The sequence below is a fragment of the Leuciscus leuciscus genome, assembly GCF_965113295.1.
Source record: "Leuciscus leuciscus genome assembly, chromosome: 2".
NCBI classification, from domain to species: Eukaryota; Metazoa; Chordata; class Actinopteri; order Cypriniformes; family Leuciscidae; genus Leuciscus; species Leuciscus leuciscus.
Genome location: NC_138726.1, coordinates 26,383,153 through 26,454,887, shown reverse-complemented (window position 1 = coordinate 26,454,887; position 71,735 = coordinate 26,383,153). Strand labels below are relative to the sequence as shown.

The 71,735-nt window shown below is 38.2% G+C and overlaps 5 protein-coding genes across 8 annotated transcripts; 3 read left to right on the top strand and 2 right to left on the bottom strand.

The window, feature by feature from the left end:
- Positions 1-15,952: 15,952 nt before the first annotated feature.
- fjx1 (four-jointed box kinase 1) lies at positions 15,953-20,346 on the bottom strand. Of its 2 annotated transcripts, none has more exons than XM_082161904.1 (2): positions 17,190-20,346; positions 15,953-16,028 (listed from the first exon to the last, which is right to left on the bottom strand). In XM_082161904.1, exon 1 carries the CDS (start codon positions 20,044-20,046, stop codon positions 18,856-18,858), a length of 1,191 nt encoding a protein of 396 aa, XP_082018030.1. In that variant the 5' UTR covers positions 20,047-20,346; the 3' UTR covers positions 15,953-16,028; positions 17,190-18,855. The 2 variants fall into 2 exon arrangements, with proteins under 2 accessions (XP_082018030.1, XP_082018029.1); XM_082161903.1 differs by having other exon boundaries at positions 16,018-16,632; positions 16,701-20,346.
- A 6,138-nt stretch (positions 20,347-26,484) lies between these two features.
- On the top strand, positions 26,485-34,039 carry pamr1a (peptidase domain containing associated with muscle regeneration 1a). The gene is made up of 11 exons (XM_082161858.1): positions 26,485-26,815; positions 27,753-27,929; positions 28,268-28,393; positions 28,506-28,620; positions 29,052-29,269; positions 29,577-29,768; positions 30,075-30,266; positions 31,232-31,298; positions 31,399-31,628; positions 31,943-32,310; positions 32,709-34,039. The coding sequence occupies exons 1-11, from the start codon at positions 26,683-26,685 to the stop codon at positions 33,261-33,263; spliced, it is 2,373 nt and encodes a 790-aa protein (XP_082017984.1). The 5' UTR covers positions 26,485-26,682; the 3' UTR covers positions 33,264-34,039.
- Positions 34,040-42,473: 8,434 nt separating this feature from the next.
- On the top strand, positions 42,474-51,683 carry slc1a2a (solute carrier family 1 member 2a). Of its 2 annotated transcripts, none has more exons than XM_082161897.1 (10): positions 42,474-42,713; positions 44,342-44,494; positions 45,115-45,365; positions 45,521-45,656; positions 45,784-45,910; positions 46,354-46,587; positions 46,749-46,943; positions 47,820-47,954; positions 48,174-48,390; positions 49,285-51,683. In XM_082161897.1, exons 1-10 carry the CDS (start codon positions 42,584-42,586, stop codon positions 49,354-49,356), a joined length of 1,650 nt encoding a protein of 549 aa, XP_082018023.1. In that variant the 5' UTR covers positions 42,474-42,583; the 3' UTR covers positions 49,357-51,683. The 2 variants fall into 2 exon arrangements, with proteins under 2 accessions (XP_082018023.1, XP_082018022.1); XM_082161896.1 differs by lacking the exon at positions 42,474-42,713 and adding an exon at positions 49,080-49,133 and having other exon boundaries at positions 43,824-44,494; positions 49,285-49,375.
- Positions 51,377-56,653, bottom strand: cd44a (CD44 molecule (IN blood group) a). Of its 2 annotated transcripts, none has more exons than XM_082161905.1 (8): positions 56,448-56,653; positions 54,893-55,058; positions 54,621-54,760; positions 54,466-54,537; positions 53,009-53,404; positions 52,404-52,466; positions 52,222-52,300; positions 51,377-52,120 (listed from the first exon to the last, which is right to left on the bottom strand). In XM_082161905.1, exons 1-8 carry the CDS (start codon positions 56,515-56,517, stop codon positions 51,925-51,927), a joined length of 1,182 nt encoding a protein of 393 aa, XP_082018031.1. In that variant the 5' UTR covers positions 56,518-56,653; the 3' UTR covers positions 51,377-51,924. The 2 variants fall into 2 exon arrangements, with proteins under 2 accessions (XP_082018031.1, XP_082018032.1); XM_082161906.1 differs by having other exon boundaries at positions 52,404-52,463.
- A 2,384-nt stretch (positions 56,654-59,037) lies between these two features.
- apip (APAF1 interacting protein) lies at positions 59,038-62,990 on the top strand. The gene is made up of 7 exons (XM_082161917.1): positions 59,038-59,213; positions 59,330-59,430; positions 60,034-60,082; positions 60,192-60,309; positions 60,388-60,523; positions 61,913-62,080; positions 62,164-62,990. The coding sequence occupies exons 1-7, from the start codon at positions 59,160-59,162 to the stop codon at positions 62,261-62,263; spliced, it is 726 nt and encodes a 241-aa protein (XP_082018043.1). The 5' UTR covers positions 59,038-59,159; the 3' UTR covers positions 62,264-62,990.
- Positions 62,991-71,735: the final 8,745 nt, after the last annotated feature.

Genomic DNA, 71,735 nt, shown 5'->3' with positions numbered 1-71,735 from the left:
TCTCATTGGTTCTTGAGGAAGCTGAAACCTGCTGCGTAACACACAAGAATGAACCTCATTGATTTTTGAGGAAGCTCAAACATGTTGTCTAACACACGAGAATGAACCCCATTGCTTCTTGAAGAAGCTCAAATGTGCGGCGTAACACACAAGAATGAACTTCATTGGTTCTTGAAGAAGCTCAAACTTGCGTAACACACGAGAATGAACCTCACTGGTTCTTGTGGAAGCTCAAACCTGCTGCATAACACGAGAATGAACCTCACTGGTTCTTGAGGAAGCTCAAACGTGCTGCGTAACACGAGAATTAACCACATAGGTTCTTGCTGAAGCTCAAACCTGCTGCGTAACACACGAGAATGAACCTCATTGGTTCTTGTGGAAGCTCAAAGGTGCTGCGTGACACAAGAATGAACCTCATTGGTTCTGGAGGAAGCTCAAACGTGCTGCGTAACACACAAGAATGAACTTCATTGGTTCTTGAAGAAGCTCAAACTTGCGTAACACATGAGAATGAACCTCATTGGTTCTTGCAAAAGCTCAGACGTGCTGCTTAACACACAAGAATGAACTTCATTGGTTCTTGAAGAAGCTCAAACTTGCGTAACACATGAGAATGAACCTCACTGGTTCTTGTGGAAGCTCAAACCTGCTGCATAACACGAGAATGAACCTCACTGGTTCTTGAGGAAGCTCAAACGTGCTGCGTAACACAAGAATTAACCACATAGGTTCTTGCTGAAGCTCAAACCTGCTGCGTAACACACGAGAATGAACCTCATTGGTTCTTGTGGCAGCTCAAAGGTGCTGCGTGACACAAGAATGAACCACATTGGTTCTGGAGGAAGCTCAAACCTGCTGTGTGACACGAGAAAACAACCTCTTGCTTCTTGCAGAAGCTGAAACCTGCTGCGTAACACACAAGAATGAACCTCATTGATTTTTGAGGAAGCTCAAACATGCTGTGTAACACACGAGAATGAACCTCGTTGCTTCTTGAAGAAGCTCAAATGTGCTGCGTAACACATGAGAATGAACCTCATTGGTTCTTGCAGAAGCTCAAACATGCGTAACACACGAGAATGAACCTCACTGGTTCTTGTGGAAGCTCAAACGTGCTGCGTGACACACGAGAATGAACCTCATTGGTTCTTGAGGAAGCTCAAACGTGCTGCGTAACACGAGAATTAACCAGATAGGTTCTTGCTGAAGCTCAAATCTGCTGCGTAAAACACTACAATGAACCTCATTTGTTCTTGCGGAAGCTCAGACCCGCTGTGTGACACACGGGGATTAATCTCATTGGTTCTTGCTGAAGCTCAAACCTGCTGCGTAACACACTAGAATGAACCTCATTGGTTCTTGCGGAAGCTCAAACCTGCTGAGTGACACACGAGAATGAACCTCATATGTTCTTGAAGAAGCTCAGACGTGCAGCTTAACACACGAGAATGAACCTCATTGGTTCTTGAAGAAGCTCAATAGTGTTGCGTAACACGAGAATTAACCTCATTGGTTCTTGCAGAAGCACAAACGTGCTGTTTAGCACACGAGAACGAACCTCATTGATTCTTGCGGAAGCTCAAACGTTGCGTAACATGAGAATGAACCTCACTGGTTCTTGAAGAAGCTCAGACATGCTGCTTAACACAAGAATGAACCTCATTGGTTCTTGCAGAAGCTCAAACGTGTTGCGCAACATGAGAATAAACCTCATTGGTTCTTGCGGAAGCTCAAACGTGCTGCATAACATGAGATAGAACCTCATTGGTTCTCGCACGTCAAGCGAACATGCTTGAGCTTCCGCTTACCACAACAGTTGATGAATGTTTATTTGTGAATAAAAGCATAAAATTCAATCTTTTCATCAAATAAAGTGATCGTGTGTCTTCAGAAAATTTTGTCTTTTGATCAGTAGTGACTGAAATTCTGCCTTTGGGGAGGAACTTACCTCTTGTTAAAAAGCACTTGAAAATGATACCAAATGGATAATTTTACATCATTTACTAACTTAGTAGCCCTTTTTAAATGTTTATTAAGTATGTCTACTCAAAGTTGTACCAAAAATATAATTTTCACTCCAATCATACATAGTGTGTGCAAGCGAATATAGTTGTGAAACACAATTACACCAGCGGCCTTCTCTTGTAATGCCTACACTCTCTTGCCTACACTCTTCTAATGAACTTGCAGTCTCTCCACCGGTCTAATCCCCCTTTTCAGCTGGAGGGTCATTTGGTGCAGATGCACTTCCAAGCCTTTCCAAAGTTTAATTAAACATTCCCCAGTTTCAGCCAGACTGCCCTTCTCCCCGCTGGCCCATTCAGAGTATTGTGAAGAGTAATGGCGTCCTTGTTTGGTTTAAACCTATACTCCTGGCTCTGTGGCTTTTTGGTAAAGAGGATGCTGTGCTTCCTTGTAGTCAGAGGTGGTGGGGAGGTTTAATGAGTCTGAGGCAATGATCTGCCAGGACAATGCTGGCTCATTTGTGCTGGTGTCACATAACCACACGTGCACTCCTTCTAGAGGTTCATTTAAAACTGCACTCTTACTGAGCTGCACTGGCCAGCAATTTCAGTATAAAATACTGATTGTTCTGGTAGAAACAGCCCTCAGTCCGTTTAGCTAAAGCAAGGGTGGCTTTCCCTCTCTGTCTTCAATGCGAATCACATTTATAATGAATTGTCATTTTTAAGATGCAGTTCTTTATAGATAAATTCAAATGGCTGTAATCTCCTTGCCATCTGCCTGTGTTAATTCAAAGCCTGCTATTATGGATGTGATAAGAGAAAAGTCAAGCTTTAGTCCAAAATCTTTGTTTTCTTTTATCAATTCAATTTCTTATCTCCCTTCACCAGCCCTCTAGAGAAGAACACAAGTATTCAGCCTTTCCCTGACCATTTCAAGGCTGGTTGTGTCTGAGAGCCCTTTTTGCGGGTCAGTTGATTCCTCTCTTTGTGTTCGTTTGCCTCATTCTCTCTTTAACTAGATTCAATGTGTTTGCTTTTACTTTTTTTTTGTTTGGGGCTGGGAGGGCTGACACTTTGCATCTAGGTCTCTTGGGGCTCTGGTTGACCGCACAGGTCTGCAAGCATATGGGACGGGTCTGGCAATCAAATTACCTTTGTCTTCTTTAGGTAAAGAATTAAAAATGGCCTTTAACACAGACTGACTTTCAAGGGGTCGGTCAGGCCAGCGCTGGGGTGAGATTCCATGGGTGCTAATTAGTAAATGAAATAATTAGATCATCTTTCTCACATCTTTCACAAGTTGTTCTGAGGAAGCTTGAAAGCAAATAGTGATGGTATGTATAAGGGTTACAGGGTCATTTTCAAGAGAAAAGAATAATCCAATCATTTCTCTGCATTATTCAGAAACTTTGTGTAGTCCCAGAAGTCTTTGATTCCATTGAAACACTGGAAATAATGCATCAATTTCTGTATCAAGCACATGATTTATGGGCTATTACATAACGGATATAAAAAAAGTTCTCATCATATAAATGCATTCTTTTTTCTTCTGGCCTTTGGATGAAAATGTGAAAGGTGAATAGAAAAAGGCCATGGGTGGCCAATTAGAAATGGTAAAGGGAAAGGTCTCTTTGTGCAGTTGTCCCCCTACCTAACTCCTCCTTCGTACTTTATCTATGCATCTTTATAATGCTCATAAACCAATAACCCAATTACTGCACAAAGAGAGAAACAGGCAAAAAGCCTACCGAATGTCCTCTGTTTAGAAAAGTAATATAGTCTTTGACACCACAAGGCCCGAAAAACCTTGTTAATGCACCTGCTATTGTCTTTTAGTTGTTCCTTTTCATTGTCTGTATGGTAAGAAAAACGTTGTGTTGTATAGTTTGTTATATATCTTACCCTCCTCCAACTGTGTTTGGATTGTTTTTTCACCCCCTTCCTTTTTTACAAATAAAATAGTGAAAGTTGAGAATGCAAATAGACCTTGAGGACATGAAATTCAGCTAGTGATGATACAGAAATCTCTGATATCTGTGAAAGGAAGGAGATGCGCATTTGATAAAGTTTGTGAAAGTTCATTAGTGGTCAGTGAATTCGAGGAGTTTTGAGGGGTGCGCTCAGTATGAATAGAGCTGGGGACGTGCTCCCCAAAACCACGAATCTTTGTGTCAGCATGGCAGTGGGCTTGACTTTGGGGGGGCTCTTTGTTGGACTGGGGACAAAGCTTCCACAGAGTAAATCCCTTCAACTACAAAGAACCTGATTAACATGAGAAAACGTTCAGTTGAGGAACCATAGCTAGGCACGGGATGATGAAGGACTGTGGTTTTTAGCAGTGCGGAATGGCATCATGCAACGGAACTTAAAAATTCCAGAATGTTTTCCAAAACGCTATTTCTGTTCTGTTTAACGCTTAAAATGCCCTTTTCAAAAATGTTTTTGGAAATATGTGTTATAAAACATTCTGGGAAATATTATCAGAATGATAAAGGACAATACCACATTATGAACAGTGTTTCAGTGCTGTACAGTCAACACAAATTGTGTCCAACTACGCAAACATGACAGAACAAGCATCTATTTTGAGTATATACATAGTCATACAGAATCTATCAGGGATTTCATCTAGATTGCAAACAAACACATTTTACGTTCCTCAAAATCTGTCACCTACTTCAAATAAAATTCCTGAACAGGATGTTGATAGTCACTGTTTTGGTTTACAACAGAACTGACATTCATGATGAAGAACACGGACTAGTTAAGTCTGTTAATATAAATATAACCATAATGTTCATTGTGCTGAATGACGAGCAACAGGATTTTCACTTTTGTGAAAGTGTATCAAAGTATATTGCTGCATATCATTTTTAGTTTACATTTAGGCATTTGGCAGACACTTTTTTCCAAAGTGACACTGCATTCAAGGTATACATTTACATTTGATTTCCCTGGGAATTGAACCCATGACCTTGGCGTTGCTAACGCCATCCTTTAATGTTTGAACTACTTATAAGTTTACACTTATTTAGAATAACACATCAAGCTTTACTCCTTTCACCAGTCATTTAGTTGTTTAGTCTCTTGACCTGCCAGCCAAAATCTCAGGCCGTTATTTTGTGTCCCAGAGGTTGAAAGGAAGTGTCCCAGCGAGGCCTAACAGGTTTTGTATACCACACTCAATGCATCCTGTGGTCTTGATGCGGCTGCCCAGCAAGAGCTCAGTCAGTAGTGGCTATTGGGTAGTACATTATCCCTAAAGTCCACTGTGACTCCAATAAGAGGATTCCAAACACCGCTGAGAGTAGCCACTGCTCTAAGTCCCTGAGAGGAGGATTTCAGTCCACAAGTCATGTCCCTATACCGTAGTCCTGGGATTAAGTGGGAATAGGCCCTGCTGTTCCACCTCCTGGCCTGGACTGTCCTCCAGTCAGAGACTAAGGGACTCCCTTTTGTCCCTGATGAAGCCCTTCTCAGCTGGGGGAGCGGAGGCTCTTTGTGTGCCCATGGGCTGGAGAGAGAGGGGCCACAACTAATGAGAGATGAGAATTACGCGTCTAAACCCTCTCATCTTCGACAAGCCCTCTTGAAACTCTCTCTCATCAGGCCTCAGCGCTCCTGCAATAAGGAGATAATTACACCACTGTTTGGAGTGAAAGGCACCTTAGGCTCGGCCGGAGGGAAGGAGGTCACAGGCTGACCCTAGCGTGCGGCCAGTGTGACCCCTGACAGTAGGCCACAGAGATTAGTCTATGGTTTACAGCACTCGGGAGGGCTGACTTTTTTCCCTGAGGACGGCATGCCGCAGATACCATTAAAAACAACTGTGCCAGGGGCCACAACCTCGGCCCTGAAAGAGCTGACCATATCAACTGTTCCAGAGTCAGTTTACACTTTTGGAGTCTAGGCTTTTCCAGTTTCGACCTAATGATGAAACTGTTCCAAGACACGTAGAAATGTAAGAACCAATAACTGAGCTAGATTGTGATTGTGGGTTAAAATGCACACTCTTTATTATACAGAAATACCTGCAGAGAAATTAAATCACATGCTTACTTACTGTTCTGAGACTTAAAGCCCGTTCACACCAAGAACGATAACCAGTGTTGGGGGTAACGCATTACAAGTACTGCGAATTACTTAATCAGATTACTTTTCTCAAGTAACTAGAAAAGTAACGCATAACAGCAAAATATCTGAGTTACTTTTTCAAATAGGTAATGAAAGTTACTTTGTTTTTCCATTTATTGATGGATACCTCTCCTGTCCCCATGTGCTGTGTAAACATGATGGTTATTGTAGTTCTACACTAAATGTGAGCATAAATTTACTCATCTCACTTGCACAAAACATTCAGGTTAGTTTGAGCTTGCAATTGAATGTGCATTTCCTTCAGTCAGGCTTATTCATTTCACTTTTGGTGTTAAAGGGCCTTTACATTTGCAAAAAATATAACTTTTTTAATGTTTTGTTATTAAAAAACAAACAAGCAAGCCCAGCCCAGGTGAGAAAAAGTAACACAAAAGTAACTTAGATATTATAACAAAACCGACACAGAGGAACAATATCATTGGAATCACTTTCAGAATGATTTTTTCAGCTGATGAATGATAAAAACACTGACAGCCAATCAGAATCTATCCTGCTTTAAAGAGTGTGCACATTTAAAGCAACAGACAAAATAACTGTAGTGTGCCCTTACAGAATGTTATTGTTGGTTGGTGTGGACGCTATAGTTGTCGTCATAGTTATCGTTCTTGGTGTGAACAGCCTTTAGATGCATAACTATACACTCAGCTCAAGCCAGTCACACTTGTTACTTAAGAAGATTTTGCCAAATATATCATGACAACAAATGTTTCCTCAAATTTATCTAGAATAAAGAGCATTCAAAACAAATGATCTCACTAAATAAAGAAATATCTGGTCACTTCAAATGTCATTCAATTGTTTGTAACTCCCTGAAGAAATAAAAGACTGACTTCTAATGAATAAAATTCATAATGGCAGACGGCGTGGATGGCATTTAGCTCTCTGAGCTCTGGAACACCACAGATGCACTGGCACCTCATTTATTATCATCAGGACCAATGGGCCTTGCTGCATTGTGCGTTCAACTCCAACTGAGCCAGTGCACTTTGCCTAGCAACATGTATCCCCGCAGGCCATTCCAGTTCAATGCCTGCCCTGGACTATGACCTCCATCACACACACATATGCACAGAGACACCGCATACAAATGTCGTTTCTCAACACGCACTACAAATGTTATTCATTTTAGCAACAAAACGCACAGAACCGGTCTGAACAATACAACCAAAAAGATATCCCGTCTAACCATTCATTTTAAAATGGATAGTTCCGGTCCTAGATTCGGATTTGGCAAAAAAAGTAAAAAAAAGTAACAGTTATTATGCAAAACACTGGTTCACTTGAGTGCTCAGAATTTTACCATGTGTAGTTGTGTACATATCAGGAACTTAGAATTTGCATAAAAAAATTACAAATTTTATCTGGTAACTGTTCCATAATAGCAATGCATATATGTATATATATATGTATGTATATATATATATGTATATATATATATATATATATATATATATATATATATATATATATATATATAATTGCTTTTCTGAGCATAGGCGGACATCAGTTATGATATGTACTCAAGTTAAACGACTCTGTCCACACTTTCCCACTCAATCATTTTTATTCATAAAAAACTTGACTACAAAAAGAGAGAAAGAGAGAAAGAAAAATTATTTACTCCCTCTCCTCCTTTCGCTCTCTCTTTTCTTCTCTATGCATCTATCACAACTGAAATCACTTTATCTTTTGCGCTCGCTCCACTAAATAATATTAGTTAATGAGAGGCGTCATGCTCTACAATACTGAATAATATAAGCCCATCAACCCTGCTTTACCTCTGGTCCCTCAAGGCCAGTTCTTTTCACTGTGCTCGCTGTCTCCTAAAGGACAGCTGCAGCAGGACAAGACAACCATGGCAAATCCTGAAGAAAGCTTTATCAGAGTGGTCATGAAAGAGGCCAAACTAGATTTCCCAACCAGCCAATCATACGGCCTCTCAGTTTTTACCCTCACACAAACACTGAATTACAAACAGTCCCGCTAATGCGAGTGTGTGCCACTATTCTATCTGCACTCCTCCCTGCACAGCGGGGTTCTTGTATTGGGATGCAGCGTAATTTGAGGTTGTGGCCCCTGCTGTCTGAGTGGCACATGCCCGCTCAGGAAAGGGTATGAGGCTGGCGGAATCCCTGCATTCCACACTGCTCACTTTGAATAGCACTTAAGCAACAGGGAGTTCTGTGTTACGAAATAGGAGGGAGTATGCAGACAGTTCCAGAGAGCGGAGTGATGAAATAACAGCTTAATTGTACATTATTGTGTTTATGTCAGTGAGCCAACATAGTATACACTGCTAGATAACTTAAAAAAAATAAAAATAAAAAGTTTATTCAGATCAAAAATATTATTATAGGCTATATTAAATATTATTTAAATGTATATTTATTGTTCCATGTATTATATATTAAATATTACACTACATTTATTATATAAAAAATGTTATGTTTATATTTTTATTCAGCAAGGATGCAAGTTGATCAAAAGTGACATTGTTACAATCAATTTCTATTTCAAATATGCTGTTCTTTTTTACCTTCTATTCATCAAAGAACCCTTAGAATCCTCACGGTTTCCACAAAAATATGAAGCAGCACAACTGTTTTCAACATTGATAATAATAAGAAACGTTTTGTGAGCAGAATGATTTCTGAAGGATCATGTGATGCTGAAAATTCAGCTTTGACATCACAGGAATAAATACAATTTTAAAACACATTCAAATAGAAAACAGTTATTTTAAATTGAAATAATATTTCACAATATTTTTTCCTGTATATTAGATGTAGCCTTTGTGAGCATAAGAGACTTCTTTCAAAAATCTCACTGAGCCCAAACTTTTGAACAATAATGTATATTAAATATTGTGCTATAAATATGACTGAATCAGCATGGGTTCACTGGGTTACACACAATAAATAAATAAATAAAATAAGGGTAAGTGCTGTGCACATGCCCACTTTTCAACATTGTAGTCCTATGTAATGCTGGCGGGGTTTCAATTATTGTGTGCTTAAACTGCAAAGAAGAAGAAGAAGAATGAAGCTGAATGATGTATCCTCTTGAATAGTCATCTTATTTTGTCTGTCTTAAATTTCAATAGTAATCAAGAATTTGATAGAGAGCCAAAAAAGCACTGACTCAAATGGGACAGCAGTACAATAACTTTCACACTGTGGTAAGAAAAGTACTTTTCATCCAAGTCTAAGACACTGTCAAAAGAAGCCCAAACTAAGACTCTTCAACATCAATGCATCACTTTTGTGGACATTTTGGATGCAGCAAAGGACAGCCACTCTGACTGTGAATGGACACCAGTTTATTGTTGTGGTATCAGCGCAATAGGGGGCAGGCCTTACCAACCCCTCTGAGAGCCTCACACAAGAGATGCTGCTGGTGACCGGAGAGAAGAGGGCTGGTGAAGGCGGGTCCAGTGCCTCAGCACAGACACTCCCTTTTCTCTCTGTTCCTGCCCGGTTACATTGTGTAGGGGGCCAGGCCGGGGCACGACAAAAGGGAGCCGCGGGCCGGGCGGTTCGGATTCCATGTGAAGGTGTTTGGAGTGTGTGCTACCCTAAAACCCTCTCTTGTTTTGGGGAGAGGGTGGCTGTGGACTGGGGATTGGGTGAGGGGGGGGGGGTGTCACTGTGACGGATGGGTTGCGGGTTGTTGGCGCTTTTGTGGATGGCGGTGTGTGTCTGAATAGGGACGTGCTGCCTCCCGCTCTGTGAGTTTCTGGAGCCTGTGGCTGGGTGTGTGGCGGGTGTAACGGGGGATTTGATTAAGGAATAGAAAGGCGCAAAAAAAAAAGAAAAACTTTCAGGGTTTTGGATGGAGGCGAGAACACAATAAGTGAGACTGAGTGAGCATGCCTGCCTAATATTAGCGTGAGGCACCGCATTAACAGCCTGCTGTGATAGGAATATAAAGACACTGGTTTTAAACTAAAACTCAAACCTCCACTAATATGTAAAGTAATGTCTAACAATAAAAAACAGCTCAGAATCAAAAGCAAGAGCTCAGAAAATATATTATATATCACCTTAGCTTCATATGTATCTTATTTACTGATCAGTGAACCAGTGTTTTTATCATTAGTGTTTTATCAAATTAAATAAAATATAAATATAAGAAGAAAAACTTGCCTTGAAAAAAGTTTACTTCAGTTGAAGAACTAAAGTAAATTAAAACTGATGTAAATAATAATCTAATAAAAACTGAAAATACAAAATGAGCTAATTTAAAATATTAATAAAAACTATAATAATACCAAAACAACACTGGCCTAAACAGCATTAAAAGAACCAAACAAAATGTAAAGGGATAAAAATGAATGTCGTTCTTAACCTGTATTACTGACTTTTATCTGTGTAACATAAAAGAAGATATTTTTTGTCCAGACAGTGAATGTGAACGTGGTTCAGTGTTGTTTTGGATCCAAATTACGTTCATTGTACAGACAAAAACATTCTTCAAGAGAATGTGTTCCAGAGAAGAAAAGAAAAGTCATGCATACAACATGAGGATGAGTAAACGATGGCAGAATTTTCACTTTTGGGTGACCTTTCCCTTTAAGACTCACCTAAATTTGATATTTTGAATATACACAATGCCGTAATCTAAATTTCCATCTCAACACGGACCGTATCACATTGTACTCGTTTGATGCACGGACAGACAGAAGTAATGAGATAACATTTGTCTGCCTGCATACGTAATGGAGCAGTTCACAGATGAATAAGATAAGCTCCCAATTGCTTAATAAAAGAGTGCTTCTCCGGCCTTGTCCTTAGTGCAAAAGTCAATGGGAGAAACACAACGGCATGCATACTAATAATGAGCCTACATCCCTGGAGCCTGGGACTGTTTTTGTTCTGGGAGCCTGAGCCACTGTTTGAGCCTCTGTGGATGTCTCTTTCCGAGGGCAGATGAAACCATCACAAGCCCAGTGGCTCTGCAGGGATGACAGTTAACAGAGAAGCTCACCTCAGACTTCTGATAGTTTGACGGGCGGACGATTAGCATTTCCTGCTTGTAATCTTTTGTGTGGCACTGAAGGGAAGGTATGTTTTCTGTTTTGCCAAGTGAAAGTGTTGCACTCACTGTCTTTTCCCCTGTGGGGGATCTTTAAATGTCCCTCATGAGCCTGTAGACTGAACTGAGCTTGGAATGAAGCTACATGTTTGATGAGAAGAAGTGAGGTCTGTTTTTTTTAAACTAGTCATAAACTGAATAAACAGAATAAGTGACTCTCAGAGCATTCCACTCAGTAAGTGCACCGATTAGTGACAGAGTCAAGGAAGCCTTCGAGAAACTCCAGGCCTACGATCTCGCAACAGCAGAACAAAGCTTTTGACTATGAATACTATGACTTTTTTTTTTTTTTAAATCCTGTAATATCCTGCAGCTGTGGTTGCCAGAAATTCACTCTAAAAAATATGGTGACAATTTTTCAAGATAGCATTCTGTTGCATATTTTACCACTCATAACTATAACGTTACTATACCGAAATCTCCTCTCTTTTTTTTTTACCTTAAAATACTGATAACCACCATAATAAAACAGGTGGTACAATAGAAAGTCACCCAACAAATCAGAGTTCATTGTAAGTGACCTGAAATTCCCAAAAATCATAAGTAAAATAACTGTAATCTCAAAAATGTTATATGTGACCCTGGATCACAAAACCAGTCTTATGTTGCACGGGTATATTTGTGGCAATAGCCAACAAAACATTGTATGGGTCAAAATTATAGATTTTTCTTTTATGCCAAAAATCATTAGGATATTAAGTAAAGATCATGTTCCATGAAGATATTTTGTAAATTTCCCACCTTAAATATATAAATAATTTATTTTTGTGAATGGATAAAGCACTATCGCCAATAGAAATGGACAACTTTAAAGGCGATTTTCTCAATATTTCGATTTTTATGCACCCTCAGATTCCACATTTTCAAATAGTTGTATCTCGGCCAAATATTGTCCTATCCTAACAAACCATACATCAATAGAAAGATTATGTATTCAGCTTAAATACATAAATATCAATAAAAAAAAAAAAGTACCCATAAGACTGGTTTTGTGGTCCAGGGTCACATATGTGAAATGTGTCAATAATGTGTCATATGTATTATGTTCCCATTTTAGGGTTTGACAGCCCACTGAAAGGGGTAGTTTGATGGACAGATGATTTCTTCCTTGTTCTCTTTTGTGTAAAGGGAATGTATGTTTGCTTTTTGAGAGAGTGAAAATGTGGTCAATACTGACTGTCCCACAGTAGGGGGTCTTACCCATTACAATAAGCCCCAACTGAGCATATAGACTGCGCTGACCACTCTTGGCACAGGGAAAACAAAATGTTTGCATCACCTGGTTCTCTAAGGCATTTAATTCAGGAGGAAGTATCAGCACTCCTGAGGGAATTACTGAGGCATTCCCTTGTCTGGAGATTCCTGAGAGCAAGGTGCACGAGGAGAGAGGAGGGGGATGAGGGAGACACAAAATAAGACATGATCATGTGGGAGGAACATTCTACACTATTACTGTGATAGGAGCATATCTGTTACTAATTCTTATCCTTCATTTCTTCATTAAAATACACAAAGATTTACACCACTAAATCCTTATTGTTTCCTTTACTTTATGGCTGAGTGGAACATCACTACTGGTCTGGAGAATTCAGAAGGACTCCACTTTGTTATAACAGACTGCCACCTGGTGGCTGAATACACTCAGCTTTTTTTTTCTTTTTCTTTTTTTTTACCTTTTAAAATAAAGGAAAATAAATTAAGAGCCTGAGACAGATTTTTAGGGGGGCTGAAATGAAATTTATATCTATGTATATGACTGACCTCAAACTTTGGTAGTATATCTGACATTTAAACACTCTTTACATGATATGCCTAAAGAAGTTATATTAATATATATATATATATATATATATATATATATATATATATATATATATATATATAAAATACATATATATATATATATATATATATACACACATTATGATTATTATAAATTAATATTATAATTCATATATCATTCATAATTAATACTTTTATTCAGCAATGAGACATTAATAAACTGACAGTAAAGACAATGTTACAAAAGATTTCTATTTCAGATATAGTCTTTTTTCCCCCCCATCTATTCATCAAAAAATCCTGGATTTTTTTTTTTTATCATGTTTTCCACAAACTTACTAAGCAGCACAAATGTTGATCATTGATAATATTTGCTTGAGCATCAAATCAACATATTAGAATGATTTCTGAAGGATCATGTGACACTGAAGACTGGAGCAATGATGCTGAAAATACAGCTTTGCTGTTATAGCTTTGTATCTGATCAAATAAATGCAGCCTTGGTGAGCATAAGAGACTTCTTAAAAAAACCTAAAAAAAAAAAAACCTAAAAAAAAAAATCTCTCTTTATAGTAAGAACATCTTACGAAAGAGCACAGGGCTTATGTGTCGAGCTGTGAGATGTGGATGAGGCCATTACTTTACATTTAACAAAAGAGATGACTTCATCTTTTCTGTACCATTATAGGATTCATGAAAGAGCCATTTTTCCTCAGTGCTGAATGTGCTTTGAGATCAGCGGAGGGAAACACAGGGGAGGGAATGTGCTGTGTGCTATTCTCCTATTTACTTTTATGGCTCTTCCGCTTTCCTCAGTGTGGTAGCAAAATAGCGCCTGGGGAGAGAGAGAGGGAGAAATGCCAATTACTGCCAGTCTGCTATGGAGTGCTTTGGCATTGCCTCTGTTCTTCCATAGTAACTCATGAATTGCATGTGTACATGTGTTTGTGTGTCTCCAACTGCAAATTGACTACAACAAACAGTGCATTCATGAGCAAATAATTCTCTCGAAATCCTAACAGATGAGAAACACAAAAATATACTTTTTCCTGTCAGACTAAAAATAAATCAATAAAATGTACAGATTTTCACTGAAGCATGATACATTTGTGTGCCGGGGTTATCAAAAGTCTGAAAACCAGAGTCATTAAACTCTCCATAAGTCCACATTTACACCCACCTTGCAGTTCTGCAGCTCCCACGTCTGTTCTGATCGATGGTGATCCAACTCAAACTTCTCACACTTCCACTCGGCTCCATGTACTTGTCATTATTATGGATGAGGTCTATTTGGTTCCATCAGTGCTGGTGGCGCACTGAGAGGGGAAAGCTTTTCGACTGGAGGCTGAGTAAATTATTTGTGTTCCATAGAGAGGGAAATGGGTTAATATTTTAATCATACTTGACACCCTCACAACAGGGAATTGCTCTCATTTCAGTTGAAGTTAGGAAAATGTAAAATATTTTCTCCAAGCTGCTCCATATATTACTGTAAAATAAAAGCTACAGCAGTACACAAAACCACAGACCTTTGAAAAAGAGAATAAGGCCTTGTCTCTGAGGCCATTATGTAATGCTTATGGACTTGCTTCAAATACAAAAGAACATACTATTGGCACTACAATTTCAGCTTCAAGTTTAGAGATGGGAGTACACTCAAAAATTCAGGGTTGGTAAGCTTTTTAATAATTTTGAAAGAGGTATTTTATGCTACACCAAGATGGCATTTATTTGATGAAAAAGTGATATTGTAAAAAATATATTACAGTTTAAAATAAGTCTTCTATTTGAATATATTAAGTGTACTTTATTCCCGTGAAGTCTTCCTTTTTTAGCATCATTACTCCAGTCTTCAGTGTCACATGATCCTTCAGAAATCATTCTGTTGATTTGCTGCTCAAGACACATTTTGAATACAGTTGTTCTGTTAAATATTTTTGTGGAAACCTTGAAAAAAAGGGTTTTATTTAGGGTTATTTGATTAATAGAAAGTTCAGAAGAACAGCATTCATTTGAAATTTTTATATTTGGTAACAGTAAAAATCTTTTTTCACTGTCATTTTTTATCAGTTTAATGCATCCCATGCTAGTAATAGTATTTATTTAAAAATAAATCTAACTATCCACAAACTTTTGAATGAAAGTGTACATTTATAAAATTATATTCTTTTTAATAATGTCTTCAAAAAACTTTTTTTCTTTGCGTTTTTTGCATACAGGCAACAGCGTTGTCAAAATGATCCTCGTTCACACAGATCTGTGAAAACGACTAAATACGCTGTATTACGCAGGTCAGAAGTTGGCGGTGTCACTGTAAAGAAACAACACGCCTTTTGACCAATAAACATGCAATACGCATGATGTCATCGTTTTCACAAATTCACATTTTTGTAGTTTACACGGAGAAGTAAACAAAATCGTTTTCAAAAACTTGCACTTTGAAACCCGTTTTATAAAAGTTAGCGTTTTCAGGTCCCTAAAACACTGTTGTCGTGTAAATGAAAACGGTGCCGTGAAAACGTCCCTTTAGTATAGTAGACTATGATCTGTAAGTTTACAGTTTACAACTGTTTACAAATCTACAGTTTATGATCTGTAAACTGTAAGAATAAACATATTTCGCTGAGGTGGCGGTGTGTGTTTGACATGGAAACTGACTCATTGGGCAAGTGGCTGATCTGGTATAAACATTTCCCTAGTTAACCTCTGACCTTCACTTAAAGGCACACTATGCAGTTTCCATTTTTCTCAAACAGCGACCCCTAGAGTCGCTGTGGAGTTCTTGTATTTAACGTTACTGTCGTAAATCCTACGCGGAAGAGTCTTTATTTTCTTCGTCGGCTCTGCCATGATTCACGTCTGAAATGCGTGCTAGTGTCTTCCATAGAGGCTGCTTCATATGTTGTTGATGTATGTGACGTCGTGCCGTAAAGCAAGTCGTGATTCTCACGATTGCTGGTTTTGCCAAAGGCAAACTACGAGTTCGTTTACCATCGAAATGATCTCGAAGATGTTATATTAAAGGTGCTCTAAGTGATGCCGGGAGTGTTGACATTCGAATTGTTGTCAAACAAAACGGAGGCTAGCTAGACCCTCCCTCCTCCTCATCCCGTCTCCTCCCTCCTCCCCTCCCCTCCCCTCCCCTCCCCTCCCCTCCCTTCCGGCATAAAGGAAAGTCAAAGTAGTCACTAAAAACAAAGTTAAGTTTTACTGATACTTCATTCAATGTGTAATGTCACCAAGTTAGATAAATGCTTTTATATATTGCAGAACAGAATGCAGAAAAAGAGAAACATTGTCTTAAAATCGTTTCGCCACCTGAGGTTATAACTATAACGTTAGCTCCCATACAAGGACGCAATAATAGCAAGATAACGTTAGCTTCGCGTTTCCCAGTGAGCATAAACAACGGCGGCGGCGTAAACAAATTTAGTCAAAGTTGTCAATAGCCTATAAATGAACATTCAAATCCATAACAAACTGTGGGTGAAAACAATCATTCACACAAATTGTCGCCCTACTGTGAATTTGCTTGACCATTTACAATAGAGATTGATCGCTAGCTGCTAGAAACATACATGTTGTATTCACCAAAGCTAACGCTGACTGCATAGTTCTAGCTAATTACATCCTTGTGTTGGTTTGGCGAATATGAACGTCAGTTAGAAAGAAAAATGGATTTACCTGTTCTGCAAAAACAGAGCAACTGAATGTCGGATTGGAAGCCCTTCTGCCGGCGGAGTTCTCGCCACCTTTCGAGGGTTTTTCCGATGTAAATTCGGTACTTCGCGCGTTCCTTATCCTTGTCCCTCTTCTTTGCAATTTGTTCATCGGAACGTCGTCTCTTTAGTCATGTGTCGGCCATAATTCAAACTTCCCTCTTCATGCTTCTCTCTCCTCCACACACCCCCTTCATGTGCACGCGCACTAACCCCCAAACCACACCCCTCAAATACTTCTCGCCAGTTATTGGCTGGAGCACTGTTTGTTGTGTTTCGTGGTGCGGGTGAGCCCAGTTTGTTTTTGTTGCCGTATGCGGAGCCTGTGGTGTCTACAGAGACCGCATTTTTTTACAGTGTGTTCAGGGGACAGGCAGCTAGCGGATAGTGAGGAGATGTTTGCTGTATGTGACAAAAAATGTTTTGGCCTAAAAAACGCGTGACATCACTTAGAGCACCTTTAAGGTACAAATCTTGCATACCACTTCTGTGTTCCTCCTACTGTATATAAGCTACAGTATATGACTCCAACTCATACCAACATGAAATATTTAAAAGATATGAGGCACAAAAAAGTATTTAAAAGGCTGACTTTGTTGTTAGTGTTCCTGATCCCAAAGCAGTCAAGATAAAATAGCCTAAAGAGGCTATGCATGATGTTGATGAAAGCTGCAAATGCCTTTGAAACCGAATCCCTCTCAACACAACACAGCCATGAAAGGACTGAGTCTATGGGGAAATGCAGGAATGGAGCCCCTCTCTCAATTCCCACAAAATGCTATTTCTTCTCATTTAAATTAGAACTGTTGCACCTTTTGACGAGAATCCTAAGTCATGCTCTCATGAAAGTGTGCTCTTAAGATTTTACTTTAATATTTAGTGACAGTTCACCCTGCCTCTGTCACATCTGATTTATGGGATGAAACTGAACACAGTTGACAGATTTAAAAATATATGAATAAAAATATTAGATGCACGGAGGAAATATTTTTTTTGCTGATGCTATTCTGCCAATAAAAATGTGGGCAAATAAACTAAATAAAGTATCATTCTAAACTAGGAAAACAATGCATGTTATTGTTTTGCAGGGAGGGGTTCATAAAGCACATCAATCCTGCAGATCAATCAAATAGTAGAATAACATTACTGTCCCAGCATTCGTAAGCAGCGGTGGACAGTCATAAATCATTCTGTCTGGCTGACCAGATGGGGATATAACACTGAAATTTACTTCTAATGGACCTACAAATTCTGCACACAAGACGAAGCGAAGACTGACATTAATGAAAAACGTCTAGGTTACGACTGTAACCATGGTTCCATGAGAAGGGAACGAGATGTTGGGGACAGCATTGATTTCCCTCGAAAAGGGAACACAATTTGTTCACTAAAAGAAATAAAATGTATTGAACATTTTAAATTGTGTGCACTTTCTTTGTGTTGCAACTCACCAGACTAATATGATTTGTCTGACATTAATTTACACAATTTAGGGAAAGTGTTTCTTTCCCCCCAAATGTACAGGACACATGCTAATTTAAGACCGTGGCAAAAAAAATTTGCTATACACTTCCCCAGTTTCCCCTAATCATCAAAACCCTGTCAAGAGCTCACAGCTAACATATCACACAGGCTAAAAGGAAAATGAAGAGAAAATAATTATTTGATTACTTTTTTGACTGCAAGTATGGTTCATCTTTTTATTATTATTAATCTTGCAAAATGGACCCTCATGAAGAAGAAGAAGAAGAAGAAGAAGAAGAAGAAGAAGAAGAAGAAGAAGAAGAAGAAACATCTAAAACCAGCTTTGCCAGGCCAAACTGGTGTTCAGTGTTTTTGAAAGCTGGTCTCCCAGTATTATCAGCTGAAAAATGCTCCAAATTCTCCTAAAACCAACCAAAAGAGCAGCCTGGGAAACCAACACACTAGCTTAAACTGGTTTAAGCGGTTTGTCTGTGGTTTTTTTTTTGCATTAGAGGGAGAATGTATCAGCCCATAGACTAAACAACAATAGCCTAATAGTCAAATTCTGTCACGTTATTCATTAAATCTACAAAACAGTAGTGGAATGACACGTATGAAGTTAACAGTACAGACAGCAACAATAACTAAACTTGAGATGAGCTCCCAAATGTCTACATGATTTCTGTGCACTGCTTAATATGTTTGTAAACGACATCAATCCTGTTCTGCAATGTAAGCGCGTGCTCTTCAGACAGAGAGCCCAGCTCGCGCGCCAACGGTTCCCTCGCGCGGTACAGTTCACACAGCAGCTTTGCGCTGTTTCCAGAGCGCTTCATCTCAGATATACGCCGGACTGTACTTCTCCGAAATACACACGACGAACTTAGCAGTAGTGTGTGATATCGTTCCCATAGGTCAAGCACTCTGTATCCGTGAATAAGCCCTGCCTCGTTATCAATAAAAAGCAAATGTCCACTGATTGTTTTGAGAAGGTTATTAGTGGTCCTCTCCATTACGCGCGCGTCCCATTGGAGACTGAAAATGTGACTGACAATTCGATCAAAGTTGGCTGTTAAATAATCAAATAAGATTAGATCACTCCACTGCATTAATTCAACCAGATATGTTAGAGTCATGTTCGATATAGTCTCTGCAGAGAGTTGCAGACCTCCCCCTTGCTGTTTTTGTAAAGGTAATGGAATAAACACTCCAGTGACATTTGGGATGAACTCAGTGAGAGACACAATGGCATTTGGCGACCATTCTAACGCCTCGATATTTTCCCGCACACTTGCCCACTTCTCACTCGACAGGTTCAGTTTGGAAAGCGCCAAGGGCGGAAGGTTGGAAATCCCAAGCAGTTCAGCCAGATAATAAGAGAGGGTTTCGCCCAGCACTTGATCCGCGTCGATGCCGTATCGCACGCATGCTCTCGAGCCGTCGGCGAAGGTCGCGAGACGGTTTGTTGGTCTGCCGCAGCCCGCTTCCAGCAAAACCACCCGAGCGTCCCGAACCTGATCTCTCCACTTCCTCTCGTGCTCCACGTCAAAAACACGAGTGGAGAGACTTTCCAGCCACGCGCTCCAGAAGACCCGGTGCTCGACCACGTTATCCAACTGGGAGCGCATACGAAAACTTTTACCGTTTCGCAACCCTGCGTTCCATGGCGCGTGTCTTTTAGAAACATTTACCTGCTCGTTTGCAAAAGAGAACACGACGCCAGAGCCTCGCTCAGTGGCTTGTTGAACAAAAACGGACCAAAAATGCAACTTAACATTTCCTATCCAGGTAACTATTACAAGCCACATACAAAGTGAGGCGCATAATTTCACCTTGCCGGCTTTCATGATTTCAAAACGCATTTTAGTCCATTTCGCTTTACCTTGACATCTTCTAACATGAGTCTCCTAAATTTGAAATATCATCATGAATTCTCATCTCCCGTGCGGTGTTCCCTGTCTCTCCTTCCAAACTCTTTCTGTGTTCAGTAGCCTACTGCTACAATCGCATGGACGCGAACCATGTGACCAGATAATGACACTTGACAAATGTCGTTTCATATTTCTCTGGGATGAGAATGACGAAAATGGAATGTTAGACGAGAACGTTTAAACTTTTCTGGTGAATGCACAGGCAACTATTCGGATTTGATATATTTACAGACTTGTCTTTCAACATTAGCTGCAGTATTTGTTTACACAGGGAGTAAACGCTTCAGTGAGGTCTCTAGCGACATATCCGTTACATGGCGTGATTAGTTGGCGGGTTGTTACTTAAAGGTGCACTCAGTGATTTTTGCTAATTCAAAAGTTTACACATAAAGAAATGAACAGCACTTTTCAGAAATATTATTTAAATGATGCAGATGTACACACATGTAAGCTTAAGATTCATGTCATAACCCATCAAAATGTTTTTTTTTTTTGTTTTTTTTTTTGACATGAATTGGGTTGCAGCCATCAAATGTAGGCCTACCACCAAACTGACTTCACGTGACCAGTGACATGTAGTTAAAAAAGTTATGTGCCCTTCAAGTGAAGCTGGAAATCTTAATTAAGAGTTGCAAGCACATGAATGACCAAGCAAAGTCGTAGTGGGAAACTTGGAATTAGATGATACATCAGTTTGTCATATCATTTTGAAACATGGCGGAAACACTGATCTATAGGCTATTAGATATAATCTATCCACCTTTAATGCTCAGTGGGTGGAGTCATTTGTAACTTGAATGTTGTGTGAGGCCGGTGTCATCCACTTCAAGGTATTTTATCTGTACAAAAACAGTCTGTTGTACGGTGGCCGAGAGAGCTCAACGCGCTGCAACTGAAGAAAACACATGCAAATAGAAAAACACCTGCAAATTAAGAAAACATCTTCATCAGTTTCACAACACATGTGTGCTCCAAATACTCACAACACAACCAAATACAGAAACGCGCTGCAAAAGTTCACAACACAACCAAATACAGAAACGCGCTGCAAAAGTTCACAACACAACCAAATACAGAAACGCGCTGCAAAAGTTCACAACACAAACAAATACAGAAACGCGCTGCAAATAGAACAGAACACAACGGAGATGTTTCTGGGGAACCCAATAAGTGACGGACCCGGCTGGGACGTGCTTACAGCTGTCTACTTTTATTATTATTTAATTTTTTTGCAAAACATACAGAGATGACACGTTTATGACATACAACTTTGTATACAATATACAAAATGTATTTACAATATGTTCAATGTCATAAGAATACTAAAAAGAACAATGAGCTGAAGACTAAAATAAATAAATAAAAAAAGAGAGAAAAAGAACATGAGGGAAAGACATTAATCTATACATCAGTTACATTGTACACATTTTGTCATGTTATGTTAAAATAAGTTTCATAAGAAATGTTAGAATGCAGCTAGGGTCCAAATATATGAGACAGCAAGTTTTAAAGTTGAGACACTCACACACAGATATAACGCATATTTTAAAAACTTTGTTGTATAAAATGTATATTTATTTGCAACAGTTATGTTAACAGCAATAATACTATATTTCTGGTAAGAACAGCTATTCAGCTGATGGACACGCGCTGCGTTGTCATGGGAACATCCCAGGTGAAAATAATGAGGGAAATATTACGTTGCCTTTCGTTGCTCCCTTCATCAACATAATGGCACACAAGTGCCCCGCTCCCTCCAAAGTGCCCAATTCAAGGGCTCTGCCGTCTGCCCTTTTAAGAGTCCGTCCATCACTTATTGGGTTCCCCGGAAACATTTCCGTTGTGTTCTGTCCTATTTGCAGCGCGTTTCTGTATTTGTTTGTGTTGTGAACTTTTGCAGAGCGTTTCTATATTTGGTTGTGTTGTGAGTATTTGGAGCACACATGTGTTGTAAAACTGATGAAGATGTTTTCTTAATTTGCGGGTGTTTTTCTATTTGCATGTGTTTTCTTCAGTTGCAGCGCGTTGAGCTCTCTCGGCCACCGTACTGTTGTGCTGCTTGATATTGCAAACTGGTATTTGTTATCATATTATTTTAATTAATCGTAATCGTAAACACTGGTTTGTAGGGCAAATTAGTTATTCTTCTAGTTACCTATATAGCTGCTAATAGAAGTCTTGCACATTCACAAAAAAATTGCTTACATCCACATTGCAAAATAAGGTGGATATATAGAGATCAGTAAGCAGAAAGCAAGACTGTAGTGAATAATGTAAAGTGAATCACTCAACTTTCACAGTTTGCTTTACAAAACAAAAACATTTAGTTGCGATAGCATGCATTTATTGTACATTGTAGTTATTTGGGCTTATTGTTCACAATTAGATTTCAATGTTTTGTTTAGGCTGCTTCCCTGTTTTTTCCAATTTGAATGCGGGACATGTTGTACATTAATTAATTGATTAATTTATATAGTTATATGATTTATACAGTTATATCATTTATACATTAATGGATTAATTTATATAGTGCGCTCAGCCAGTGCTCAAGGCAAACATAAAAATGCATCTAAACAAACCAACACTCTATAAAAGTCCGTAAAATAGGGCACCATGTGCACAACGCGTGTTAATATGAAGGAGTTTTCCATATTGATTTTTTACAGGTCTTTTACTTTACTTTACTTCTTGCATTGCATTGTGTTGTGTGTTAGAGTTAAAGAAAATGCCCATAAACATGGATAATGTCCTGGCAGAAAATTACCAGTACCTTTTCTGTTTTTTACAGTGAAAAAAATCAGATAATGTAACAACAAACGTATATAGTGTAGTGTACGTACAACAGTCACAACATTACTACTGAGTCCGAGTTAACAGATTAGTCCAGAGTGATGGTATGGATCAGTATGTGTGCGATCCACCAGTCAGTCCAAACACAGTGAGTTTGAAAGGAAACATAAAATGTCCAAACAAGCATTCCCTGCTAGAGTCATGATGAGACAATCTGCAGATCTCACACCACAGATTGGGAATAAATGTCGGAACATCAAGCGCCAAGCATAAACACATGATGGTCACTGTTGCCACACTGCAAAATGCATCCAACTCAGCCACAGCAATGAGAGAACTCACATAGACCAGTGGATTGCGACAGGCAGTCATGTACCAGCACACACTAACAATGTTCAAAATGGCTGAGATTGACTCCAAGAATGATAATTACATAGATGTGTCGTATATTGAAAAGTAACAAAAGATAAAATCTTAAGGTCGTGAACAAACTTCATGCATCCATTCCAGTAGGTGTCAGTATAAAATTCAAGAACACTGGTAGTATTGGCACAAGTAAGAGCCAGCTGAATGTAAAAACTTACTGAATGCACCTTTAAATAACACAAATTATTGAACAAAGATATTTCTAACATTTAAAGACCAATGCTGGTGTCTTTAAAACTGGTTTGATGTGGTAATAGCAAAACATTATGTTTTGGCTTGTTACTTGAATGCACTGCCAGACATACAGCTGGTCAGCTCATGTTCTCAAAATGTCTGGCATGGAGCATGAAAAGCTGCAGGTGTTGTGCCTAAATCCTCCCCCTGCCACCATTCTGTCACTCTTCAGATGAAAGCGCGCACACTGATGTTGGAGCTTTGCACCTGCTGGGAAGACTAGGATATGTTGTGATAGTGTGTTGGTCTAGAATGGGATGTTGGTATGGTGGAACATAGCCAGACCAAATCAAAATCACAGAACTGTTACTAGTGTAAATGTTAAGAACTTATTTGTTCAGCGAATACACAAAACGCAATTATTCTGTAAAACCCTGTTGCTTTGGTAGCCTATATGCCCTCAAGATAACAAATATGCACTGTCAATGAAAACCAATCATGCCTACGTATTTGTATGGAGATGTTGTGTTGTATTATGGCTGGCAGCATTGACAAGGGGGTCTGCCTTTTACAGGTTTTGTTTTTCATCCTGGCCAATTTGTCTGAAAGGATATTGGTTCAGAGACAGTGAGCTGGTCTTTGAGAACCGATTTGAGTTGTCTGTCATCAGCTTGAAAGGCATCAGACAGGTCCAGCAGAATGAGGATTGTTGGTTTTGAGGCACTGTAGGATTTCATTGAGATCAGTGAAGCCTCTCTGGAATGTCCAGTTTTGAAGCTAGACTACTGAAGAAAACACTGGGCAGAAGAAAGCCCTGACTGACAAGAACTCAGGATAACAAAACTAAAAAAATAAACCTTAATAAAATATTTGTTAGACTGTTTGTCTGCTCCAGGCTGCTTGATCACATGACAATTCTCAAACATAATCACCAGGACCATATTAATCACTTAGACAGGTATTATAATTGTGATTTAACAAAGCAAATAATAAGCGGCAGAAGCTTTAGGTGATTTTGGCAATTAATCTGAAAAACTATACTTGTACATTTATTTATTTAGCAGATGCTTTTATCCAAAGTTGCTTACGAATGAGGGACATCATAAACAATTTGTCATACATTAAAACGACTACAGTATGTAGACAGTTCACTCCATATTCCATTCTACTCTATTCAAATGGGTTTTATGGTCCATTAATCTTTTACTTTGTGGATGCAAATAAGAACAGGTGGTATAAAAAAAAAGGAGCAGCACTAAAATATAGTGACTAAATTTTGCAGAGCTGCACAGAGTGTGTGCCAAAGTGGCAAAGCACCAAAGTGTTCCCTCAATGTTCTTTCTCATTGGAAATGCACATCTTAGAGAACTTTGTCCAGAATGTCCATGAATATTTTAGAAAGAGGCCCTTTTCCCCTTCAGACTGCCCTGGAGCAAGAGATGCTAAGTAGAACACACCATCATCAGAAACGGTTCTTAAATGTTTCTTATTTGGTAGTTAACTCTAACTCAAAACATCCAGAGGCAAGTTTTGGCTTTCAATAAGTGATTACAGTCTACATATCATAAGTTACGTATATAAGGATATAATCCAATATTGCATAGATATTGATGGATTGCCCCTGAACAGAAATAAGAAGTTTGTGATAATCGAAACAATCGTTCAAATATTACTTTAAAACTACCAACAAGATTCCTAAAATATTTATTTGAAAATATGTTTTATACTCTGTCCTTTCTGTGGAATTTTGCCTGTATATAGTTGCTACAGCTGAAACAAATTAAATGTCAGGGTTGCATGTAAAACTTCTGACAAAACCTCAAAAAACATAACAAAACAAGATTATATAGATACTTTTAGTGAGTTTGAAATGTATTGTATGTACTGTTGAACAGTTTCCTTGTTACCAGATCTGACGCTACTTCAATATGACGGTTGTACAACTGATAAACATTCTGAGGACATTATAACATCTTAGAATTTTTTTTCAATATGCACACGAAAAGGATTTTAGGAGGGTTTTATTTGTAAGAATTGATACTGTATGGTATAGCGAGAGTGGAAACAGGCAGTGATAAAAAAAATAAACTAAAAAACATGGATAGTGAGATCTGAGATCATTTTAGAATACTTTTCTAATTATAAATAGGTGAGATCAACTGTTATTTACAAGTATGATCATTTAAAAACAGTTTTTTTAGTTTTATAATGTGTTTGTGCTGTGTGTCTTGTGACACATGTTAATCATCACAGTCATTCGAGCAGGGGGGTTTTCTTCATTCGGACAGAATGAGTGTATTTGGGAACAGTTAACAACATGGAAACTCGGTTTCCATGGGAGCTCAAAACAAACTGGGGAAATGTTTTCCTCTTTAGTTTGTCATGCTCAACCGTTCTACCAAACACAATCCCTCACATCTGTATCTTTGGAATCAACCTTAAAAAAAAATCTTATATCAAAAGTAAAATCTGCAGCAGAAGGCTGAAACTAAGTCTAAGAAAATAAATACTCCAAATGGAGAAACAGATGGGGGAGGGGTTTGTGTGTGTGTGTGTGTGTGAGAGAGAGAGAGAGAGAGAGAGAGAGAGAGAGAGAGAGAGAGAGAGAGAGAGAGAGAGAGCACAAATGAAAGAATGGTTCTCAGAGTCAGTCATTTGCTGCAGTGAAATGACGCCTTTATAATCAGGACATGTGCCTTGGACATATATAGATGTACATTTCACTTTTTTTTCAACAGGGCTTAGTCAGTACATAAATTATTACCTAAATTATTATTAAGACTCCTCTAGAAACTACATTTACAGTTGAAATTCCAACGTTTTTTCCAAGCTGCTACAACAATTTGGTTTGTTTCCAGATCAGTATTGAGAGGAATATTTAGAAGTAACTTAGTAACTGTGTCTAGCAAATAGACAAACATGACATTGGTAGGATAATGGGTTAAAGGTTTCCCCTTGCTCTGTATCAAACTCCTTACGTCACAACAACATTTGAGCAGTGAAACTGTAACAGACTGTAAATTGAAGGAGAGACTGAGAGAATAGTATAACAGAAAGAAGCTATAGAAACTGTCTGAGAGAGAGAGGGAGAGGAAAGACAGAGAGACTGAGGGGGTTCTAATCACTGGCCTCATGTTGCAGGAGTTCATTTGACACAACAGAAGTCTTGGCAGAAGAATGCTCTTTCCCACAGGCCAGCTGGCTGTGAGCGCAGGGATATGGATGTCCCCTAAGTGTGGATACCTCTCTTCGCTCCCTATCCTTCTTTATCTTCTTCAGCTTTTAAGCACTGGGGCATCTTGGCCAAATGGTAAGAGTTTTGCAAGGACTGTAACATTTACTTTTGATGAATGTGTTTCTCTGACACAAACACTGTTATTGCAATGCGCTGTGCAATTTAAATACCACAGCCACTGGAAAGTATGTGTATATGACAGCATGTTTAGTCCTTATAACAGCACTTAATGTTAGTCTGCAGGTTACTTTCAGTTAAAGAGTGCTTTAAAGATCAGAGAAGCGTTCCCTAAGTCCCAGTTGACTTTTTTTCATATCTGAATCTGTTTAAATATTCATGACAAGTTGTCCTTGTGTTGCTTGCAAATTTTAGATATTCTTTATCCGCATTGTTTAAAATATCACTTTTAATTAATGGTCAGTTATATTTAATGTTTAGTAGACCTGAGTACATGTGCCTAACATGCGTAAATCTCTTTGGACATTTTCTCACAAATGAGAAAAACAGACATGAGATAAATCCACCAGGAAATGACTATGTAAACTCAAAGACAGCAAGACAGACAGGAATCTTGCTAGAGTAGGTTATAATTTTGGCACTGTTGCACAATTTTCACAGTTGCTCATCTTAATTATGGTCACAGCAAAACCCTTGATGGGTGTTGAAATATCACAGACTATAATTACAAGACTGGTAGTCAGATCTATGACAGAGGCATGACTCGGAGACACCGTTGAGAACTTAAAGATAGTTTGGTTGCACACAGCATCATAAACTTTTACATTTTTGTCTGGCACAATATTACCTCACAAACCTTCACATCTGTTTTTGCTAACTGATTGTTCAAATAATGACTGAATTGGTGACTTATTTTTCCTCTAACATGCCAAATGAAACTTATCACAGAGAACACTTGATTTGAAGAAGGCACCATTCACGTAAAGTCAGCAACATGAATTCTAGAAAAGCAGGCAAGACATTCTGTTTCTGACTTCTTGTCTGCTTGATTTAGTTTTTAGGTCGCAGGAGGATAAGTGTCCCAGCCCACAGTGGAACGCCATGTGTCGTACCTGCTGTGAGTACGAGCAGATTGCATGTAAGTGCCCATCTCAGGGAACAAAAGTGGGCTACGCTGTACCCTGCTGTCGAAATGTTCTGGATGAGTGTGACCCCTGCATCCTACACCAGGGTAAGACGGAACACAACTCCAACTTTACATAACCTGCAAGTGTATTTTTTTCAACTCGAGCAGTTCAAATGATTGGATTTATATTGCATATTATACATCTGTGTCAAATAGATTTTTTTTTTTTTTTTTTTTATGTATGATTTTCTGCATAGTTTAGTTTCTTTATTTATGCTCTCCACTATCTATCTATCTATCTATCTATCTATCTATCTATCTATCTATCTATCTATCTATCTATCTATCTATCTATCTATCTATCTATCTATCTATCTATCTATCTATCTATCTATCTATCTATCTATCTATCTATCTATCTATCTATCTATCTATCCACTAAGGTTGCAACATTTTTGACAACTGCAAGACTTGCAACAATGGCACCTGGCAGGCCAAGGATGATTTCTACATCATCGGCAGGTACTGCACAGCATGCCGTCAAGGATGGTCTGGTGGAGACTGTCTCAGTGAGTCTTTCGGTTCTTTCCAGAATCTATCATTAAGTTTAACTCAATTGCTTTTTATGTTGTCACAAATATGTCAATAAATTTAGACACACACTCTATTCGCCAACTTTAGCATGTGGAGAAGTTATACAGAGACCCCAGGGTCATGTGACTTTAGAGAGTTATCCAATCAATGCCAAATGTGAATGGACACTACAAGTTGGCAGAGGAGCAACGATGGAACTCAGGTAGCTACTATAAATGCTACAAAGCTGATGAATAATAAATTGGGTTTCACTTTATTTTGATGGTTCCTTTAACACATTCTGTTGACTTTAAGTAACGTTGCACCTACATGTCTACTAACTCTCATTAGAGTGTTAGTAGAGTATTAGTAGACTGGGTTGGGTTAGATAAGTTGACATGTAGTTGCTTAGTAGAATGTCTGTTGGGGAGCATCATAACAAAGTGTTATCAGATATTAACCAGACAGTCTACTAATACTCTAATGAGAGTTAGTTGACATGTAGTTGCAAAGTTACTTATAGTGAACAGAATGTTCAACATTGACCATCAAAATAAAGTGTTACCATAAATTGCAGTTTAAACATTTCCCAATTGAATTAGTTTGAAGAAACTATTATATTGCAAATATATACAGTATGTTTTTTCAATGCAGGTTCTCAATGATTAGCCTGGAATCTGACCATAGTTGTCGATATGACTATGTAGAGGTACGAGATGGGGACAGTCTGAAGTCACCTGTGATTGGCAGATACTGTGGGGATGATAGCCCTTCACCAATCAGAAGCTCTGGAAACTCTCTGCATATTCTTTTTGTGTCAGATGGCTACAATAACTATGATGGATTTTTTGCCACATTCCAAGAAGTATCAGGTACAAAATAGCTGTACACTTTATTTACTTGTTTGTTTTTATTTGAGCATATTTTATTTGCAGTTCATTCATTTATAATAATTTGGTTATCAGATCCTGAACCATACAGCTAATTTCCTAAATGCAGGCATATGCATGCATATGATATGTTTTCTCTAATTTTAAAGACCTCGTTGAGGCTTTTTATTGTTTTTGCTGAGTGGGCTTCATGGTAGAGAGTTTACTTTAAAAGTCATCTCAGCAAAAAAATCTGTTTAATTTTTAATGCTTACATATTGCATCATAACATTTTATTGCTTTTCACAAGGGCAAACACCACCTCTCTGTGCAACCCCCCAGAAGCCTGCACACGGAGATATCTTCCTGCGGTACAAGGAAGGTGACATCCTCAGCTCGGTTCAGTACCTTTGCTATAAACCGTACAAGCTCAAGGGAGCATCTCAGCGGGCATGTCTTCCCAATGGCACTTGGAGTGGAAGTGCTCCTGTGTGCATAAAGGGTACGCTGACTCTTATGTAGTTATGACAACTGCTTTTGGTATTACACCCTTTGAGAATGACAAAGCTGCTTACCATCAGAGTCAGGTGTGCCCGTGTGCCTGGGAGTCGTGCTTCTCAGAACTTGAGATCATAGAACGTCAGAATGTCTTATTGAGATCTTTCTGCATTTTAAAATGTATGAAAAATATATGTATTTTAAATGCATACAATGCTCTAAAAATATATTTTAGTTAGTAGAAAAAAGGCTGCCGGATCATTGCAAATTTCAGTGACTTCAGAGTTCTACTGCCATTTTTTATTTACAGAAGTGATCATAAAAGAATGCCCCACTCCACCAGAAGTGCACAATGGATACTCAGCAGAGGTTTCAGGCTCTGATGGCAGAATAAAATATGTGGAATATTTCTGCAATAATACGTACATTCTCAGTGGGGACTCGAAAAGAACATGCCAGAAGAACGGGACCTGGAGCGGCAGTCAGCCCCTCTGTGTCAGAGGTATCGTCTCTTGTTCAAATTTCAAATCAATTATAAAATATCTTACACTTTATTGTTAATGTGTCCTGGCCAAACATGTTACATGTATTTACTACAGTAATAACTATAAATTAGGCATAATTACATGCAACTAACTAACCCTAAACCAAACGCTAATCCTACCCTAACCCTATAGTAAGTAGATGTAGTTAATATTACTCAGTACTTAAAGTGCAGAATATTCCAGAATATTCCCTTTTAATACAGTGGCCAGGTGGTATTTATAGCATAGGGGTGGGACGCTTTAAATTCTAGAGAGCATTTGATTGGACAGAAGATATGATGAGAAGCTTAAGTCCGTGGTGATGTCATAAAAATCATGATCCATTTTAGCGGAAGTGATAGACTGTAAGTTTTGAATGCTCATATCTTATATGCTTATATTATTTTGGATCACACCAGCTTATTCATAACCTTAAGGCTAACATATTTATACTAATAGCTAAAAAACTTAAATTCTGATTTCAGGGGGCCTTTAAAAATAGCATAAAGGCCCGTACACACCGGGACGAATATCGGCGCGCGTTATTCGCCAGCGTTTTTCAACGCGTTTTTTGTGTTTACACCCAAGCGATTTTCGCTGACGATGAGCCGAGTGAACATGCAAATTCATTCCCTGACATTAGATGGCGCTTAATGTAAAACAGAAATACAATACCACTCCATAACAGTCTATACTCTGCAATACCACTCCATAATAGTTCTCTTTTATCAAGATTTTTGTAGTCGCTGTCGCGTTTGTCATATAGTTCTTTATTCCGACTAATAAATTATTATTTATTAAATTAATAAATTAATAGGTGTGTACGGGCCTTTATATGGGCACTTTACATGTATAATTACACTGTACAGGGACACATTACAATAAAGTCTAACCAATATCTTTTGTTCACTCTGTGAACTTGAACACCTAAACTGTTTTACAGCCTGTAGAGCACCTAAAGTTTCAAAACTTGTGCGACAGAAGGTTTTAAAATACCAACCTCCTTCCAGGTAGACTTTTTTTTTTCATTCCTTTGTGACAATGTGATATAAAACTCGTAAAGTTGTTTTAAAGACTTCTGGATCCTCATTTTATCCCTTTAATTGGTAGGAAAAGTCCAGTCCACAAGCTGTACTCTGCATCCAGTCAGGGAGGGACTGACGCAGACTTGCTGGGGAAAGTTTTTCCTGTTTTCGGAGATTTGCCATCAACTTTCCATTATGTGTATACCAGCATAGAATATGAGTGTGTTTCAGCGCTTTACAAGCCCTCTGGCAGTGCACGCCGCACATGCCTAAAGACTGGCAAGTGGAGTGGTCGTCATTTCTCCTGTTCACCAGGTGGGGGAAGCACTAACACATTTACAGCATGTTTTGGAACCAGATTTCCTATTTACAAATATTTTCTATGTACTAATAACCCTGACAGATGTAAGCTGACAGTACAGCACTCAATAGCACTAATTTTAAATATATTTCATAATATGTAATATTAATAATATATATATATATATATATATAATTGCAATAATAAACTTGTATATTTAATCTTTATTTTTTTATAAATTTTTTATACCAAAGCTGGCATTCACTTATTAATATGATATGATTAGAAATTAGTGCCAGAACTCACTCTGGCACTCCTTCTCTTCTAGTATGTGGTAAATTGCCACCTGCCAGTCCCCAAAATTTAACAGAGATCCACTGGCCATGGCTTGCTGCCATATATACCCATCTGCACAATGCCAGTCCTCTTATGGCAAGAACCAAAAGACGGGGGGACACGTTTGCCATAGATGAGGAAGAAGAAGGGGAGGGGGAGGAGGAAGAATGGAAGAAGGACCAGAGATGGCAGCTTGTCTGCAGCGGGGCTCTGGTGAACCAGCACTGGGTCGTGGTGGCTGCTCATTGTGTGGCGGAGCCTGGACGAACTGAAGCTCTCAGTGCAGATGATCTAAATGTAGTGATGGGGAAACGTTACCTCAGCGACCTCAGAGAGAACAAGAGACTACAGCACATACAAGTAAGAGCTTTCAGACTACACTAAAAACAGTCATGCTTGTAGAAGTTCCTCTAGAACCTCAGATACTCTATATTACAGTACCAATGCAATTCAAACATGCCCTATTTAGTTTATCTTATTTGTGAGTTACATTTAAATAAATTGCATGTAACATTGCCGAAATAACTCCTGACATTAATAGAATGAGATCTTTCCATAAATCAAACAGCATTTCCATATTTTGTGTCTTGGAAAGTTCTTGGAAAGCCCAAAGCCATACAGAGGATACTGCAGACTAAATATACGCATTAAAACTAATCTATGATTAGGCTTTGCCAAGAAGTCTGTAGGATTATTTACTTCTCAAACCGACCAGCCTCTTTCAGTGCATGTCTTTCATCATATCTGTTCCCACACAGATTGCTCAGATCTTGATCCATCCAAACTACGATCCACATGTCTTAGACTCCGACGTGGCCATTCTGAAGCTGGTGGACAAAGCTCGAATCAGTGAGTATGTGTCCCCTGTTTGCCTGCCGCGTCTGCAGGGTGGCGAGATCACTGCAAAGCAGGCCATCCTCACTGGTTGGCCCATGTCAGGCCAACACAGGACACACACAGACTCAGAGTCGGTCCGGACCGGACTGATAGATGTAGCTGATGTGGTGAAGTGCGAAAAACAATATGGCAAACACGGTGTCCCGATAAGTATGACTGACAACATGCTATGTGGACGGCAACATCCACTCAGCCCATCTATGATCTGCCCTTCTGAAACTGGAGGGATCATCCTTTCACCTTCTGCTGACTCCCAACTCACTTTAGGGCTGGAGTACACTGATTCTAATCGTTCTTGGGAACTGCTGGGGTTAGTGAGCTTCGGATATGATCTGCAGGATTGTAATCCAAATATGTACACCATCTACACACGGGTAGCTAACTTTAAGAACTGGATTGAAAAGAACATTGCATAGAGCTCTAGATTAAATATTGTACAGCAATTGTCTGTACAGCATTTTCCATGTTTTAGATCATAGACAGTGGAGATTATATATTTGCCCTTTTCTCTTTCCTTTGACAGTGAATTGTTCTGGCAGAAATTATATTGCACAAAAATCATATGTTCATCGATGAGAGAAAGTGTGACACTTGTGATTTCACAACTAGTTTATGGCCTTGCGTGTGGGTGAGGATATGTTTTTGCATGGTAAAATTAAGAGGATGCGTTCCATGTAAATTCAGTCACTGGGTTTGCAGGCCTTAGCTTGTCTTTGGTCTCTCTTCAAGATGTTTCACAACCTATTGTGCTCATATTTTTTACACACACATGTATTTACACTTGTCTTTTGTGCAGCCCTTGTCTTCTTAAATTGGGACTCTGTATTTATTATTCAAAATGTTTTTAATTAAATGAAGTTTGAGGAACACAATGTGGCATTTACTGTTTTTAGCTATTTTTGCAGATAGTTTTATCCAAAGATTACAGTGACAACCCCCTGGGGCAACCTGAGGTTAAGTTCCCTCCTTAAGGACACACTGGTTTTAGCTCATGGCTCATTCCTTACAGGAATCAAACCAGCAACCTTCCTAGTGTTGACCACTAAACCACACTAAAATCACACTAATGATATATGATGCTATTATGGTGAAACATAGGGGTTTCTCAAATCTATCAAAATCTAAGTTTTTTATATTCACTGTATATGTAAACTTCTGTTCAAACAGTAACTCAAATAAACACTTGTTACAACCGGTGTGCAGAAGAGCATCTCTGATCACACAACATGTCCAACCTTGAAGCAGATGGGATACAGCAGAAGACTACACCCGGTGTCAACTAAGAATAGGAAACTGAGGCTTCAATTTGCACAACTCACCAAAATTGGACAATAGAATATTGGAAAAATGTTGCCTGGTCTGATGAGTCAAATTTTTTTGCTGCGACATTCAGATGGTAGGGTCAGAATTTGGCGTAAACGACATGAAAGCATTGATCCATCCTGCCTTGTATCAACGGTTCAGGCTGGTGGTGGTGTTATGGTGTGGGGGTTATTTTCTTAGCACACTTTGTGCCCCGCGTGGTATAAGCGACTACACGGCTTACGTGGGACGTTAAGAAGGTTACGATGTAGTGAGGGCACTTGTTACCTGGCACGCAGCAGCTTGCCGACATCTGCATCGCCAGACTTTGTTACCTGGTTCAGCTACAGTAGTTGTGGCATTTTCCATAGGGACCTCTAGTGTCACTACATAGACACTATGTGAAGTGAGTGACGGTGACGGATGGGAAACATCTTGGTTACTATTGTAACCTCTGTTCCCCGATGGAGGGAATGAGACGTATTGTCCCTCTTGTCATAGAACTGAACTACCCGCTGAAATGCCCGGTACACTGTCTCGGCTCCTCAGCACAAATGAATGCATGGAATGAGTGGATGCAAGCCACCTCATGTTATACCCATATATCGGAGTGGCATGCAAATTCCATTGCCTTTTATGAAGTATCAGAGGTGTTTGGGGTTCCCATATGCAGCCCCTAGTGTCATTAGATCGACACTACTGTACGTCTATCACAACATCATCAAAGATATACATTACAATAGTAGCCAAGACAGGCTAATGTCATTTAATGACATTTCATTTTTTATGTCATTAAATGGAGCTTTTAGTAATTTTAAACATGAAATATCACTGAGAAGGCCTCTGTTCTCATGCACTACTAATTGTTTGATTTGGTTAGATGGATTTGATAGCATCTGTGCTTAGATCATGAGAAGCCCCTGCCAATTTTTCTCATGTTAGGCCAGGGTCTGCACACAATTGAAAGGTCATCACAGGTCAAGATTGTGTTTCTCTAAAATAATGCAAAGTTTAGGTCATTATCCCCCAGTGTCACAGACAAGGCTTAAGCTAGTCCCAGACTAAAATGCATGTTTGAACTGTTTTAACTGAAAGCAACTTGCACCGACATATTAAAATATGTCAGTGCCATTGTTTTGTCTCAAGATGCACACCAGTAATTTTTATAAAAGTTACTTAAATGCCCTAACTGAACTAAGGCCTAATCCTGGCTTCGTCTAAGCCCTGTCTGTGATACTGGGCCTATGTCTCCATAGAAAGAACCAAGCATTCTGCATTAATGTATAACACAGTTTTTCCATGGTCATATGCAAATAATCACACACACAATTTCATATAGTTAGGATCTCATTTACAGATTTTGCTGAATCTATTTTGCATAAACGTAGCTGGAGTGCCGGAGTAGTCAGAGTGTTTGACTCTTGCATTGTCAATACAAGATCTTGACCAAAAATGTATGGACCTCTTGATGGAAATAACATCACAACATTTATTTCCATCAAGAGGTCCGTACATTTTTTGTCAAGATCTTGTATTGACAATTTCGAGTACTTTGTAAAGTCTACTCGTTTCGAGCACATCCCAACGACTTTCAAAGAATTTAAGGTCTGGACTCAAAGGTGCCAATTCATGAGTGAAAATTATTCTTCATATTCCCTCCCAACCATTCTTTTACTATTTGAGCCTGATGAATCTTGACATTGTCATCCTGGAATATGGTATGTCTCCATGATATGTCTTCCTACATGGTTGTTTAAGAAATGAAAAGCTACACACTCCATCAATTAGGGTTAGAAGAACTGTTCCCAAACATATAACATGCTAGAAACATAATAATCACAGCAATAATGATCATAGACTTAAATCCAAGCAGCTCTTTTTCTTTTCTTTTTTTTTTCTTTTTGGACAGGCAGTGAATAACACACTATATTCCACTGTGTGGTTCACTTCAGTCTCAGATAGACTTGAACAATTCAATAATTGTGTGTACAATGCAAAAGTGTAGCATCATGATACTGGGTATCCCTGGGAGTTGTTCTCTGTTTTCCACACTCTTCTGTAATGTTGTGCATCTGAAAATAGAAAGTGTAGGAGCTTGCTAATCTGTTACTACCGATAACCTGCAAGGGTCCTGACCTTATGCCTGTGCATGTGACTGCTTTTATGTGTGTGTGTGGGGGGTGGGTGCGTGCGTGCGTGCGTGCGTGCGTGCGTGCGTGCGTGCGTGCGTGCGTGCGTGTGTGTGTGTGTGTGTGTGTGTGTGTGTGTGTGTGTGTGTGTGTGTGTGTGTGTGTGTGTGTGTGAGAGAGAGTGTTACGTATGCACAGAATCTGATGGATGTTATAGTGAAATGGGGGTTATAAAGCAGGGCAAGTCTAGGCAGAGCTATGTTTATGTCTATGGTTTCTAGGTTTGTCTGTTTATTTAAAATCTTTTTTTCTAAAGATAATCTCAGGAACAGTGAGAATGATATCCTGCTTCATCCAAAGATTCGACTTGAAAGTATTTTTCTCCTTTGAAAGTTTGTGCTTCATACTTTTATGTACTTAGTTGACTCATACTTAGCAAATAGTCTTTAAATGCATTTGCTAAGAATTGTGAAAAGTGTGTTAAAGTGTTAAAGCCTTCCTCTCAGTAATGACAAACATTGCAGAATTTATTTACTCTGACTAATAATCACATATGAAACTATTGCATTGTGGAAGGTTGTGGGAGTGGTTTTAATTAAATCCTACAAAAATGTGTTTAAGCTGAAAGACAGAAATAAATACATACAAGTATGGTCTCAAAAATAAATATTTTAAATGAATGACAAAGTCATTTACAATGAACAATTTGTGCATAAGGCACTAGACAATGATACAAAATTCTCCAATTATAGTTGTACTTCTCTCTCCCAGACTCTCCAATAATTTAATCTGGTTAAACCCTGCCACTACAATCTTGTGTTCATTTGCCTCCATTTTTGCATGCAACGCCCACATGTCAAAAGCTATTCAACAACCGATACATATAACGCAAGTCCCCACACTGCATTTTTTTCTTCTTCGATAATCATTTACATTCAGATACACATCAAAATATGGAAGAAACAATCTGTCATGGCTTCTGTTTCATTGCGACTTTTTTAAATAGTCCTGTGGTGTCATCATTTTTAAATTTTTTTTTATTAAAATAGTATTCAGGGAAGCATATCCAGGGGTGCCGGGGGAAGATTAGCACGATTCTAAGGGCTCTGGTCAGACAGGCCCGTTCCTCAGCACCCAACGGCCCCAAAAGTGAAAAATTACGCTCCGCACCCCAGTGGTCAGTTTGTAAGTGTAAATGTACATTTTTGACCAACGTTTTCCCCTTTTGATGTTATTTCTAGCAAGAAGTTACTATTGTACTAATTAGGGGACGCGGGGCACAACCTAACACGGGGCTAGTTGTAACACGCTTGTTTTAAATACTTCCGCACATGCTTGGATGACGAAACTTTGTGTATTTACTAGTTGCCATATCAACACTATATAGAGAAAAAAAAATTCCGCCAAAATTAAAACAATTTTTGGAAGATATCCATAGACATTTATTAAACCATAGCAAAAGTAAATTTCTTACTTAAGTTAATTTTTCATCTCTATTTTTTGTGTTTATTTAAAATAAGACAAATCTGATATTATTTTAATCTCCAAGATGTTATTTAACAGTTGAGATAGTTATTTAATGCTTCGCTAACTAGCAGAAGACACTAGCAGGGTTTAAACCCCAGTTGTGCAGGCGGGGGCATGTTGTCACACTGCGTTACAATGAGCCCCTATTAGAAATATGCTATTATATTCTATACTTTTATTAATTTTATTGGGAAAACGTGAGAAAAAAGGTGATTAAAGACTGAGAGTCAATGTTCAGAAATGACTAATTATTTATTTGTTTTGAACTATGTTGTATAGCTGTGTTTTCATGTGTTCTAGTCAAAACAGAAAAATTTGTTTATATTTAATTATAAAAAATTGCCATTATTTTATATGAAAAAGTTTTTTAATTGTATTTTATTTAGAAAATATTTTAGTTTGTTTTGTATATATATTTTTTTATTAGATCAGATAACATTTTAAGCTGCCATATGTTATGTTACAATGTGCCCCACACATGTTACAATGTACCCCACCTATGGGGCATGTTGTCACATTTCACTTCCATTCTTTCAGGGTATGTCAAGAAAAAAGTATATACTGTATTAATAAAACAAAAACACATAATTGTACTAGACATGGGGGAAATTAATGTGGGAAAAAATAAATACTCTGAACCATAAGTAGATTTACACAAACTGAGAAAGTCAAAAAGCGTTAGGTTGTGCCCCGCTCTCCCCTAATATCTGCTTATCACCAAAGCTCGCTCTGTTTTGCTGTAGATCATTAAACTGTTATGCTGACTCAGAAGTCTGTCCGAAATTAGTATTGAAAGATACTTTCCTGCACAAATGCTGCCTGCAAAGTCATTGCCTCAAAGCCTGATAGGGCAGTGAGGCAACAAGTCAGCTGCCTAAGTTTTCGGACGCAGCCAGAATGTCAGCTACACCTGCACACACCTATATGCTCCTGAAGCACTTGTTCAGCTTTTGAACTCCTTATAACATGTTTGGTACTTGTTCAATGATGTGAATTTATCTTGTAATTTACTTTGTGATTCATTCTCACTGTTGCATGATGCATGAACAACACAGACCACTGACCTCAATGACGCTGGCAAGGCTGGTACGGGCCTGTCTGTTTTTCTTATGTGATCCAACATTTGTTCACCTGTTGTAAGAGAGAAAAGGTGCATTCATATTGGAATTGAGTTTCAATTACCTACGTAATCGAGGACTTAATCATTTTTCCCCTAAATGTATTATTTTTTTCTCAAGTGTTCTAAAATCTTTTAAATGGACTACATGAAAGTTTTATATAAATGATCTTGAACTTTCATTTTAAGGTGGGTTCTGTATGTTTTGTTATACCTTCAAATATCCACATCAGGTGGACAGACGTCACACATGTGATGCAACACATGCTTGTGTTACTTAATCCAGCTACACGACCCTTTGGAACCGTAGTAATTGTATAGTTAACCTTTACTGTTGGGCAGTGCTACTTGATCACTTCAAAAAACAAATTTAGGGAAAATCTGATTTTGGCAATCTGAAATGTGTCAGTCATGTTCTATAACAATTTCAGGTTCCTAGAGATGCATGCTACTGCACACCAGCACAAGACCATCAAGGTCATTTAAAGCGTAAGATTTCCATTGCAATGTTATGTATAGGAATGTAAAATGTATGTTTGAAATAATACATGCATGAGAGGCTTTAAAGAGACAGTTTGTGTACATGCAGTACTTTCACCTGAGAATGTATGTGCGTGTGTGTGTTTGTGTGTGAACCATGTCTATGTATGAGGGATTAGAGAGGTTGGGAACAGATTAGTTAATTATAGACACCTGTCTGCTAAGCATGGAGACTGGAGTCAGGTGGATGAGCTTGAAGAGTGTGCTGGGCTGCATTCAGCATGGTGTTGCACAGGTGGGGGGTAGACCGCAGATGTGAGACCATGTGCCTGTGCACATTCCTTGCATGTGGCCACATTCCAGAAAACGAGTGTTTCATCTGGTGGGACGGTAGCTAACCTGCAGATTCACTACAGACAGATAAAGCAGTGTCAGTATGTTTAACAAGGAATTTTTTTTTTTTTATATATTCTGTATGTAGTCATAATTTTGTCACTCTGAAAAGGCAGGCCAGTTTTTGAATATTTATAAGAATATTTATAAATGTGTAAGGTTGCATTTTTATGTAATCAAAATGGAGCTTTTAGTGATTTTAAACCTGAAATAGCACTGAGAATGCCTCTGTTCTCATGCACTACTAATTGTTTGATTTGGTAAGATGGATTTGATGGCGTCGTGCTTAGAGATCATGAGAAGCCCCTGCCAATTTCTGTCATGTTACAAAACTGAAAGGTCATCACAGGTCAAGATTGGGATTTCCTAAAATAATGCAAAGTTAAGGTGATTATGTCCCCCTAGAAAGAACCAAACAGTCTGTATAAATGTATAACGCAGTTTTGCCCTGGTCATATGCAAATAATCACACATACAACCAATTCACTTTTCGTTATCAGAGTCAGAATCTCGTTCACAGATTTTGCATGAATCTATTTTGCAAATGTAATTGCTTGACAGCTCGCCTGAATCCGTATTTCTGCCATGCATCACTCTTTGATTCCGTTCATTCATTTCAGAGCTCATTAGAGAAGATCAGACCTGGGGAGTGAGATGGAGGGGTTGAAACAATGAGAGAGAGGACGAGGAGTCTCAAGCATATTAGCTGCTACTTACACATAATCTGGGTGTCAGACTCCTCCTCCGTGTCGCCCCACGGAGCCCTGAGCAGCACCTCTTCGCCCATTTCACTTGTACTAATGGTGGGATAAGATCAATTCAAACACAGAGGATTGTGCATGGGATCTCCCATCCGTCAATTTGATTGATCTTGCAGGGAAGAGTTGCTGATTGCATCAGATCTATCACTTATTGCACTGCTATCCACCTGTTGCTTCGAGTTTTTGATTGACATTTCTAATGACCTGGACCGGATTTCCTGATGGATAAACTGTAGATTGACAGAATTTCGTTCAAAGGAATTTGTATACCCCATGGCTGTCTAGCAAACTGCTGTGAAACTCTTCCCTTTTAGTAACTGCACTACAACAGGTAAGATGGATGATGAAAAGTCTCTCGGGATCATCTTGCTTGTCCTTGCAATGTTGTTATTTTTATTTTACAACTTTTGAATAGCGTTACCCTGGTGAATACCAAGTGGATTTTGTGCTTAATGGTTATGTTCTGTCTGCAAAGCTTTTTTTTTTTTTTTTTTTTTTTGCTAAACTTTTATAAGACTGTGTATGTTTGCAGCAAATAAAAATCAACAAAGTCAACAACGTCTGTAGGAAATGCATTTACAATATATGCCTTTAATATCGTTGCTTGACCTTGATTGCCTTAAATGAACTGATTTCTAAAAAGATCCACATGACAATCACTTAATCTCTAAATAACCTGCAGACACACTCTTTTTGTCGCTCACCTCAGACTTCATGTCAGTGAGAACTAATATAGTCACACACACACACACACACATACATATACATATACATATACATATACATATATATATACATATATATATATATATATATATATATATATATTATGTATGTATGTATATGGCCTATACACACACAGTATGTTTTTTTTTTTAACATATATGGCAAATTTAAAGCCTCTGCCTTATCAGAATGCTATTCTCAGAACTAATAATTACCAATCAAATCTTTTGGAATTTTTTGAATAATTTAATGGAGTCAAATGCTATTATTTACAGTGTGGAATCAAAACTCACACATGCATTGACTTTTGCTCAGACTTTCAACTGTTGTGCAACACAATTATTGCTGTGCTCGAATGGCTAAAATTAACCAATCACCAGGCTTTTATCTCATTAGGACTGGAGCTGTGTGTATCAGACCGTCTTTGATTTCTTTGGCATCATTCAGCTTTTTAATCTTGTTCAGATGAGCCGGATTCCAGATACTTTGAGAGTTCACAATGTACACAAACAGAAGAAGACATTTTATGTCATTAGAGTAGCTTTTGTGTTTCTTTTCTGATTTGGTAGATGTTTTTTTGTTGCATATGTATTCACAATTTTTCTTTGCATTTCCTTAAATCTTTCCATGCAGGTAATGATAATTGAATTGTACTGGTCCAAAGATGGCCTTTGAGATACAGTTAGGCCTATCAATGGTCATCCTGTTGCAATATACTGTTGTTGCATGCATGCGCTTAAGTACTGCAAGCCTATGGTTATGTAACCAAACAAGGTTATCTCTGTTGGAGAGGAGGGCTGACTTCTTAGAGCCTTTTAATCCAGACCAGAGTAAAGCTAAACATCTCTCGTGTCATGTGACATGAAATGACCACTTGTAGTAGTTGGTATTCAGATGGTAGACAACAGTAAAGGTGATGAAACAATGACAGATAACATCATATTTGTATTTGCATTCCACTACGTGGTTCATGGACATTGATTGCATCTGTACAATACGTGCAGTTGTAAGATGTACAAAACGAAATGTAAGATATGAACGCAAGATATATTACACAGCATTGTCATTCTGTGTCAATGTGTCTGCAGCACGTCATACACAAACATATTTTGGTCCCACAAACTGACAACAACAGTTTGTATCTATGACAATGAATACATTTTGATTCAAGTGATCATTTCATGAAGGACTTGATTTCATAAGTGTAGATCATACTGTGTGCTAGAGCTTTTTGATTAGATCATTTATATTGACATACTTTACTGTCTGCTCCACTTCTTCCGTCTACCAGTGCCAACAAAATGCAGAAGCAAGTGGAGATCAGAATGCATGAGAATCATTTGGACCTTCCTACAACACCTGAAGAGCCCATGTGTGGAGGCCTCTGTGACAAACTCATGAAGAACATGCTACTTACGCTCACAATCCTTGGCAAGTTACTTTAGCATTTTTGTTACTTTAACAATTTGCTAATGGAATAACACTTGTTACTGTTTGTGGTAAAATATGCATGGATATGATCATTATAATTACCGGAAAGCTTTCACATGCAATATGGCCATGCAGCCATCCATTTATTAGACTCAGTTTTTTTATTAAAGAACTATGTTAAAACACTATTACTCCATGATACTCATTAGACAATATGTTTAATAGATTTGAATGAACACATTTTGCTGCAGTTAATGGTTAAACAGTATTTTTGTTTGTTTTCCTGTAGGAATATATAGACAACCTTAAAACAAGATGCATTTTCTTGAGAAGACAATTACATTTTATCTTAAAAATGCCATGGGATACGAATATAAACCTAATTCAAGACATATTCTTTGAAAATATATCAAATAAATCAAGCCTGATTAAGAAAGAAATTTGGTTACACTTTATTTTACAGTGTCCTTGTTACATATGTTACATTACCATAGTAATAACAGTAAATTATGCATAATTACATGCAACTAACCCTCAACCAAATCCTATCTTAAACCTATAGTAAGTACATGTAGTTGCTTAATATTACTCAGTACTTAAATATATAATTACACAAAAACAATGACACCTTAAAATAAAGTGTAACCCTTTATTTCAAGGTGTCATTGTTACAGTGTAATAATATATCTGAGTACTGAGTAATATTAAGCAACTACATGTACTTACTATATGGTTAGTGTAGGATTAGGATTTGATTGAGGGTTAGTTGCATGTACCTGCAATTATGCATAATTTACTGTTATTACTATGGTAAGTACATGTAACATATGTAACAAGGACACTGTAAAATAAAGTGTTACCAAATGCATTATTTCTTGTAATGCAGGCCTATTGATTTAAGGTCTTTGTTCCACTTGTATCCATGTTTAGGGCCAGACAGTTTATCACTCACTATGTGGTTTTAAGGCTTGGTGTAGCATGTGCACCAGAAGAAATAGACCAAAGTGTGTTAATTAAGGATTACAGACATCAATGTTTTAAAATGTAAACTAAACAGCAATTCAAGCTGTGTAACAGTTAGTATAATACATTATTCATTCACTGTAAAAAAATTCTAACCCTCCCAAATCAAAAATTTCAAGTGACCGATAACATCAACATTTTTCAATTGGCCCAAGTGAAATTCTTGTTGCAATAGTCTGTTAACATTGGCTCAATGAGAAATAATACGTCAGACTAATTGAAAAATTTAGATGTTATCGGTCACTTGAAATTTTTGACTTGGGGATGTAATTTTTTTTTACAGTGTTTAATTATTTTAAACAGACTTTCTGACCCAAGGAAGTCTATGTCATGCTTATTAAGAGGATCTTTGCCATGGTTTTGTTGTTGTTGTTTGCATGTGACATGCATGTATCAAAGTGTACTCACACTAATATAGTTGGCTGAGTGGGTTATCTAAGATAAATGAAATCTCAGAATCCTATTCAATGGTACTTTTATCGGCGTTCAAGAAAAAATTGTGTTCTGATATTGTTATACTTCACAAGAGATTCAATATTATTTCTCACTGAAATGTCTAATTTCTGTACCCTGATGTTCACTGTGATTCTCTGTGTCTGCCTCAGGTGTGATAGCAGGGTCAGTAGCTGGTATGCTACTGCGGTACGTATCACCAATCCCCGCTGATGTCATTATGGTCATTGCCTTCCCGGGTGACATTCTCATGAGGATGTTAAAAATGGTGATTTTGCCTCTGATCATCTCAAGTTTGATCACAGGTACTGTTATACGCTTTGCTAAACACCTCCAACAATGCTATCATTGTAAAAAAGAATACTTTTTTTTTTTTTTTTGGCTATGTATATGCTGGTAGACCAATGCGATCACTGGTAATCTGCTATGCGATATTGATATATTGACCATTAATATGCGTATGTATCTCAAAGACCATCAGCAATGAATTCAGACACAGAAATAACCTGCATGCAATGACTTTGGAGTCAAAGTAATAACCACAATTTTACAGCTTTTATAATAGCTTTTACAATTTGAAATATGGAATAGCTACAGAAATGGTGATTTTAAAATGGCTAAGCCTTTTTTTTTTTGTCCTTTCAACTATTTCTTTGTAATTCAGTATAAGATAAAATAAAAAAAAGCATGCCTATTAAATTTAGGGCGGATCAGTTTCAGTGGTTTATGAGCAGAACATGTTTAAACATGTTAGCAAAAAAAAAAAAAAAAGAAAAAATGTAAAACATTCCAAATTTGTTAGTCATTCACTAATCACAGAGAATAATTATAAAACTTGATCTGATAAACTTTTGCCATGCACTTTTAGTAATACTGCCTTGTGAAAATGCAACTAGAATCAATAGCAATTTGTTTGTATTTTTAGGATTAGCAGGGTTGGATGCCAAGTCCAGTGGTCGTTTGGGCACAAGGGCCATGGTGTACTACATGTCTACCACCGTCATCGCAGCTGTGCTGGGGGTGATCTTGGTGCTCCTCATCCACCCCGGTAACCCCAAACTGAAGGCAAACCTGGGCGAAGGGAAAAAGAATGATGAAGTGTCCAGTTTAGATGCCTTGTTTGATCTCATCAGAAATCTGTTTCCAGAAAATCTTGTTCAGGCTTGTTTCCAGCAGGTGTGTGCATCCAATGTGCTTTTGACTTCATATAATTTTATTCATTTAATACTTTATTTTTGTCAATCTTTCATCTGTTATTTCTCATTAGTCTTTCATTAATATACAGTGACTGGATTATTAATAATAAACAGTTCTTCAATCTCTTTATGTAGATCCAGACTGTTACTAACAAAGTAGAAGTAGCTCCTCCTCCAGTTCCAACTCGATTTGGACGAAATTCTACCAAGGGCGCAGCAAAATATGTGATCAAGAAGTCTCTTCAATTCAAGAGCGGCATGAATGTGTTAGGTATTAGATGGCTTTGATTCCATGATATATGCATAAAAGTGTAATTTGTATATATATATATATATATATATATATATATATAGTCATGTACTTCACATTAACATGGTGGCATTGTGTGTTTCTCTAGGTATCATTGGGTTCTTTGTGGCATTCGGCATTTGTATGGGAAAGATGGGAGAAAAGGCCAAGCTGATGCTCGATTTCTTCAACGTTCTCAACGAGATCGTTATGAAGCTTGTCGGCATGATCATGTGGTCAGCTTTTATGATTGTTAATGAGTAAAGTTTACATGATATCCATTTTCTACCTTTAGTAGTCCATTTGTTGACTGATTTATTAACTGACATATATAAATCTTCAAATGTCAAATATAATGTCAAAAACTTCAAACATTCTTTGAAGCAGAATTAAAAAAAAAAGTGCAACATAATGTAAATGTCTTTAATGTCACATTTGTTCAGTAGTGCTGTTTAATTTAATGTGTCCTTGCTGAATAAAAGTATTCATTTATTTTTAAGAAATCTTACTGACCATAAACGTTTGAACAGTAGTGTTAATGGTGGTGATTTTAACTGTTTAACTGCCTTTAACTCTATTGAACTCGACTTTCTGTCTCAGTTTGTTTCCTGCCATTCAATTACTGATTAATCTTTTATTTCTGCGATTGACTTTGCTGCACATCTCTGTCCTGTAACAGGTATTCCCCCGTTGGTATTGCGTGTCTGATCTGTGGGAAGATTATTTCAATTAATGATCTGGAGGTGGTGGCCAAGCAGCTTGGAATGTACATGGTCACTGTCATCGTTGGACTATTCATTCACGGAGCCATTTTCCTTCCCTTAATATATTTTGTTATTGTTCGGAAAAACCCATATACATTCTTCATGGGAATTTTCCAGGCTTGGGTCACCGCTTTAGGAACAGCTTCTAGGTAAATGATATAACTTTTCCTCTAATTGTGCCATGTTTTTACCTTTGAGAATTTTACACACATCGAGTTAAAGAGAGAGAAGGCTATTGTTTCATTAGGCATCTTCAGAAGCTGAATAATGGCAAGAGTAAACCGGAAATCTTGATATGCCTCTTTTGTAGTGCTGGGACATTACCTGTCACTTTCCGCTGTCTGGAGGAAAATCTGGGCATTGACAAGAGAGTCACTCGATTTGTATTACCTGTTGGAGCAACGATCAACATGGACGGTACAGCGCTTTATGAGGCAGTAGCGGCCATCTTTATTGCCCAGATGAATGGAATAGAACTTGATCCTGGCCAGATAGTGACAGTCAGGTAAGACCAAACGTCTAGACACAGAAATGCATGTAAATATGTGCTTTGCACTAATATTATTCACTGGTGGCTACATAAAATGAATGAAAATTCAATCATGGTTTTCTCATCCTCATGTTGTTCCAAACCTGTTTACCGCCTTTTTGTCTGTGGAACAAAAACAGAAGATTCTTGCCATACAACATTCTTAGTGATCACGTCTGCCAGCTCTTAAAATTACATCTAAAAAGCATTATAAAGGTAGTCCATATGAATTGTGCGCTATGTTACTTATATTATTGGGTAGATTCACATCATTAAGAATGATAGAACAATCTGATTTGTGAATCCAAGCAACTGGTTAATTGAAAAGAATCAGCTCAAAATAGTGATTCTTTTTATGAGTTGGACATAAAGTGATTCCTTTTATGAGTTGTTTTATGATCCGGTTCTCGAGAACTCTTTCTGGTATGAACTCGATCTGATAACAGCGCTTAACAACCCATCAGTAAACGAAGACTTAAACTTCAGTGTGTCTGTCATATAAAGCTATCATGTTGTTTTAGAAGGCTTGGGAATATATACTGTAGTATATTTATAGCTTTACAGATCACTATGACCCGTTGCTATATGAACAATAGCTGTTTGAAGATCCTTTGAAAGTTCTCTTGAGTTCTACAGAAAAGACAAATCACATGCAGAGTATGAGTTTGTATTGACATGAAGGTGAATAAATGTTGATAGAATTTATTTTTTTAAGGATAATTATTCCTTTTGTGGTCTGCATGCTACTTGTTTGAGACAAATGCTGATAAAATTACATGAATGAGAGCCAAGTGATGTATTATTCTTAAAGTTTGCAACTAATCAAATGAAAAATGTATGTTTTGTTTGTAGCCTTACAGCGACTCTCGCTAGCGTAGGAGCAGCCAGTATTCCCAGTGCCGGTCTGGTGACGATGCTTCTGATCTTGACAGCTGTGGGACTACCGACTCAAGACATCAGTTTACTGGTAGCAGTCGACTGGTTACTGTAAGTTAAATCAATCTCTCTCCTTACTGATTTAGTGATACACACATTTTAGCTCAAGGATTAGTTGTCAATCAAAAATGATCTCCAGTTTAAGATTTAGTGTCGTGGCATGTTTAACCATTTGCTTTGCATGTTGATACAAGCCCTAATGGCATTTGGAGTCGTTTAGCCTGGAGAGATGTGGTACCTTTCTTTGTTTCCTCCTGCTTTATCAAACAGAGACCGTTTCCGAACATCAGTCAATGTCGTTGGTGACTCGTACGGGGCGGGAATCGTGTACCACCTCTCCAAAGATGAGCTTGACCTATTTGATGCGCAGCAAAGGCCAGATGACTTTGAGATGGCCAAGACACAATCTTTTTTTGAGAATAACACTAACCACGGTGTATATACATCTCACAACTCCTATCAGCCGGTCCAGATAGATGACTGCAAGGTACATTTCACTCTCACAGACATAGAAACCTGTATGTAGATGCTTTTATTTCTTTCCCCGACATTGTATGTATCATTGTGAGTTGTTGTTTTTTTTTACACTTTTGTATTTTTTGATCATTCCTGATGTGAAGGCATAAGAAATGAAACAAAACGATGGAATAAATAAATATGGTTTATTTATTTGTTCTGGTACTCAGGGAAATAGCAGTTTTTGTGCAGGCTTTGTATATCCTTATCAGTATTCGGATATGATCTATTTTGGCAATTATATACGTGTGTACAGTTATGCACTTAAAGTTTGTATTGTACTAATGCCAAGCTGCCTTTGGCTGTTCTCAACAAAAAATGAAAGTGATACAAAGCATTAAGGCGCACCTCATTTTTACCATCTACATTTTGAGACGACAAAGGCTGCTATTTCATTCTTTCAAGCTGAATGTTTTTAAGCTTGACAGAAAAGTGATTGTTTTCCATCAGTAAGAAAACTGCAGTGTTTGCCTCTTTTTCACTGCACTTGAGTAGACATTTTTACCCTGTGTTTCAAAAATGCATAGGTATGTGTGGTAGCACGCGTGACACTTTTAGAAGATTAGCTTTGGGCAGAGATTCACTGCAATAAGGAAAAAAATGCTAAGTTTGTATATACAAAATATAATAATTCAAATGATTTTCTCTATCTGTATTCAGTCTTTCAGCATTCTGTAAGGAATCCCGCTGCAGCTAATTATTATCTGTCTTGTGGTGGGTACATTTCTGTGAATTTGGATGTAAATTACACTGTTAAAATATCAGACTCTCTGCTCCAAACCATAAACAGTTTAGTTAGCACCGGTTAATGCATTTTGACTGTGCCTTGGTCCAACAGTTAGTTGTCCCTGATAATTGCTTTCAGGTAACCTTGGCCTCAAATGGTTCCCCTGCGGAGTTCTCACTTGTTGAGGAGGAACCATGGATACGCGAGTAACACAGCACACAGATCCAGCTCCGCCTTATCCTGAGTCCCACAAGCTTATCCTTTCTGATGAAAACCAAATGCTAATTTTATACATATAAATAAACAATCAGAAGTTACCACAGAACTTTTCACATGCACAAGCACTGACTTTTGTATGACAATCTCAGTTCATTTGATTCACAAAGGGAAGAGAATGTAGCTCGAAAGTAGCTGGTGCTCGTAGTGGTTCAGCTGGTTCAGCCTCATACATTATTATTCACACTCAAGGATTATGATAGTTCTAGGCCTTGGGTTTGGCAATCGATCTGAAACCTGCTGCCTTAAGGCTACCACATAGAAGGATCACAATGGCTTGTCCAGCCTGGGACCCCAGACTGACCCTAGAGCACTACTAGTGGCAGGAGGAGAGAAGTGCAGTTTGTTTGCTGAAGATACCTTTGACTGGCTTGGCTTAGGTGGATTAACCCTTGGTGGCGGCACTCCAGATCAGCCTCTTATAAGAGCTTACCAATGTACTTAGAGGTTCTGAAATAGTGGTTTGCCTCTAAATGCTGCCACTTATTTTTAGATGCCACCCGACGTAAATGCCAACGTCAGCAATTACAGAGCGATTAGACATAAAGTATGACATTGAGTTGATTGGCGTTATCTGAAAGGAATGGTGGCTTTAATATCCAACATAGTGGACTGCATAAGAAGATATTCAGATATTTATGCGTGTTTTTGTTTGAGGGAAGGGACTTGCATGTGTGTAGGTTTTGTACGTATCTGTGTGCTTTGTTAAGTTATCGATTTATTTATGTATTTATTTGCTAAGTTGCAATCTTGCCTTGAAGACATCAACTGCAAACGGTGCAGCCAGAAGACTTTATGACATTAATATCAAATGCAATCCCATTTTCTTGGATCGTAGATCAATAATAGTGTTTGATTCTCTGAGGAGCCATTTTGGATACTCAGATATTAAGTCCAGTTGAATGGATTCTATATACGTGCTGATAATAGAGGCTCTTATGTTGGTTGGTGCTCAGGTTGTTAGCATGTTAAGAGATGACAGAATTGAGATTTATCATTAAATCTGCACCATTTAATTTAGTAGTTTTTAATTACTATTATAGCAACACAATAAACATTCCTCTTTTGCACCAGAATCTTAAAATGTTCTCATTAAAGTGCCTCCTTGCACTTTCTGTAAATAAATAAATACACATATATATGCTGTCATATTTTAGATATATTTTTCATGCAAACTTAAGTGTGGTATTAATTTCATCACTTTTTTTGTCTGTTGTTTTATAAAACAACGGCAATTCATGTATTCACTTGCGTATATTATTTAACTAGGTAGATTAGAGTGTAAAAGGTTGTCTTAGTTATCACTATGTACCGTAAACGTCATTTGGAACAGGTGGCTGTGAAACACTGACTGATGAGTAAACATGTATGGAATGTAAGCATATTTTTCACTGTTATTTTGTCTCAAAATTTGTGTATTGTTAAACATTTTGTTAGGGATAATGACACTAGGGGAAAAAGTCAAATTACGAATAATTATAAACCAGGCTTGCTACAGATTTGACAGCCCTGTAGAGTGCAGAGAAAATAAAGTGCAACCTACAGTAGATACAGAATCTGGAATATAAATGTGTGCACTGTTGGAATATCTGTTCAGGCAGGGCCTGACACATCTAGAGGTACTGTGATGTATGGTATAAATGTGACTATCCTGCTCTTTTTATTTGTGCAACCCTGTTTGGTTACAAAGACATTGTATAACTTTGTCTACCAAACTGTCCACTTTTTAAATTTGTCTTTTTCCTCTATTTTTCTATTAAACACCTATAACAAATTGTAAATAAAGGCAATGCTTCTTGTCTCAAAGTGTTTCTTGTTTTTCTTTAGTGTTCAAGTCTTTAGGCAGTGGGTGTCAAATTTATTTTATTAAAATATGTGAATATGCTTTTACTATCTGTAGATTTGACATATCATACATTTTATTGAAAGAAATGTGCACTGAGAGCAGGCAAAATATGTCTTTATGGGTAATTTAATAAATGCAAAGATTTGCAATCGCCTCATTGGAATACAAACTGGATATGGTATCTCTACTTAGAAAAGACAGGGCAATATCTAACATTCAGAAATGCATAATTTCTCACACAGTACATAGTACTTACAAACAGATGAAAACCAGTATAAAATGTTTTCTTACCATATCATTCTTAAACGTCAGTCAATAAGAGATAATAATCATTTTCTATTATTTAAATAATACTTTAAAAAGGAAAAGAAATGTAAAAAAACAACAAAAAAACAAAAATTCTGAAGCAACAAAATGGGAGAAAATTGCACTCTATATAAAAAAAAAATAAAGTCATCAGTGCAAATGAAAGCGACAGCAGAGTTTTCAAACCTACACAGTGTCCACAATTATTTATTTTTATTTTTTTTACTATTTAAAGATACTCTTTATTTGGCATACTGTGTATTATTATTATTTTGATCTATTTTGAGAGCTTTATTTAAAGCTCAGGCTCTGGCAATGTTAGCCATTTCTCTCCATCAGCTTCACCTGTGTTACATTAAATACTCTTTCTCATGCTCATCCGAACAGGTAGCTGTAATGTCCTCTGTTTTACCATTCAGGGTCGTAACACTCATCAGTGCCACTATCTCCTGCTCTTTCTCTGACAGTGGCAGTGTTTCTGTTTTACTGTAGTCTTTGTTGTGCTCCTCAGTCGTGATGTTTGTGCTCTGTCTCGGTCCATACCACCTAAGTAAGGAGTTACATTCAGTAAACTAAAGCCAGGCTTCAATGGCAGATAATTGTGATGAATTTACTGAAGAAGAAACAAATCTAAAAAGTAAACTTACTTGTCTCTAGTGGCAATAGCAGCAAGTATGCATACAATGCCTCCAACAACCACACAGAATGCAAAGATTATCAACCAAGCTGCAGAGGAGAGAAACATGGTAAATTGACAGATTTGCATTATGCCAGGTAAGTAAAAAGTGAAGAAACTGATGGTATCTGCAGTGCTGTCACATGAACTTACTAGATGGTCCCTCCCCTTGTCTGGCTGATGGAGGTAAATCTGGAGGGTTCATACCTCGACCTGCTTTGAAGATACATTTGTAATGCGACATGATGACTCAAAATATGACCAACATATTTAAGCATCTAAGTTATGTACCACTTGATGATATTAAACATTAATGTCAACTAAAATGTAGCTTATTTATGTAACTATCATCAATGGCCAAACTAAATGTGCAAAGATGGATCTAAATCCACTGGAAACCTGTTTCCAGGTTTAAAAAATGGGTAACACTTTATATTGATGGACCCTTTTGAACATTCTGTTGACTTTAAGTAACTTTCATCAGATTATTAGTAGTCTTTCTGCTTAATATCTGCTAAGTCTTAATTATGATGCTCCCCAACAGACCTATAAGTAAGCCTATAAGTAACTTTGCAACTACATGTCAACCTAACAGTCTACCAAAACTCTAACACTCTAATGAGAGTTAGTAGACATGTAGGACATGTGGGTGATTGATTGATCTGTTGATTGATTGATTGATTGTTACTCTGAGGCAGAAACATGTTGCCCGAATATATAAGAGGGCTATGTGGTTTGGATTTTGTGGGGACATTCACCTTTAGAATTGGTGTTCCATTTTGAAGCCACTTCTGGAACATCAAGTGTGTCTTGTATGGATTTTGTCTCAGCCGCCCCTGTGGTAATCAACCTTGTTGTGAATTGACTATGCTCAGAATAAGACGCTGATCCACTCCCCTCTGTATCAGGGAACAAAACACTGGGGGCAACAGAGGATGAGCTCTTCTCAAAGCTGGGCTTGTTTGTAGGGCCTTTAGTGTCCAAGGTAGGAACAGTAGATGGTGTTGTGTCCACATCAGGAAGAACTGTTCTGGGGACCTCCATGTCATTCAAAGGGGAAGTTTCTCTTTTCACTCTTCCCATTATCTCCTCCAAATCTACTAGAAAGCCCTCCGTCTTGACCTCCTTAAGAATGTCTTCATGTGGCTTTTTATCTTTGCAAGAAATCACATAAAATATTACTGTCAAAAAGCTTAAAGGGATATTTCACAGCTGGAAAGATAAATGTGTATTTAAATTGGGTCATTTGTATAGTAGAAATGTGAAATTATATTAGAAGTTGGTGCCTTCTAGACTGAGAAAAGCCAGAAAATGTATTTTTGGCTCATGTGGATGAAAGACAACAACTCCCAGAATGCACTTGCTTTGCTGCCCTACGAGGCCACTCCCAAGCCACGCCTAGCGGTTACAGAGGGCAGTATCGGAAGAAATTATACAACTAGGCCACTAGTTGACTCGAAACTGAAAAGACGCCGTTTTATCGTGAGATCCCACCCCCTATGGGCGGGTTGAAAATATGCGGAACGAGCTCCTCCTACTGGCTGTAGTCTTAAGCCTCTGGCCAGAAAAGCCACCGATGACATAAAATGACGATTTTTGCGCCATCAGAGGTTTTTTTCCAGACACACAATACAGAAATCTCTGGTCTCAGGGGGACATGAGGGAGGGAAGCACGGTCATTCGAAAATACTACTGGGTTTCTACTGCTACAAAGCTTAATGCTAATCGGTGAAGTATCCCTTTAAATATTTAAGTGATACATTAGTGTTTTGCATTGCTGTACTGACACCAAAACAAAATTAAAGATCGGAAGGTTGCGTTTTAATGTTAAACTACACACTTTGCTATGTTAGTGCAGAGTGAATGGTCAAACAAGAAACAATAATGAACAAGTATTTACATCCTAAGTATTCAAATCAAATCAAATCAGCAACTTTTGTGCTTCCTCCTTCATTGTGGTACTGCAGGTGCGTAAAAATGTCTGAGGTCATAGAGATATGATTAATGTCCTAGATTAGGCGTGGTTGGATTATGAACAATGAAGTGTATGTCTGCTGCATGTCTTGCTTCTTCACAATACACACCCCTCAACTCAAAAAGTAAAGCTAATACAGTAAGTCTAAGCAATCTAAGTCAAAATGTCTGCAATAAAGTACAGTAGGCCTATATCAAAATCTAATTCTAGGCACTGCATGGAATAAGAAAGGGAACTTACTTTCTGTGGCCGTGATTCCATTGGTTGCACCCTCGGAGTTACTTTTAACAGTATCTTCACAGTTTGATGAATCTTTGAGGGAAGGGAAATTAAAAGTCAACAAGATATATGTTTTTATATTGTTTCTCAAGACACTCCATTCTCTTTACACTCACCTGATGGGTTAAGACAGTAAACATCAGAAAGATATTCTGCTGCTTTAGGGTGGAAGGTGACCTCCGTGGAACTGGAGTCACAGTTTGGAGCATTAACGTGTGGGAGGAACGTGACATTTTGACCATCAATCCAGCCATATCTAAACAAAGGTGTGGGGTTCATTAAAAAAATTAAGTACTGCCATTAGGCAAAATCAAAAGAAGTGCATTTATGTCTGAACATGTTATTAAGCTCTAGGCTAAGGCTATTGTACTCAGAATGTTTTCTTTACCTGCATGTTCTCAAGCCTTTTTGATAAGCTTCAGTGATCTGTTCCTGTGTTGCCAGTTTGTAATCTAAACTCTGACACAATTCCAATGCCTGTTGGAAAGTCAGAGAGTAACGGCTGGTCCCCTCAACATGGAGAACACCAGCAAAGCTGCATCTGCTACTGTGACCTGTCGAAAGAGAAACTAATGTAAATATTCAAAGGTAGAAATCTTTATTTATGTATTAATTGTTTTCCATGCATAATCACACAAATGACTAGCTTGTACATGAGGGCCAAATGTAGGCTCTGTGTGTGACGGATGAGCAATTTAGCATTAGGTATCATTAGATGAATCTCTTAATGATTCATTGCATGTGCAGACATGAGCACATCTGTAACATCTAGACCATCTGTAAGCCTTCGACTTTGTAAAGGACCTCATGTTTAGACCAGCAAGTGATTTTAAAGAAATTAATTACTGAAACAACTGATATAGGCCTATAGTGTGCAGAAGAGGGAATAAGTAGACACCAGGTATACTACTTGATGGTCCGAGATTGCTGTATGATCTTATAGGATTGCCAAAATCGCACAGTCTGTAGCAGGCAAGATCATTACAAATCACACTGGATCTAATAAACTTGGGTATGACGTATGTAGACTGTACGCTGATGACTGATGATAAATCGTAGGCTACGACGCAAGTTAATATAGAAGTATAAAATGTCATCAGCATGCACTAGTGGTAAACAAATTGAGCAAGATGAATCGCACTTTGGGGATTGTGTTTTTTATGTGCGCTGAAATAAAAGAGGAAGCGAGAAAGGAGAATATGCGGTTATGGCTAGGGAAAAGAGGCCAACTTGGCATGCCAATTTTGTAAATGGAGCTTGAGGTAGGTAGTTTTAAGTTTTAGCGCCATGTTGTGTTGATCAATTCTCCATTTCATGTTGCATTTTTATTGGCTGGTCAGTAGACATAGGTCGTAGCAGTAAACACTGTGAGACGATCACTGTCAGAAATTTATTGCAGGCTATTGTTGGTCACAAGACCTTGACAACAGACGTCTTTTAACCTCACTGTACTACTTAGGACCACCGTTTAGGAGTCACGACCACAGAAATCATCACGATTGATCATCTTTCGTCTGGATGACCTTCGTCGACAGCCCAAAATCTTACAATGTGTACCGGGCATAAAAGAGGAGGAGATTAATAAACTCCTGAGTAAAGGAGATTATATTATTATATTGTATTATATGTACAATAAACTTAACAAGCCAGGGGCTGTATTACAGAAACATCATTACTCTGGAATCCTATCTTATCTTAAACCATAGCGGTATCAGTTGAAACATGTCAGATCTTAATTTCATTCCAAAGATATGAAGTTTCTGTAATACAACCAAAGGCCTTTATCCTAAACCATATCGCAACATCTGAAATTTATCTACAAAGAATATCGTCAATGCACTAAAATCGTAAATATATCCTTATCTTGCCACTGTATGCGTCTTGACAAGACTATGCCAGAGGCACCTCTGAGATCAATAAGTAACACATTCGCCATCACTCACCCTGAACCGGGGCTGCCTGAAGTAGAGCTGGTGATCCAGTAGCTAGTACCACAAGTAACAAAGTCCACATGGTCCGTGCTGTGTCATGTGCTAGATGAAGGGAAGTATACCTGTTTGTTGACCCTGAACTGGTTTGGTTCTTACAATGCTTTGATTCTCCTTTGTAATTTTCTGAACCCTCTAGAAATGTGTCTCACCTCTTTTATATACTCAGACTAAGGTAGGCTACTTGGTGAGCAATGATGGGTGGTGCTATAAACACACCCTCACTATTGTCTCTCACATTTCCTTTCTCTCTCTCTCTCTCTCTCTCTCTCTCTCTCTCTCTCTCTCTCTCTCTCTCTGCGTCTGTGCAGCCAGCATTAACATACCACACACATGGTCATGGAGTTTCATTGAGATCAATCGATTTGAAAGTACATGTAGGCCTAGGCACTATTTTGTAATTGTACTTCACTATTTCTATGAATAAAATGATTCAAATTGATAATATGTTCAAATTGTGTCTTCATTCATGTATATTTAAAAAAACACCAACAACTAATTACTGTAACTAATTTCTTGACAGTTCACCCTACAGTACATCTAATCCTGACCTTAACACAAACCTGTCCCTTACCTTACCTGTATTCCACATCAGCAGCAAGTGTTTTGCAACATGAACAACATGATTTAAAATGTAATTACATATAAAGATACCCATATAAATTGGGACTAACATGTCAGGATAAATGTGTTGTGTGCTTTTTCTCAAAATGAAAAGGCTGAGCAGTGGGAGTAAATAAGCTAGTTTGGCCTCATGTACTATGATGAGTCACTGCAAACATTACAGTGGTGTGGTTGACTCAGGTGTGTGAAAAATTACCTCGCCCCATGTGTGCTGATACACGTTCACTTCCTGCTTCAAGTGGAGGGGAAAAGTAAAAGGAACTGAAGGTGGCTCATAGGAGGTTATCACGGGCCAGACCTCTGCGGTTTTGGTCTTCATGTTGGAACTTGTGGATCTTAAATGGAATTTCACAAACTTCTGTATAATTTGACAATATTTCCTTGAAATTTTATCAGTGAAGTTAATATGAAGCAGCATGCGTTTAAATGCAAATTCTAAAGAACTGGTGACAAAAAGGAGATACAATTTTTTTTTTTTTTCTGTAACTGATTAATCATTTGAGAAGACAATGAGCTGCATAATTTTGCAAGTGGCCAATATCAAAATGACTGTGCCTAATAACTTGTGACAGATGGGGATCAAAAGAGTTCAGTTTGTACAGTCATATACAAAAACAGTCATTCTCATATATTATTATACTATATTATTATTCTAAACAAAATGGACTTGAAACGTGGAGCTAACATATAAACAGACAGTTCATTCATTCTCATAATCCTTAAAAGCCCCCTGTTTAATTATTAGTCTACAGTTATTTACATTAGACAAATATAGAGAGAGAGAGACACACACGTTTGTACAGCTATCTTTGTGGGAACATTTAACCCCTTTCCCAAATACAATCTCTAGCCCCTTACCCATAACCTTAACCATTACAACTAAGTGCCTAACCCTAACCTTTACTCTAAAGATAATAACTGTATCCCTAAAACCAGGTCTTGACCCTCAAATAGGTATTTAAAGGGGTATCAGAAAGTGAGGACCGGTATACTGAAGAAACATACCTATCAGATTCTGCTAATATATTTGCATTGAAGGGGTAGGTATGGACGGGTAGCTATGGACGCTGAAAAAAAGCTTCAAACCACATGAATATGATGCTGGTAGCACAATCTGATAGGTATGCTATAGATAGCATTTTTCACTATCGATTTGTGCTACCTCTCTGTTTTGATGGGAGGTAGCACAAATCGGTATAATGTCCTCACTTTACTCACTCCGATGGTTTAAAACTCAAACTGGTCATCACAAAGATAGTTGTACACATACATAAGGACCAATTCTCATGTTACACAGAAAATACAGCACTAGCCTATATGGTAGGCTACCTAGAAAATGCCATCCATCAATTTTAGCATCCGAGCAAAAAAAATGCATGCTTTGAAATGTAAATATAGTCTACAACATTTTGAAAGTTATTCACATTTATTTGAAAGTTATTCACATTTAGCCCTATTTGCACACCCACACGTTTTATCTAGCCACTCACACACAAATGTAATATATATATATATATATATATATATATATATATATATATATATATATATATATATATATATATATATATATATATATATATATATGTGTGTGTGTGTGTGTGTGTGTGTGTGTATAGCATTGGAATATTGTTTTTAACCATAACTAAACACATTTTCATGCTAATCTGGACTCAGCTCACACCAAAACAAAATGCAATAGGCTACAAGATTACATTCCTGCTACTGTAGGTACTGCAAAGTGCAGCCCTATGCACATAACCTGTTTAATTTTACACTGTGGTACTTGAATACTAGACCGTGTTTCATAATTACTATGGTTTCAGATTGTCCGATAAAATAACTATATTAAAATAACTGTGTTTTTAGACATTTACCGACGTCCCTGATTGGGAGTCTTTTATCTTTTAAAGTTCCGCACTTCCGCCTTCCGCTGTTGCGCAACAGTTTGGTCACGCTGTTTTGGGCTTGCGCCTGAAACTAACAGAAATGTCGTAAATATCTTGAGAATTTTTTATACAGTCTTCTTTCAGTGTTTTAAGAATGTCGTCCGAAGTGAATACTGCACACGCGGAGAGCAACGGGAAGAAGATAGGGGTAAAACTATAAATAATGTTCTTCTTGGTTTTGTCATGATAGCATTCTCGATATTGTTTGTGTCTCAGAAGCTTATAATGACCCCTCTTAACGAGACGACATAATTATCGTTTAAGGATCAGGAACATCCTCGTGTGCTGATCCCAGAGCTGTGCAGACTCTTCTATGAGTTGGGCTGGGTGACAGGAACCGGGGGAGGAATAAGCCTGCGGCATGGGTTAGTCGAGGCATCTTACAGCAATAATAAAATCCACTGTGTTCGGCAATATGTACTTGCTATTTGGGCCAGACACGCAGACAGTGATGTAAAAAAATGTCCACGGTAAAGAATGGGAAGGTATTAAACAAATTCTTAGAAATTGACTCCATATATTCACGTGGTTAGGCTAAACGTTTTTGCCTTATACAGTATATTACATTTAATGATGAATAAACATGATGTGCGGTGTAAAATGATAACTTTTATTATCTTATTGACCTCGACACAGCCTTGGGGGACTGCAGGGTCTCTATGAAATCATTTTCTGTTTTGTTTTGTTTACCCCTTGTATGATTATTAGTTGGACTACGTGACTTTGATTTGGCAGACAAAAGTTTTTCTTTTTCTTCTAAGAAATAATCATAAAATATTATGCCAAACTATCTAATAATTTTTCTTTTCATAATTTCATTCTTTTAATTTCTACTTTATGATATCAGTGTGGTTGTATCACTGTGATGTTTTGGACTTAATGCCTGCCAAAAATATTAGAATTAACTCATGTAATTAAATATGTATGGAATTCATTACACAGCATAAAATAATTATTTCTTCTCCCAGTGAACACATTTATATAGCTCCCTCAGGTGTTCAGAAGGAGAGAATACAAGTAAGGCTTTTTTTTGTTGTTCATCAGTCATATGCACCACACATCAGTAGCGTGTTGATGTGTTTAAAGAAATAACGCCAATAAACCATAATTCCACTCCTGTTTGTAGCCTGAGGACTTGTTTGTGTGTGACATTGATGAGAAAGACATCAGTTGTCCACCTCCACAGAAGAAGCTAAAGAAAAGTCAATGCACACCCCTCTTCATGAACGCCTACACTATGAGAGGTACGTGTCCACTCCACACACAGTGTTTTCTTCCAGTTCTGTACTGTATTTGCAATGCATTGTCATTTTCTTTCACAGGAGCTCAGGCAGTTATCCATACACACTCAAAGTCTGCTGTCATGGCAACTCTCATGTTTCCTGGCAAGGAATTCTGCATCACACATCAAGAGATGATCAAGGGGATTCGAAAAGGAAACTCCAACACAAACTACAGGTTGTACATCCTGCTAAGATGCTTCACTAGTCACTGATCCCACTCATGCCATTTTTACATGAGTAAAATGTAAAGTGTTCTTGTCAAATAATACTAAATCTCAAAAAAGAACAGCTGTGATGTTAAAGGTCCCATGACATGCTACTTTTTGTAGGCTTTAATATAGTCCTTAGTGGTCCTTAGTACAGTATCTGAAATCTCTTTCCAAAAATTCAGCCTCGGTGCAGAATTATAGCCACTACAAGCCAGTCCCAGAATGAGCTTCCTTCAGACGGGCCGTTTCGGTGTCTGTAGCTTTAAATACTAATGAGGAGGAGAAAGGCAGCGCAAGGTGGAGGGTGGGTGTGGCCTTGACCATCTTGCGCAACGGTATCATGCATGTTTGTTTATGTTGGATATATTGCAATGGCACGAAGACACGCAGTCGTTCAAGCATTTCAGTTTGACCCAGAATCTGATCCAGATGGAGAAGCAACGGATGAAGAAGTTGCAACTCAGCGGCTCCAGCAGGACGTTTCCGAATGGTTAGTTTAAAATATTATGTCTGGATACGGTACTTTATTCGGATGGTTTACAGTTATCATGTAGCTAACGCGAACCTACTGTTGCCTTTTCATGAGAGATCTGTAACGTCTGTAATTTATCTTATTACAATTACATCAAGCTCTGCGATCTTGAAATGCGGATATCGCGCGCGCCATATAACCAACAGGAAAACGGTTATCCAAATAACAAAGAAGTGTACAACACTCGCGTTACAGTGTGTGTAACTTGATGCTGTCTACCTTTACATTAGCGCAAGTAACTGCATAGCTAACGTGACAGCCACATTCTACGTGTAAGAAGCTAGGTAACCATAAACAGTAAAGCAACACACTTATATATAATTTGTTGACTTACTTGTCCGACGTTCAGCAAGCCCAGCTCTGTATTGACCATTCGATGTTCATTTGTACATCCAATTATTGAGCAATTATTATGCTTCGCTCGCTCAAAAGCCATGATATCTCTCGTGGACAAACTAAAATCGCGCGCGCGCGTTCTACTTCCTAGCTCATTTTCTCATGGGCGAGAAATATTCTCTGGGCGGGCAAAGCAGAGAAAGGGGAGGTAACATTTCTCCTTATGACGTCATAAGGAGGAGATTCAAGATCAGCCCGGTCGAGCTTCCATTTTCTCAAAGGCAGAGAAAAATAGCAAAAGCTCGATTTACACCGATTAAATTTTTTTTGAAACTTGGGGACCATATACAGGCTAGGGGAATTCATATTAATGTTAAAAAACCTCAGAAAGTGGAAATTTCATGTCATGGGACCTTTAAGATATTAGTAGGTGTTAACATCTAAAATCCTGCTTTTACTTTACTTTTTGTATGTGCTTTGGCCCCAGGTATGATGAATCTCTAGTTGTTCCAATTATTGAGAACACCCCAGAGGAGAAAGACTTGAAAGAGCGCATGGCCAGAGCCATGGACATGTACCCCGATTCCTGCGCTGTTCTCGTCCGCAGACACGGAGTCTACGTCTGGGGAGAGACCTGGGAGAAAGCAAAGACAATGTAAGCTACAAAATGAAATGCACACCTCATTTTTTGTATGTACACAATATGTATTTATCTTTTAAAACTGTATTATTTTTCAGGTGTGAATGTTATGACTACTTATTTGACATAGCTGTTCAGATGAAACAGTGTGGCTTGGACCCTTCTGCTCTTCCCACTGAAGATAAAGGCATTGTTTAACACATTTTACTCTGTACAATTAACCACTGTTACCATCATTCGTTTTTTAAATGACAAATCCTCATTGCACATCGCACTGTTTTGAAAATGTACAGTTCAGCATTTGCCATGTTAGATTTATTTTACAAAGTTAAATGTCAATTATCTGCAAACAGAATGAAATGTATGAATGCAGATTAGAATGGCTAACATTCTGAAGTTAATGAGTGTCATTCATTCTGGAGCTAATGAGTGTCATTCTTCTTGTTTGGATATTTTGATGCTTAGTAATAATGTCATAATTAACATTAATCTTGTTTGTATAATGATATACATTGATAGCTAGTTATAAATACACAGTAAAAACATGTATTTGTGTTTTGTAATTATTGTATTAATTTACATTGGGTCCACTCAAATGCTTATGCTTTTATGATTATATCCACTACCATTCAATGTTTGGGGTAAGATTTTTCAAACATTTTTGAAATAAGTTTTTCATTATGGCTGCATTTATTTGATTAGAAATACAGTAAAACAGTAATATTGTAAAACATTATTACAATTTAAAGTAACAGAGTTCTATTTTAATACATTTTAGAATGTAGTGTATTTCTGTAATGGCAAAGCTGAATTTTCAGCATCATTACTCCAGTCTTCATTGTCACGTGACGTGATCCTTCAGAAATCATTATAATATGCTGATATCCTGCTCAAAATGATTAAAGCAGTTATATTTTTGTGTGAACTGTGATACATTTATTTCAGAATTATTTAATGAATAGAATGTTCAAAAGAATACCATTTTAAATATATTTAAGAAAACACATTTAAATTTAAATATATAATATATAAATAAAAGAAAGACATAATTGTCCTTATTGTCACAATTTAATGCATCCTTGCTAGTGCTGTCAAATCGATTAATCGCATCAAACAAAATATTTTGTTTACATAATAAATGTGTGTATATTATATTTAAATATTATATACATGTCTGTATGTGTGTGTTTCTGTGTATATATACATATACATAAATATATATGTGTGTGTGTATAGTGTACACACACACAGACATAAATATAATATATATACACACATATATAATGAAAACAAAAACTTTTATGTTAGATGTGACTTATCGTGATTAATCGATCTGACAGCACTAATCCTTACTGAAAGTATTTTGTTACATTTAAAAAATGTTGCTGACCACAAAAGTTTGAACAGTAGTGTGTAGGCTATATATATATATATATATATATATATATATATATATGGTCTGTTTAAATCATAAATAGCATTATGTCTGTTGGGTAATATAGCCAGGAGATGGCAGTGTTGTCTCTGGCCTTTTTGTACTTTGCAAGAATTCTTGTGGAAGTGCCCTTTGTAACTTCAAACATGTTTGTATTTAACTGTTTTTAGTAAGTCTGCATTTAACAGCTTGAGTGTCAGTGAAATATGAAAACTGACACACAGCTGAAAACAAGTGTGTTGTACCAGAGTCGGGACTTAGAGAAAGACTCTATCAAATGCTATTTGAGGGAATTCATGTAGCCATTTTTTTTTTTTTTGCCATCCATTTTATACTGCTTCTGCCTGCCCATCCATTTGAATGAACATTATTCTCAAAGGCCCTGTAATTCGCAAGCTACCCGCGCCTGCTAGAAGCTACAGGGCTGGTCTGAACTGAGCTTGGGTGATTCAAACCCCCTCAGTGGCTGGTTTTATCATTCCTCCATATGCTGCAGCATTTCATCTCTGAGGGAATGCCTCTTGTTGTAGTGCAGGATTCATCAGTCTTATACTGTATGAGCTTATTCAGTGCAATCAAAATATGATAAGATCTGATGCACCCTTCTTTCAAAACTGCTGCAGACCATCACTGGCACGGATCTAAATGCAACTGATGCTGTGAAAGAATATCCATAATGTTAAGTGGTCCCAAAAATACAATATGACAATCTTATTTCATTGCAGTGTCCTGTAAAATTGACACTAGATCATTAAAGATATCATATAATAAAATGATGATACAGTTTAAGCAATTAGACCCTAATTATTAGTAGAATCTAAATGTGTATTTGATTGTGTACTACAACCCTTCTATATGAATAAAGTGTGTTCCCTATCGACATGGTTCACTCGTATTGCATCGCTAAATCCTCGCTAAAAAAATCCTTTTTCTCCTATTGTTGAAGCCTTTATTAAATAACGCAGTGAAACTGCACAAGCCATAGCAGTTCAGGAATCTACGTGAGTCAATTGGCTGAGCAGTGGCAACTGCACAAACCTATGGCATCACAGCGTATCTGCACAAACCAATCGTGCGCTGAAGCGGCCTGTATCCCTGAATATAACTTATTCAGCCCCTAGCCACCATGGCCAAGGCTTGGGAAGCCATCCCCGGACTGTCGACCTGGGTTCTAAAGATTGTAAAACAAGGTTACAATTTGCTCGCAATCAGTTTGCTTATTCAGCCCCTAGCCACCAGGGCCAAGGCTTGGGAAGGTTTGGCCTCCCCCCCTCTCAGAACCTTTCAGAGGATGCTGGGCCTGATGGACTCCGCATCATCAGTACTTCCGCTGGTCCTGCTACACATGCGGCCCCTGCAGTACTGGCTCAAACCCCAGGTCCCAACTCACGCTTGGTGCTCAGGTCGCCTCCAAGGTGAACCACGGCTGTATCAGAGCCCTTGCCCCTCAGAAGGACCCCACTCTGTACCAGACCAGTGTGAACATGGGGTTGGTCTCGAGGAGGAAGGTGGTCCCGACATACGCTTTCAACACGGGTTGGGGAGCTCTGTGCAAAGACAGACCAACGTCAGGCTCCTGGTAGAGCATGGAAAAGCGACTGACTGGAAATGCTAGCAGTTTTTCTGGCCCTCAAAAACTTTCTAGAAGACCTGATAGGGCACCACGTCTTAGTCCTCTTGGACAACATGGCTGAGAGCAGTGCATGTGCCGGTGCAGACAGAACCAGGGAGCAGACATGCTGTCCCGAGACAATGTGTCCCTACAGGAATGAACACTCCATCCCCATGCGGTTCAAAGGAGGCCCTGGGCCCTGTCCTTTGAGAAAAATATTGGTCAGTGAGAGCTGTCTCCTGAGGCGAAGAGGTCAACCTCTGCCTTCCTGAAGATACTTCAGATTCTTTGAACTGTCTGGGGATGGAGCGTCCATTCCCTTGGGGACACATTGTCCACCCAGCCTTGGTTCCCAGAGTTTATGCAGCTGTCAGCAGCAGCCCCATGGCGAATTCCCCTTAGGTAGGACCTCCTTTCCCAGGTGAAAGGAACAACCCGAGTTGTGGGCCCTCCATGTATGGCCCCTCAACGGGAACTTCTACAACGGGTAGTCCTGAATACTATCTCTGAGACCTGTCCATGAGACGCCCTTAAATGGTCTGTTTTCTCCGACTGGTTTACAGTCCGGAATGAAGACCCAACTTCCTGTGACGTACCACTGGTACTGTCTTTTCTAAAAGAGCACCCCTTCTACGCTCAAAGTCTACATGGCAACCATAGCAGCATACCACGCTCCTGTGGCCGGCTAGTCTTTTGGCAGGAACAACCTGGTTGTTAGTTTTCTGAAAAGGGCTACGAGGCTCAACCCACCTTGTCCCCTTACCATCCCCACGTGGGACCTGTTGACGGTCCTTAGGGCCCTCAAAGGACCTCCCTTTGAGCTGTTACAGTCGGCGGAATTAAGACAACTTTCACTTAAGGCCACCCTCCTGCTAGAATTAGCATCGGTGAAGCGAGTGGGTGATTTGCAAGTGCTCTTTGTAAGCGCATCTTGCCTTGAGTTTGGGCCTAACGACTGCAAAGTCATCCCTTAAACCAAGACATGGCTATGTGCCTAAGGTGCCCTCTACTCCATTCAGGGTACAGATCATTTTGCTGACTGCTCTTCCTGTTTCCATAGACAAGCGAGAGTTACACTTACTCTGCCCCCTTCAGGCTCTAAGAGTATATATTGAGCACTCTGCCCAGTTCAGACAGTCAGAACAGCTCTTTGTGTGCTGCGGAGGCCGCAGTAAAAGGGCATCCGGTCACAAAGCAAAGATTATCCCGCTGGATAGTGGACGCCATTGCTTTGGCCTACACTGCGATGGGCCTTCAGTGCCCAATTGGTGTAAGAGCACACTCCACCAGAGGCATGGCCTCTTCTTGGGCGTGGTCCAGTGGTGTATCCATTGGCAACATCTGTATGGCGGCCGACTGGTCCGCACCATCCACCTTCGCCAGGTTTTATAACTTGGACGTTCCTGCGCTACATGCATGAGTTCTCTCTGTTTTGCTGGGGTTGACCTCAGAGTGAGCGGACATAGTCATGTAGCATAATAGCACGGGCAGCATTATTTCAGGAAACCGAGGTTAAGCAAGTAACCAAATATGTTCCCTATCGATACGGTTCACTCATATTGTGTCACTAGACGCGATGGGGAACCAATCAAATCACACCGTGTTATGATTGCAGAACGACAATCATTCTAAGGCCCCAGCCTAAGACATTTGATATTAGGGCCTTGAGTGCAGTAGGGCTAAGTAAGGGCAAGGTAATCACCCAACTAGAAAAAGGGGCTTAGACCATGAGAGAACCTCGTGGGAGATAACAATATCATTGTTTGGAAACTCAAGATCAATCTTGTAGTTCACTCTGTTTTATTTTGGTGTGTGAACAAAACCTAACCAAATATTAGGCCTATGTGTAACACTCCTATCCTGTAATCGCAAAAAGCATTATGCTTTGTTACCCTTGATAAGAAACAAAGGCTCAGTTAAAATTTCTGTCTATTATATCACAACACCAAACAAATTATTTTGACACTCTTGTGGTTTGACAGATCGCAGCAGTGTGGAGAGTAAACCGATCATTTCTTCCCCTTTAGGTTACTCTTAGTTTTAGGCAAAGCACAAAATAAATATTAAAAAACAACAGAAGGTATGGTAAAAGATACATACAACTTACTGAAATGCTTAACCTCATGCAATCATGTTTCAACCGTGGAAAGATAATAATGCTACAATTACATTTACCTCAGGACAGCCATCTGCAATGTAAATGCTGTATACCTACAATATATATAACCTACTGTTTTTATTGCAGTGCTGATTATTATATGTAAAAAATAAATTTGTTGAATTGAATTGTTTGGGCTCTGTTGTTATTTTAACCTGTAATATTACAGCAATAAACCAAGTAAGATGGATTACTATAATGTAATTTACAGCATTATTTTGGATCAGCATTATTCTGTCATCATTTACTCACCCTCAAGTTGTTCCAAACCTGTATGAATTTCTTTCTTGATGAACACAAAAGCAGAGATTGTCGATAACCAAACAGTTAATGGGCCCCATTGACTTCCATACTATGGAGGGAAAAAAATACATTGGAAGTCAATGTTTGGTTTCCCATATTCTTAAAAATTGCTTATTTTGTGTTCAGCAGATGAAAGAAATTCATACAGGTTTGGGACAACTTGAGAGTTAGTAAATGATGACAGAATTTTCATTTTTATGGGAACGTGTGAACCTTTAACGGTTCAGTTAGGTTAGATTTAAAAGGTTAGTTGAAAATTCTGTCATTAATTACTCACCCTCATGTCGTTCCAAACCAGTAAGACATTTGTTCATCTTCAGAACACAAATGAAGATCTTTTTAGTAAAATCTGAGAGCTTTCTGTCCCTTCATAAACAGCTACGCAACTGACACGTTGACACTTCAAAAAGTTCATAAAGAGATTGTAAAACTAATCCATATGAATTGAGCAGTTTAGTCCAAATTTTCTGAAGAGACTCGATTGCTTTATATGATGAACAGATTGAATTTAGTCTTTTAGTCTTTTATTCACATATAAACATTGAATGTTGCGTAACACACAAGAATTAACTTCGTTGGTTTTTGCGGAAGCTCAAACGTCCTGTGTAACACACGAGAATGAACCTCATTGGTTCTCGCATGTCAAGCGAACATGCTTGAGCTTCCGCTTACCACAACTGATGTGTGATTTGATAAATGTTTATATGTGAATAAAAGCCTAAATTCAATCTGTTCATCATATAAAGTGATCAAGTCTATTTATATGGATTAGTTTGTACGATCCATTTATGAACTTTTTGAGCTGTCAATGGAGGGACAGAAGGCTCTAAGATTTCATCAAAAAAGATCTTCATTTGTGTTCTGAAGATGAACGAAAGTCTTACGGGTTTGGGACGACACAAGTAATTAATGAAAGCATTTTAATTTTTATGTGAAAAAAATTGACATGTACCTGAATGAGTATTGAATTAAAAAAAATTACGAAAATGAACCATGGTTGTTACCATTTTACTATATTAAAACCATGGTTAATTTTCATAAATCATATCTAATTATGTAGAGCTTGTGAATCAGAATCAATTGAAATTGTGAAATCGCTATCATTACCCAGCCCTAGTATTTTTCATATGTGTTCTGCTATTTAAGACAAACATCTATTCCAGACATATAAAAAAAATGGTTTGATTCTAGCTGCATAGGTCGGTCCAGAGATGAAGGAAAAGGTTGGGCACTTGTTGAAAACAGTGGGTTCGTATAGCAGGCAATCAGGGGTCGAAGAAGCGTAATTTGCTGTCTTTGTGCGTAGCTCCCACTGAGCACCATCTATCAAGATGGACAACTAATTCTCTCTCTTTCTCTTTCTCTTTCTCTTTCTCTTTCTCTTTCTCTTTCTCTCTAAGGGAAAATTGCGGTGTTGAATGAATCCAAGAGAGAGGAATGTGGCTAATGACCTGAATAAGGAGGTTATGAGACCACCGAATCTGTTTATCAAAAGGCTGAAAATGTCTGCCGTGGGCTGAAATTAAACAGGGAAATCTGTTAGTGGTGAGCAGGAGTGCAGTGAGCCAAAGCCACCTAAATTGACTATGTGTGTATGCAGGTACTTTGAACATAAGTTGCTCTTATTGATTTCAAGCACATAACCTTCTCTGACAGGTTATAGAGTGGGTGCATATGAAGAGTGAGGTAACAATGCCACAGACACGGGCAGGTGTCCTGTAGTGCATGTGTATTTCATGTTTAATCGTTATGATTGAAGAGTAACAAATAGAGTCATTTGAAATAGAACTTATTACCAGTTGCATGTTAATCAGCTTAATTTATTTTCATTTGTAGGTTGCTTTGGATAATTAAAGGTGCTCTTAAGCGATGTCATACGTTTTTTAGGCCAAAACATTTTTTGTCACATACAGTAAACATCTCCTCACTATCCGCTAGCTGCCTGTCCCCTGAACACACTTAAAAAAAAAAACCGCGATCTGTGTAGACAGCCCAGGCTCCACAAACGGCAAGAAAAACAAACTGGCCCAGCCTGGACCATGAAACATAACAAACAGTGTTCCAGCCAATAACCGACAATAATGATTTGGGGGTGGGGGGTTAGTGCGCGTGCACATGAAGGGGGGTGTGGGGAGTGGAGGAAAGAGAAGCATGAAGAGGGAAGTTAGTTAGAGGAGAGATGTCCTAGACAACAACAGCGACTAACATTAAAATTTATATTTTTGAGAATTTTGATATGGCCGATACATGACCAAAGAGACGACATTCCGATGAACAAATAACAAAGAAGAGGGAAAAGGAGAAGGAATGTGCGAAGTCCTGAATTTACATCAGAAAAGCGTTCAAAAGGTGGTGAAAACTCCGCCGGCAGAAGGGCTTCCAATCCGACATTCAGGTGGCTCTGTTTTTGCTGGACAGGTGGGTAAATCCAGTTTGGTTTTTCTAAATGGTTCATAACTGTTTCAGGAAGCACGGAAGGGAGGGGCAGAGGACGGGATGAGGAGGAGGGAGGGTCGAGCTAGCCTCTGTTTTGTTTGACAGAACGTCAACAAGAAGTGACTTCACCCAACATCGCTTAGAGCACCTTTAAATATTAATACAAAATTAAATTAATGAATATAAATATAACTGAATACTTGCAGTACAACTAGAATAGAATCAGTCTAGAATTGGATATTATTGTGAATGAAAATATGACTGAATATTTTGGTTATAACTGGATTATTGTTACCACACTGTAAAAAAAGGGAATTGTTCAGAAGTAAAAAAAAATCAAGCCAACATGACACATAGATATATCTCAGTTTTACATTTACATTTAATCATTTAGCATGATGCTTTTATCCAAAGCGACTTACAAATGAGGACAAGCAGTTAAACCAATAAAAGGGCAATAATATGAAAGTGCTGTGACCAGTTAGTCTAGCACAGTACATGTAGCAATTTTTTTTATTTTTTTTATTGTAGTCATAATATAATAAGAATTTAATATAGCATACAGTATAATAGTCCTAATATTGTCCCTATACAACTTTATTTAACCAACAATTTGAATGTTTGCTAAATTCAAAATGTCTTGTTCAGCCAAAATATCCTTTTTATGCATGGTTTTTAATTACTCTTAATATGAAGTAAACTTTTTTTTTTACTCTGAAGAAGAGAAAATCATGCAAAGCAAAGACATTATTTACAACAGTTTATTTTTTATTTTTTATATGCATAGAGATCAATACTCAAACACACAGACATCAATCACTGTGACAATCAAAAACATCATTAAGTAAAAAGATGAGCTCGACATCAACAAATCACAAATAACAAACAGTGACAACAACAGTATAAATGAAGTCAGCAAACAGCAAAAGCAATATTAACAGTGACCAAATAATTCATTAATGCTGCAATGCATCCTGGGAGCTCCCTGAACAATTATTTAATTGTATGTAGATTTAAGGCAATTCACATTTCTGTGACTCAATAAGCCTTGTGCGCTGGATAAAATATCCTCTTTTTTCAGTTTTACATCAACACTTTCTGTAAAACTAATTTTGAGCCACACTGAAAAGTTTTGAAATGGGTCACACAAGGTGGGCAATGAATATACAGCAGGATATTTGATTTTTTTTCTGTTTGTAATGAAGGTCTGATGTGGTCATCTCCTGCTTGGCTAAAATAAAGGAATCTGGTGGAATGGGCAAGGGTGCCGGGATACATTAAGGGGGTAATCACAATGCTTTTTCGGCTACGCTTCGTCTATGCCTAGCAGTGGAAAATCGGGGTGTTCTGCTCTCGCTGAGCTGCGTCTCTAGAGACATCGATCATCCCAGATCCCTTCCACAGGCTTTGCTTGTATTGCACACATGCTCATTTGCAGATTGATTCAGGCCCCATCGATTCAAAGCCTTGAATCAACCAGCTATGTCCCCACAATTACAAGAGTGACATCTTTTATCCCTCACCAACACTGAGGTAAAACACAAACTAGAGCACTGATTATTAAAGCTGTGAGACAAATGAGCATGTGTGAATTAGCGGTATTCATGTTTTTATTTATATTAGAAGTGTATTAGCAAGCTGCAAGGTGTGTGATATAAAAGGCACAGGGAGTTTTTTTTAGTTAAATCCTGTCATCTATATTTCAGTGAGATTTCGATTCCAAGAG

What these genes read in the sequence shown, in the direction of transcription:
- cd44a (XM_082161905.1), bottom strand. Translation starts at nt 56,517, where the DNA reads ATGTGGACTTTGTTACTTGTGGTACTAGCTACTGGATCACCAGCTCTA. An exon ending in TCAGGCAGCCCCGGTTCAGG is followed by an intron (nt 55,059 to 56,447) that starts GTGAGTGATGGC and finishes CTCTTTCGACAG; the next exon opens with GTCACAGTAGCAGATGCAGC. An exon ending in TGGAATCACGGCCACAGAAA is followed by an intron (nt 53,405 to 54,465) that starts GTAAGTTCCCTT and finishes TTTCTTGCAAAG; the next exon opens with ATAAAAAGCCACATGAAGAC.
- slc1a2a (XM_082161897.1), top strand. Translation starts at nt 42,584, where the DNA reads ATGCAGAAGCAAGTGGAGATCAGAATGCATGAGAATCATTTGGACCTT. An exon ending in GAGCGGCATGAATGTGTTAG is followed by an intron (nt 45,657 to 45,783) that starts GTATTAGATGGC and finishes GTGTTTCTCTAG; the next exon opens with GTATCATTGGGTTCTTTGTG. An exon ending in TCCAGATAGATGACTGCAAG is followed by an intron (nt 48,391 to 49,284) that starts GTACATTTCACT and finishes AATTGCTTTCAG; the next exon opens with GTAACCTTGGCCTCAAATGG.
- fjx1 (XM_082161904.1), bottom strand. Translation starts at nt 20,046, where the DNA reads ATGCGTTTTGAAATCATGAAAGCCGGCAAGGTGAAATTATGCGCCTCA.
- apip (XM_082161917.1), top strand. Translation starts at nt 59,160, where the DNA reads ATGTCGTCCGAAGTGAATACTGCACACGCGGAGAGCAACGGGAAGAAG. An exon ending in GCAACGGGAAGAAGATAGGG is followed by an intron (nt 59,214 to 59,329) that starts GTAAAACTATAA and finishes TTATCGTTTAAG; the next exon opens with GATCAGGAACATCCTCGTGT. An exon ending in GGAATAAGCCTGCGGCATGG is followed by an intron (nt 59,431 to 60,033) that starts GTTAGTCGAGGC and finishes TTCTTCTCCCAG; the next exon opens with TGAACACATTTATATAGCTC.
- pamr1a (XM_082161858.1), top strand. Translation starts at nt 26,683, where the DNA reads ATGCTCTTTCCCACAGGCCAGCTGGCTGTGAGCGCAGGGATATGGATG. An exon ending in GGAGCAACGATGGAACTCAG is followed by an intron (nt 28,621 to 29,051) that starts GTAGCTACTATA and finishes TTTTCAATGCAG; the next exon opens with GTTCTCAATGATTAGCCTGG. An exon ending in TCATTTCTCCTGTTCACCAG is followed by an intron (nt 31,629 to 31,942) that starts GTGGGGGAAGCA and finishes CTTCTCTTCTAG; the next exon opens with TATGTGGTAAATTGCCACCT.